This window comes from Sinohyriopsis cumingii, chromosome 12 (assembly GCF_028554795.1).
Source record: "Sinohyriopsis cumingii isolate HCF-2022 chromosome 12, ASM2855479v2, whole genome shotgun sequence".
NCBI classification, from domain to species: domain Eukaryota; kingdom Metazoa; phylum Mollusca; class Bivalvia; order Unionida; family Unionidae; genus Sinohyriopsis; species Sinohyriopsis cumingii.
In genome coordinates this window covers 26180260-26241317 of record NC_142972.1, presented here as the reverse complement: position 1 = coordinate 26241317, position 61058 = coordinate 26180260, and the positions used below count along the sequence as shown (strand labels likewise).

The window sequence follows — 61058 nt, the reverse complement described above, 5'->3', positions numbered from 1 at the left end:
TAAGCTCTTTTTTTTCTTCTGTTAACTTTACATTGGCAGAATTGTGCAGTATTTTTACATACTGCACTGCCTCGTACTGTAAGACACATGTCTAAAAATAGTATTGAGTGTTAGGCACTACTTTTGATTGTAATCAATGTAAGCTCATGTAGCTTATGATTTGTTAGATTTGCCTGTGGATGAACTAAATAAGCTGTTTGGTTCATTTGGAAATAGAAATAATAAACTTGACAATGTGGATGAGTTCACCAAGTCATAAAAGAAACCTTCAACCAAACAAACAAATGGATGTCATATCCACTATTTCCACGTGAGACACTACTGAAAATACCGTTCAGATCATTTAAACAGCTATATAGGAAACATGTTCATTTACAAACCGATTGGTTTGAAATATGACTCATACTCTCAAGGATGTATAAAAACGGCATATTAAGGGCTATCCCATCTCCCCAAAAAATGTACCATTTTACATGTTAGTCCAAACACTAAACTATAAAAAAAAGAGAATGCAACTGAGGAAAGCAGTTTTCTGGTAGAAAAGCAAGACTCAGAACCAATAAGCCAAGATGACGAAAAAGTCTTTATTTCCACTGGCTAAATAGGCTGTCACACACACCTGCCACATCAAAATCAGGATGCCAAGGAAGAAAAAAAAAGTATTTGGAGAAAAAAATCAGGATCAGTGCTACGACTGTTTATTTGCTAAAACTTTACGAAGGAACTGACATCTCCATTGTCTTATACAATTTACTTAACATGAAAAACTTATGCTACAGTCATACTGTGAAAATCATTTTTCCATTTTCATCTTTATGCTGATATTTAGCATTACATCAATTAACACAAAAGGTATCAGCATAAAAATGAAAATGGAAAAATGATAGATATTCACAGTATGACTGTGGTTTATTCAGTACAGATTTTATGCATCACTTTTGCTGTCTTTGATAGAGATGCAGCCATTGTGAATCAGACTTTTTTAAAGTAATTTTTAAGTCAGAAATTTGGGTTTAAAAAATTGAAAATCATAATTTTTCTGATTTTTAAACAAAAGTTTGGGATGATTTCAAAGTAAATCGGATAAGTGGCAGGTTTGCACACTGTAGCTGCTTTGCAATTTTCCTGTTTTACTTTACTTGTATGAGATAACGTTTTGATTTTAAGTAGCGACAAAAGTCATACAGGTCATGTAAATAGTTGGGAGTCCCTCCAACAAAGAGCATGCAAGAGACAGGACATAAACAATGCATCATTAGCTGGTAATAACAATGGCAATACAAATATTTATCGTTTTGCATCTTGAATTTCCTCAAAATGTACTTTCTTAGTTATTTCTGCTAATTCAGAATTACAATGGTTCGAAAAATTTACCCACACTACAAAATTGTACTGTAATTTCAACTACATTTCAACAGACATCATGTTCAACTTACTGCACTCAAAATGAAACGAATGTCACATTCTCTAGCAAACAATATTTAATCGTGCATGTTTTTACAAATTTCAATTACAAGAGTTGATATTTTTCCCCACATTGTGATTCCAAATAATCAATGACAGAACTGAAACACAAGTATGGAATTGACCCAGCTAATAAATCCAGCCCATCGCAACTAGAAAAGAAGAATTTAATCAGATTGACAAAAACAAAAGCTCTCCATTCCAGACAAAAGGGAAAAGTTATTTCAAGGCACATTCATTCACATTATGACTGTAAACTTCCATTTTAAGTAGATCAAAACAAGATTTAATTTTTAAACGAAAGACTAAGTGCACTACCAAGTTCAATGGTTGTTGAGAAGTACTATGTGCGCATTAATAATGTTACTGTTGAACCTTCAGTTGTGTATTTACTTTGGAATCCAGCATAAATTCAATTACTTTGTTCCCTGTAGTGTTCATTTTATTATTCAGCCTTAGGAACAAAATGATTATATAACAAAAACGTTACTACATTTGTATGGAAAAATATGAACTCTTGTTTTTTTCTGAGTAATACTGAACTCCAAACATCACGCATTATTGCTCAGAAAAATGTGTTCACATTTTCGCATAGAAATGCAGTAACCTATAATTATTATATCCTCATTTTTCCTCCATTAACTTTACATTGTCAGAATCATTCAGTATTTTACAATATTGCACTCATGCGCAGTTCATACTGCACCCACGTGTGTCCAATAGTGTATTAGGAACTACTTTGTAACAAATCATGTACACTCATGTAGTAGGCACTTTACGTTTTGGTTGATTAAATTTGTTTTTGGATGAACTAAAGCAGATGTTTCATGGACTGCCACATACCAGCTGCTTTGCCACATTCTGCATTAACTTTCTTGATACAATATTTTGGATTTAGGCTAGCAATAGATGCCAGATTTCATAAAATTTCTTGGTCCCTACGAATAACATGCAAGTGACAAGGCATAAACTGTCTTCTTTAGCTGGTAATAAGAATGGCAAAAAATATACTTAGTTTTACATCCTGAAATTCCTCAAAATGTACTTTCTTAGTTCTGCAAATCCAAATTACATGAGCCATGTTATGGGTTCTCAAGCTTGATTATACATTTCGAAACTGTACTGTAATTTCGACTATATTCTAAATGCAATTACATCCTCCTTACTGCACTCAAAATGAAATAAACATTATATTCCATAGCATCTTGTTGATAATTTGCAATTGAAAAACTTCATATTTTTCGCACATTATGATTTCAAACATTCAATGACAGAACAGAAACACACTTGCAGATGCCAACATGCTGCTGAAATCCGATGTACTTCATGTGGAATTAGCAGATAAATCCAGTACATAATGATGAAATTTCATAGAATCGACAAAAATACCAAAATCTATTAATTCCAGGTCAAATGGAAAAGTTGTTGCAATGCACATTCATTCACAATATGACTCCAAATTTCAATTTTAAGTAGAACAAAATGCCATTTTCTTTCAAAAGTTATGTGCACATTAATAACGCTGTTGTTTTGTATGATGAATCTGCATTTGTGAATATAGTTTGGAATATGGCATACATTCAGTTACTTTGTTTCTTGTAGTGTATTTTTGTTCATATAATTAAGCTTTAGGTAGAATAAGAAAATGAGCATATAATAAAAAGGTTACTGCATTTTTATGGGAAAATATCAGCTCGTTTTGTCGGATGGATATACTGCACTCCCAAAGTCGTGAAGTATTTCCATCCAAAAAACTTATTCATATTTTCCCATACAAATGCAGTAATCTATAAATATTCAGACATTTCGATATATCAGTGGAAAAAATGACATTGCCAGAGTGGCAATAATATTTTACTGCCAAAGTGACAAGATCACTTTTGGAACTATTTTCTTTTTCCATATCTGCCCATATGCACATTATTCAGACCTGTATTTCCAAATTTAGGCCTTTTTCATTTTTTCTCCTATTTCTTCTCTCCCTCCCTTCCTTTCTTTTTTCTTCCATCAGGATGAATAGCTCTTAAAACAGGTACAGACTGTTGACTCTATTAATCATTCATTTAATCAACTAGAATCCTTAAAAATAAACCCCAACAACAAAAAGTAGACTTCAATTATTAACATTTTTATAATTAGTTTTCCACATGAACCATGCAAATTGTTAGTGACTGAACTTCTATGACCTTTGGTATTCTGTCACCCATACAGTACTGTATACATGTTACACCCAATGACAAACAGTACACATTTTTAAGAAAAACTTGATTACATATAGTAATAAAATCATTTATGAAGCAATTTTAAGTGTCATCACAATCATAATCATGACTGAAAACAAAGGAAAAATCAGGCATCAATTAGTGACAATTGCAAACTGAAATTAAGTGAGAACTGAAATTTGGGTGCAAAGTCTGTTACCAAAATATACTGCAAGCTTGCCAACACAAAACTTTCAGATTTGAATACAACAAGAAAAAAAGAAAAGAAACCCAAATACTTACAATCATTAAAATATTTTCCTTACTGATGTTATGCTTTAAAGTTTGTTGGACAATTCTGTCATGTTTTTACCTTAGCAATGTTCACTGTATCAATTTGTGCATGAACTGTGTGAAAACAGTCATTTATTTGACAAAATACACCAATTGATGCATTGTATGTACAATCTAAATTTGTGGAAAGTCGCTGACCTAAAATTATTGTATAATCTTGGATCTTCTTTATACTGATGTAGTAATGCAATCAATCACTTAAACACAGTGGAGAAAGAAATCCGTACAGATGGTTTTTGCCTTAAAAATTGCATAATAAAAAGAAAATCAATGCTTTTTGAGTATACATCTGGAAATACTTCATGAGTGAAGTGGACACATTTTGTATTGTCATCTGACAATAACATGTTTCCATCTCACTTGTGAAAATTTCAATTCATCTATTAAAAAACCAGATACCCTGTACATCTTACTTGAGAAATGATGTGTCATCATCTGATACCTGATGGAAATAAAACAACAAATCTAATGGATGCATTACACCATGTGTCATCATTTGACACCTGATGGAAATAAAACAACAAATCTAATGGATGCATCACATCACTGGTTAACTGAGGAGGATTTTTGAAGAAAACCTTTTGATATGAATTAAATGGATTATAATTTATAAATATCAAAATTACATACCCTAGATTCTATCGAACTTTCCAAAGTGGCTTTACACCATTAAAAATGACTTAAAGGGTCTGTGAATGCAGAAATTTAGAATGGTATTTGACCATCTAAAAGTTCAAGAAATCCTAGACAATAGCATACAAATCCAAATAAATTTCAGGAATATCAAGATTTGCAAGCTTAAAGAAGCTTGATAATTTTAGGATGGTGCTATGCCACTTGAAAGACTAAAATTCCGTTTATTGCTCTGCATTTTTCATTTGTTTTCCCCATTCCATCATTCTACAGTCATTGTTTATATACATGTACACAATGTAATCTTTAATGTTTACAAAATGTTTTTCCCACATGAATAAAAAAAAATTCTCACCTCAAAGAAAATCTAATGATAATACTGCTGTTTATAAGACTTTATAAACTGTTCAATATAAAGTGTGAGGAATTAAATTAATATGATTGTATACATAACATTTTAGAGCAAAAGTAGACTGTTTGTAGATACACACTGAAGAATTTGATTTGATGCATGTGCAACGTGATGCTAATTAACTAGTTGGACTCCATCTACCTGAATATGATGTAAACATTTACACGTAATCCTCTCACAACATCTAGCAGTAAAATTACTCAATGTATCTGCATCTATTGGGTTATTGTAATTTAAGTTGTAATTTGTAAAAAATGATGCCCTTTATACTAAAAATATTACACCATGACCAAATAATCACATACAGTTGTTATAAATTTGTGCTTCTCAAAAGTGAAATTGGGGATAAACATTACATACACATGGTTGTAAGACTTCTTTTTACAATATGTAGACAAATAAAAGAGTACATACAGCATGTTGTATACACAAGAAAAAGAAAATACATATTTAGAAAATCCCCCAAAATGACACTGTATCATGTCAAATCTTCCCCAATAAATCATACCCACCAAAATTGTCCCCTTGTAACAACCATCTCCAATTCAGACTGACAAACTATGACATTAACTTTGTGTGCGTTACTTATTAAATATGATCTCAGCAAGCATGACTTTTCAAGTTTCGTTATAAAAGTAGGAAGGCAGGTGATGAAATTGATCAGTGCTGATGGGTAAATAAACACTAATAGTATTACAGGAATTTGCTTTTAAATTTCTCTGTTATGCAATAAATAATAATTAGTTTTGATGCTGCAGTCTGCAGATTACTTATCTTCAGACAACAGAAAAATAAGAACAATTTAATTTTTTTATAGAAGAAATTTGCTTTTCTTTTTATGGGTTTTAACTGCACTTGCAAAACATTACTGGCTCTATCATGCAGAGGAAATGGTAGGTATGTACCTTTTTCAAGGACACACACATGCCGCCAACCAGAGCTGACTTGGCTAAAGAGAACTGACTGCACAAAATGGATAAATAAAAGCTTTTGTTTATACAACTTATATACATCTATTTAATATTCATGATACCTGCACAAAAAGAGGTACTGTTACCCCTCACAACCACACACATTTTATTTTAAAAAGTGTCCAGAACCAATATTTCCATTCATATGGTAAGTGATCAAATTATTTTTGCCAATGTTTGGTTTCACCATGTTAAGTTTTCATTATTGTACTGAAAAAAGTGCTGACTAAAGTATATTATAACATGTACCACTAAAGGTTAATATCATTAAAAATGCTGACATTTACAGGAAATGGGCTCAAAAATGTGATAAGAGTTTTGGGCTTCACTGAACTGTTGAGTTCTTCTCTTTGATCTTATGACTGAATTGTCAACACCATACTAGGGTCATCATAGGCTACATATAAGTTTTGTTGATTCACTCACAATGAAAAATTAACCTTGAACAAAACAGGGGTCCAGATGAAGACCAACAAATCATGTGACAGTATACATATCACTTCCTTTAAAACAAAGCATTCTGGCTACTCTACAAAGGTTTCATCTACTTAATTATATTGCACTACTGTATAATTACAAAACTTTAACATGCTAAAATGTAAATTTTATTTTAGAAGAAAAAGTAAAAGTTATTTGAACGAAAATGGGGAGAGTTTAAGAGTGCTTGCCAAAAAATTGAATGTTTGAAAGACTCAAATAAACGTCGGAGCAGATGAAAATATTCTGCAGCAGTGAAAAAATAGAGTAAATTTAAAGAGAATGATCCTAAATAGCAAGTGATGTCTGTACAAAGATTTAAATGAAGCTTTTGAATGGTTTTGCAATGTACATGCCAACAATACACCACTCACATGTCACACTTAAGAATTATAAACTATTAATGTGTGTTCAATTGAAGTAAGTCTATTCTTAAGACAAGAAAACCTTAGACAGGGTTCCTGCCACAAAGTTAGAAAAAGATTTAAGACCTTTTCCAGACTTTCCAGACCAAAAAATAAAGATTTCCAGTTCTAACCATGTGTGTGTGTGTGATTTAGATTTTTAAAGTAGCTTTAACAATTTTCCAGTCATATCACTATGATGTCTGTAGTATGGCAGTTTAAAGTGATGTCTAGCACTGGGGCATCATGCCGCAGACATGTAGCATCATGTCCCACCCAGTCACATTATCCTGACACCAGGCTGACCAGTCCTAATACTAAGCTCTTAATGCTGGGCGCCTAGTGAGGCAGCTGTTAGTACCATTTTTAGAAGTCTTAAATCTAACCACGTGACAAGTTTATTAACCAAATCGGTAATGACAGCAATAGGTGATGAAATTTTCAGAAATTTTAATCAATAAAAATGGAAGGTTTCCTGCACAATTCGAGTGTGCTGAATCTGAAACTGAACTCATCTTAATATCTTTTATGATAAATTCTCATGAAGCATTGAAACACATATACTGTCCACCATTTTTAATATTTTTCTTGATCACTTGCAAAATCTTTACCTCATGCTATTTCAAGCTGACATTTGAATATTTCTTACTGATGGGTATATAGAAATGTTGGGTGAACATTCAGCTATAAGAATAAATAGACTTTTCCTGTGTACCAGGTACTTTGGAAGCCTTTCTGTGCATATTTATCAAGTGGCCCCCCACCATGTCTGTATGAAATAATATATTATTTAGTCATACACATGTTGAAATTATATGTTGCTCTTAAAATTTAATGTTTTATGCATAATTTGTGTGTAGAGAATTCAAAATTGAACTCATCTTTATGATATTGTTTCAAATAAATTCAAACCATGCATCCAAACATATGCACCACCCAACATTTTAATACTGGTCTTTGATCACTGTTTGCAAAATCTTTGCATATTTCTTACATATGGTAATATAGAAATATTTGTGAATATTCAGCTTTAATAATAATTTACTTTTTCATTGTTTCTGGTATTTCTTAACACCTTTCTGTGCCTTGTTTAAGTGACCTCTCTCTATCACATAAAATACCCTAATGATGAGTCATGCAAATGTTGAAATTATATCTTACTCTTAAAAGAGTGCATAATCATTACAACATTCTTGTACATGTATATGTTGATCTGAAATCACAATTTAGTAACCGAAATTGCAACTTCAGAATTAAATTATTATAAGATAGTTCTGGTAAACTTTTGTCTCTTTAAAAATAATGACAAAGAATAAATGACCTGAAAAATAACTTACACTGAAAACTTCCACAACTCTACAAAAAATGTCAGTCACATGGTCAAAATTCTTGAAAAATTTCTCGTTCACTCTTTCATATTGTACAGGTTTTCCACCACTTTATTATTACAGTAAATCTGAATTTCCATAGTGTAAAGTGTGCATGTTGCAACACTGAATTTTGGGTGTCAATTTTTTTTACTTTCTTAATAATTCTGATCAATTTTGAGCAATATCATCCAGTTCAATTTGTAGTATTAAATTGTGAAATCAGAGAGTGTGAGAGAAGGAACTGACAATGAGTTCTCATGATATATTTATGATTATTTCATTTTTTAAAAATAAAGTGATATGCACTGATCGACTGTTTGTTCTTTATAATGTCAATATTTAGAACATACTGATAATCATAATATATGCCATGAATTGGTTTTCTTTTCTTCAAAATAATTTAAATGTTACCTTTTTTTAGCTTATACTAAACAATCAAATTTTAAATTAAATAGGCCTACCAATTCCTCTAGATATCATGCGTCATTTGTAAATACAAAACCTCAAAAATACATTGCATGAAAAAATCCATACCCAACATTTTTAATACATTTAGTATAATAAATAAAAACGTGTGTATCATCTAATTCCTTGGAATAAATGTTCACTTTGTCATAAAACGTGTTTTTGAGTGTTTATCAACTCAGTTTATTTATTACTGCCATTATTTACATTTTTACGGACCCACATACTGGGAAGAGTTACTGTTCTTGCTAGCAAAAGATCAGTCCAAGAATGTCAAATCAAATAAAATCACCAAACGTTAAAATGAATAATCACTAGCACAACACAAAACTTAAATTACTGAAAAAATCCATTAAATGAAAAAGGTAGATTAATCCACAAGACAGTAAATACCAGTCAATATTGTGTGGCCTTCTCCCACCAATTTATCAGCTATACTCGCCTTACGATGTTGCATTCTACAGTAACACCCTAAGAGCTCTGACAAAAGCAGTCACGTTTTTGGAAAAATAAAATTTAAGACTTTTTCCAGACTTTTTGGTCATTTAAAATTTTTTCCAGATCTTTTCAAGGCCTGGAACAGCAATATTCAAATTTAAGACTTGTTCCAGAATTCTAGACCCGCGTGGGAACCCAGATTTTATTAATTAATATAATAAGGTAATAATTAATGATACTTTTAAATGAAGATATTAAATACTTTTAAGTTACATGTAGTTTCTTGCTATATACACATAAATATACATGTCACAAATATAGTCCCCCTCTGGAAAGGCCACTCGTCTGATATGGCCACTTTCCTATTGCAGAAGAGGTGGCTGTATGGATAATCAAAACTCAGATTTACAAATATCACAGACAATCATATCTAAAATAAAAACAAACAAAAAAATTAATAAAAATAACTTTCGAAAATATATTCCATAAAAATAAAAAAAAACATTGGCAAAGAATAGGCAAACAAATTGGTAGGAAACAAAATTAGGGCTATAATGTCCGATAAACTTAAAGATTTAGGTCTACTTTGAAAAAAGTTTTTGTGGAGTGGTCAACTTTGCATAACCTATGCATTCTTAATTTGTTAAACAAAGCTCCATATTGTTTAGATTTTACAGAATCTGGATATTCTGACTAAATCATCAAATATAATTTTACATTTATTATAAAGATAAAAAAAAATATGACTATGATGATACACAAATGAAACAAGGTGACTAAAGTAAAATTACTTTTTGTTATACCTCTAGAAAGCTCAGATAAATATATCTTTATGTTGACACTTTCTACAATGTGTCCATTCTTCCTTCTCCTGTTAACTTTAGTCATCATTCTTACTTTGTCAAATGCAGCTAACAATTGTACAGCTCTGCAATACACCAAGAAGCAGGCAAAATTATCCTCATTGTAGCCAATTTCATTGCTCTAAGGTACATCAAAAAAGCAGATTTCAATATAAGCTCTGGCATTCAAATATCAGACAAACGATCATCATAATATGCACTTCTCACACACATCAGGTTTTTCACCCTGACCCACTCTCTGCCAGTAAATAATGAATAGTAATAATAACAACTTTCTTTCGCAAGGGTTATAACTTGGCTGTTTACTACATTTATCATTCTGACCATGTCTGTGGCATTCAACATAATTAACCACATGTTACAACTACCATATTTGCCTGCCTGTAAGATGATACTTTTTGACCAGAAAATATTAGCTTCGTCTCATACTCCAAATCGACTTATATATGGATTATGTCATCTGAATTGCTTTATCATATTTCTTGCATCGAAAATAATTCTCCAAGACTACAAAAAATAATGTGCAAAAAATATTTCATTTTGGGGAAGAGATCGTGTATGAACAAACATAGGATCCCACATTGAGTATTCTGAACAATTACATGATCATCAGTATTAAAAATTAACAAAGATCAGATGTAATTGTGCTAAAGCAGCATGCACCAGTAATGTACGTTGTTTGTAATATACACTTTTTAAAATTTAATGACATATATGTGCATTAGACTTTACAAATTAGAAGATAAATAACCATGACAAAGACATATTCCATCACAATTTTCGTCTTGCACTTAATGATCAAATAATCCATATGCCCCATTGAGAGAGAGAGAGAAAGAGAGAGAGAGAGACAGTCAGAGATGTCTTCATGATTGTAAATCTGTATTGTTTACATACCTGATGACTGATTTTACTTGTGTACAAGTGCAGTACCATATTCCATTATCAATTAATACCACTAGTTAAGCGATTCCTTCTAATTTTTGTTTCCACTTCCATTATTACAAAAATCACATGGCTTTGTAGCAGTATTTACATGTTAATTAAATATGCTACGGCTGTATTCAGTCATTCCAAGCTAACACCTGTTTGAGGTCAAGATTCTGCAGACCAGATCAGATGAACGAAGCTACCAATAGGGAAATGAGGCTACCCATGGGTATTATGAATACCGTACCATATTTAAAGGAAATGCCAGGTGGTTACTGTTGTAAATTTCTCAGCCAGTGACAGTTTTGAACATGCCAATGGAATGGACAGCAATTTTAAGTATGTCTAGCATGAGCAAAGATCAAAAACAGTTGTCACCTAAGTACAGGAAGAGTACATGCACTTAAAACAAAATCTTAATTGTTGGGAATGGAGAGGCTGTTATACTTGCAATAAAAATTAGACAGCATGCAAAATGGTCATTCTTGGGATTTAACATAATGGAGATGACATGAATATAACTACTGTGAATATTTAAACCCTGAAAAAGTATGGTATGTATTTTCATAGTTTGGATTTACTGTTTCATTTATTAATGTTTTCTCTCTTTGACAAAAGCTTCAGCAACACGGTGGCAAAAAGTTAATAAAAAAGAACCAACAAAATACACAAAGAGCTGAACTCTCTCTCTCTCATATATTGGACCATATCTGATTTTGATCATGATGTACAAAAAGAAAAATGCGAAGGAATACATATGCATCCTTCTCTCTGTATCTCCCCCCAAATGCATTTTAGTATTAATGATGCAATTTCCCTACTGCTGGTAATCTGAAATAGCATATAGTGATACTTTTAAAATTTATGAAACCAGAAGTTATTATAATTTAATTCCACACAGCATCACAAGTTTTATTCTATCTGTAACTCAATAAATTTTTGGGACAGCATCATTATATGTAGCTAAAAGTACATAATATGTTTAAAATACTTCTTGTGAAACAAATTAGGTACTTATAGTTACATTTAATGATCCTAAATGGAAAGGTTACTTAGCTACAGGTAGGATGAAAATTGTGATGCTGTGTAGAACGAAGTGAAAAACACAATCCGAACTGTTGATCTGGCCTTGTCTTATACTCAGCATCGACTTAAAATAGGATGAGGGATGGAAAATTTGCCAAATTTGCAGATTCGACCTATACTCTGCATAGACTTATCGGCCAGCAAATATGGTATATGACGTAACTAGCTACATGTTAGAACTACATTACTGATTGTGCCTACATCATGGGAATAATTTCTTAAATTTTAGAGAGATACAAATCTGCACTAGATTTAAAAAAGACAGTGACCTATCAAAGCTTGCATCCAAAGAATAGCATCAGCAACTTAATGTTCCCAGGGAAAATAATGTCCATTCTGACCAATTCTCTCAAATATATTGCCACATTTTATATCACCTGATTTATCCAACCAAATCTCCCAGCACCAATCCTTCTACCAAGATAAGATCCCATGTCACTGTAAACTTATCTTATAGATCTAAGAAAACCGTTACCCATAAACTTCGGTTAGCTGCGGTGGCTCAAGAGTTTGCATGCCAGACATGTGATGAGAAGGATGTAGGCTGAAATTCTGCCCTGACAGGGCCATCTCAGCTGCCATGGTGTGTCTCTGGCCTTGGCACAATTTCCTCCTCTTAAATGCTAATATGTTAATAAAAACCAATCTTTTCTTAAGCTCCAACAGATGGAAATGTGGTCACACAGAGAAATCTAATTATGTGATAGGAGAGAAAAGCTGAGGCAGGAATTGGACTGGAACACGAGAGCTCAGAATCTCAATCAAATCCTTCAACATCCAGCCAAGGCATTAACCTATAACAATAAGCAAGAATTTAGTCACACACCACAATCAAGGCTACCTCTTCTGTGAGGTGTCAAAACACCCTCTCAGAAATGGTGGCTGATAAATATAGACTCAAGGACATCTTTAAATTGGTCTCAGTAAAATAAAAAATACATTTGTGTGAGCTAGGTTGATCAGATGAGGTGATTAATCACACTATAACCTAGATATCCCAAAACTCCACGTGTTGTAATATTTTAACTTTTTTACAGAAATATTATTTATCTGGAAAAATGCTACCAGCACTTCATGACCAGAAGGTCTTGATTGATTCCCGAATGGGCTTTCTACAGATGGGGCAGTCTCTCAATGGCACGGCACAAGCAACACAGCAGGCGAAATGGCCACAGGGCAAGAATGTAACACAAATTTCTTCATCTAAGCAGATTTTACACAGACGTTGATCCTTTAGGCTTTGGTTCTCTTGGAGGATTGTGTCAACATCTGTGTTGGAAAGAAAACCATTGAAAACAATTACTATAGGTTAAATTACACAGAATGGGTACTTGGGTTTAACCTTATCCTTTTTAAAATCTTGTAATTAAACAACAGACCTAACAATGTGTTTTAATGGAATTTAAAATCCTTCACTCTTTTTATAATATGACAACATAAAAAACATGAAATCATAATGAAAATTAAAACATAAGGAAATCATGTTATATTTGTTTTACAAAATGAAACTTTCATTTTCTTTTAATTTTTCTACCACTAAAGCCATATGTCAATAATTGAAGAGATTAAAAAAATAAGTACATAGTACATAAAGATAGATATGTTGATTTGAAGAAAAGGAACGGTCAGAATGTATGTATCATTAAAAAGCATAGACAGACAAGCATATATATATTGATAGGTAAACAAAGATAAGGGTTCTGAAAAAAAAGAACTGAAAAATTAAACTACTATATTTCTTTGAAACAGGTTCTTCAGAGTCTTCAACAAAATTTAATTTTCTTTGATTAGATATGCTACTGGACTTGTCTCTTCAACAACATCATAGCTCAATCTTTACACTCACAAATGAACGATTCATAAACATTTGTTTTATCCATTTGTTTAACAGTGATCACATAGTCAACCTGAAATTGCTGACATGTATAATAACAATCTCTGACAAGACAGGTTTTCTGAAAGACTTGAGAACACTTATTTTCATTCATTTAATTATTTGACAAACATATAAGTATTTACCACTCTCCTGTAGTTATCACATAAACAATCAGACAATAAATGATAGACACCACTTGGGAGTGTTAGATTGTTCCTAGATCAATCTCAAATGTAAAGAAATCCAAGTGGCTAATCAATGTCAACAGGTGCTTTATTTCCAAACATATGTCAAAGAAATCACACAAAAGTTATATTATTAACAATTATTACCTAAACACCCTGAACTTGGTGACATGCATCAAAACAATATTTGAGAAGCCAATTGTATAGAGTTGGGAAGCTTGGCACATATCAGAAAGTCATGAATTGCCCAGGGCTAGGTTTGGATTTGAAAGTTGGTGAATCCCATATATATACATGCATATATTTCAATTCAAACATAACTGACAAGTGAAAGATATAAATATTTGTCACAACTTGCTTCCAATAGTAAATATTTACATTATCAGGTCAGTGTGGAAAAAATGTGAAACTTATCACAACCGTGTCTACCATATGGAGATAACTGATTTTGATAGCATATCATTTTGAAATATGGGATCAATAGATGAAAAAGACTAGACAATTATGTAGAAGAAGAATGTGCTACATGTAAACCCTAAATAAAGTTGCAGATATATGTACTCTGTCAAGATCACAGAGAATAAAAGTTGCAGAATATAAAGCATTACAAATTTAGGAGCTGAACTTTTGCTCTCTCTAAATTTTTTGGTCCTGCCTGTGGTGAATACCTTGCAAACTGCATCTTGCTTAAGTCAATTTTGAGATTGTCCTGTGCATCAGACAAGTGGATTTTGTAAGCCTTGGCAAGGGTGTGGCACTATCAGAGATGCATACAATCAGTCACCAGTCAGTGAATAATGAAATGTGGGTTACAGTAACCATTTATTTGGTGATTATTTAGTATTCATCAAGATGCATTGCCTCACCACTTTTCATGATTCTAGATGTAGCAGTATGCAGACAGGGTTCAAGAAACCTATTTGGGCATGATCTAATTATAAAACTTCCCCACAGCCAGTAAAATGTGAAATGGAAGTCAGTCATTTTCTTTTGTTGTTTTAAGGGTGTGGTTCAAATAATGGAACAGATGCATGCAATGATTTAGTTTGATGATTGTAGCATGAATAGAGTGTGAGAAATACATTTAACACATAAAATGTAACCAGTGCCAGAAGGATCAAATATGGGTCACTATGACCTACTTTTATGATAAAGCTGTAGTAGCCTTCAAGATGCATTCTCTCACCAAGTTTCATGCTTCCATGTACAACATTATGCATATACAGGGTTCATACAGAATTCTGAATGATAAATTCAAAGACTTTTCCCAAACTTTCAAAGAGCACAAACAGATTTCCAAGACCTATTTTCTCTAGCATTTTCTATACAAGTTATGTTATATGAGAAAACAATGAATGCCAAATACTACAATATTGTTTAATGATGAAATTCAAACTATAATAAGTCAAAGAATGAAACCAGGAAAACTGCGCTACATCTGAATCTAACAAACTTGGACAATTTTATCTGTGATTATGGAAAGAAATTAAAATGTTTGGGTTTATTTCAATTTTCAAAGACTTTTAAAGACCTCAGGGTAATCTGCTCATTTCCCAAACTTTCAAGGCCTTGAAAATGCTACCTCATTTTTCCCAAACTGTCAAAGACTTTCAAAGACCTTAATAACCCTGATATATAATGCAAACAACCAAATTAAAAAATTTAACCAAGAATGTACAAATAATGTACATGTACTGATTTAGCCACCTTCTTCATGGATACTGGTGCAATAAATTACGTACCAAACTGTTGCCTATGACTGTACATGCTTTATTATTTGTGGACACCAACTTTGTAAAGATCAGTTATAAAATGATGTTTTATAAAATGTCTGTACAGAAGAAACACATTATTGCAAAAAGACATTATTTCTCTGTATTAAGGCAATGAAAAATTGTAACGTTTCCCTACTGAGAAACTGTAAGGAGTAACTACAAATCCCACACTCTATCTTGGAAAAAGCATATCTTCTCTATTACTGTCTTCAGTCTGTTATAGCTGCAATAATACATGTCAAAATCATCATGCAGGCAGAAGTACTCAAAATAAATTAAATATCACTTGTGTTCTAAAATTTAATTTCGACATAGTTTATGCAAGTTCTATTCAATCCTGATTGTTCAATGCTGTTCAGCTCTATTGTCATGAAAAAACATCCAGACAAAAATTTATCAACTGATATGGACCTTTACAATAGTGGCCGATAATAAACCAGGTAAACAAAAGAGGACATTGGTTCTATCAGACAAAAATGTATCAATCAATATGGACTTTTACCATGGTGGCCGATAATAAACCAGGTAAATAAAAGAGGACATTGGTTCTATCAGACAAAAATGTATCAATTGATATGGACCTTTACAATGGTGGCCGATAATAAATCAGGTAAATAAAAGAGGACACTGGTTCTATCAGACAAAAATTTATCAATTGATATGGACCTTTACAATGGTGGCCGATAATAAATCAGGTAAATAAAAGAGGACACCGGTTCTATCAGACAAAAATTTATCAATTGATATGGACCTTTACAATGGTGGCCGATAATAAACCAGGTAAAAAAAAGAGGACATTGGTTCTATCAGACAAAAATTTACCAATTGATATGGACCTTTACAATGGTGGTCGATAATAAACCAGGTAAACAAAAGAGGACACTGGTTCTATCAGACAAAAATGTATCAATCAATATGGACCTTTACAATGGTGGCCGATAATAAACCAGGTAAATAAAAGAGGGACATTGGTTCTATCAGACAAAAATTTATCAATTGATATGGACCTTTACAATGGTGGCTGATAATAAACCAGGTAAATAAAAGAGGACACTGGTTCTATCAGACAAAAACGTATCAATTGATATGGACCTTTACAATGGTGGACGATAATAAACCAGGTAAATAAAAGAGAACACTGGTTCTATCAGACAAAAATTTATCAATTGATATGGACCTTTACAATGGTGGCCGATAATAAACCAGGAAAATAAAAGAGGACATTGGTTCTATCATACAAAAATGGACCTTTACAATGGTGGCCGATAATAAACCAGGTAAAGAAAAGAGGACATTGGTTCTATCAGACAAAAATTTACCAACTGATATGGACCTTTACAATGGTGGCCAATAATAAACCAGGTAAACAAAAGAGGACACTGGTTCTATCAGAACAAATAACAAGGAGGTACACATTTTTTTTCAACATGTGGAGCTTTCACTGTGATATCACTGCATGCAACATTTAATCTGGTTTGTAATGGATTACACCTTTAGGTGGACCTTGTCCAAAAATGTGCACATATTTTGAAACAACTTTTTGCCATATTTCTGGGCGTGTAAATAATTACCCTACAAAGAAATGTGGATATATGAAGATCAAAAGGTGAATAATTGCCATTTTAAGGTGTATATAATTAAATTCTAGAAATTAACAATCATTACTGAAATAGTTGGTACTGAACACAATGTAATTCATGTTATTATTTGCAATTAAATAATATGAATGTAGTATATCTTTTTTTTTACCTCACCGAAGTTTGAGAAAAACTTTCATCTCAACAGTATATTTAGGATATGTCAAAACAATCCATTTTTATTTTTTATCATCAAAAAGAAAAAAAGTGATTGACAGGGAAGCTACACTTTTCCACTTTTTGTAAAATGATACAATCAAAATTGACAAAAAAGGATTTTGTTACTATGAATACTGCCTTGAAACAAATATTCAACAAACCTTTGTTGTTGTCTTTACTCTTTTGCTTTGTTTCCATATCAGAAGATTTGGTGTCATTGCCTGGTTTCCTTTTGTCCATATCCAGAGTACTCTGCCCTTGATAACTGCTAGCTCCTGACTTGTGATCATTGGATGATGTTGGTGGTTTAAAAAGTCCCGTCACATCATATCCACCATTTCTGTCTGCGGCTGCAGGGGAATAATTCTGAATTTGTTCTGACAAGGGAGTCTTTGGATCTGTCTCTTCAACCTCCATAGTGTTGTGGTCAGAGTTGCCCATCCTGCCAAACTCATGTTCCAAGGCCTTCATCAGGTTTGTTGCATTTAACAAGGCTGCCAAGCCTGTCAGATAGTCAATTTTACAACTAAATTAGTTCAGGAGATGACATTTCTGATGCTCAACTAAAAACCAAATGCTGGGCTAGTAAACTTTCACATAAGTTGAATTTATAATATATGCCCACCCCAAGAGTCCCAAGTGGCCCTAATGTTACTCATCTTGTATACATTGGTCTAATGGGTAAATGTAGTAGTAAAAAAAATGGGTTTAATGACAGCCATGTCAGGATAATATCCTGCTATTAGGTTGAAACTGGTGGTACTTGATATATTGTTTAACCATATTTCCACATTACATAACTTAATGAACTTTTTGTTGTTGTTGTGGGGTTTAACGCCATATTTCAGCACACGATAGGCTATGCATGGCGGCCAGTATTAATGGTGGAGGAAGAACCCGGGAAAACCCCGGGAAGAACCATCGACCCATGAGAAGCTACTGGCAAGCTTTCTCACATACCCACATTGGCCGAATCCTAGACTCGAACCCATGCAGACAGAGGTGAGATGGCAGTGATCCGTAATGGAGACTTAATGAGCTAGATATTGTATTAGCATCTTTCATCTGAATGTGAAAGGTGTTAATACAAGGATTCTACCTATCAAAATTTGGTCTGATATGGTCAGGCTGTTTTACAGAGAGTTATTCTATCAAGTTTTTACCAATCAGTTTCATCAACATCTGCTGAGTCATGCAGAAAAAGAAATCAAAAACAGGTTTTCAACCTGCTTATTGTAACTATTTGCTAGAGGTTCCAAAAATGTACAAATTCTGACAGAGTGTGTCCTAAAAATCATTCCAACCAACTATCAAAAACAGATATTTTTTTAATAACCCAGTTGTTATGAAAACTACCTTGTTGCTTGAGGAACCAATCTGAATGTAATTCTGGTAGAACAAGTCATGATAAAAATCATATCATGTGTTGGCATCCGCTAGTCTCGAGAGACGATGGAACTGCGCCCATGAGAGATGTCCTGGTTGGTGGTTGTGCAGCGTCTGCTGTGGCTAAGTAGTCCAATGTGGGAGTGGCAGTCCCTGCTGCACTTGCTGCACTTCCTCTGCGATCGTCTTTCATCAGCTAGCAAGCGTTGCTTGTCCTCTCCGGCTTTCAGACCAGTGATCTGAGCATGTCGCCAACCTGATCTGTCTAGAGCGAGCTCTTCCCAGGTGTTGACGTCAATATCAAGGGCTTTCATGTCATGCTTACAGACATCCTTGAAGCGGAGATGTGGCCGTCCGATTGACCTTTTGCCAGAGGCGAGTTCCGAATAAAGAATGTCGTTGGGGATCCGTCCGTCAATCATCCGATGTACATGGCCCAGCCATCTGATGCAGCGTTGGCGGAGGAGTGTGATCATGCTGGGAATCTTGGCACACTCGAGCACCTTGTTGTTTGTTACTCAATTGCTCCAGGTGATCCCGAGTATGCGTCGGAGGCATCACATGTGAAAGGCGCTCAGTCTTTTCTCTTGTGAGGCATACAGAGTCCAGGTTTCACTGGCATACATGAGAGTGCTTAGCACGCATGTACGGTACACGGTGATCTTAGTGTTCATGGTCAGCATGCTGTTGTTCCACACTCTCTGCGACAACCTGGAGAGTTGTTGATGCCTTTCCGATCCACTTGTTGAGCTCAGCATCGAGCGAGAGGTTGTTGGTGATGGTAGAGCCGAGATACATGAACTGACTCACCACCTCAAGTTCGTAGTTGTTGATGATGATGCTTGGGGGGTCCGTGTCCTGAACCATCACATTTGTTTTCTTTAGGCTTATGGTTAACCCAAACTCATCACATGCTTTAGCAAAGCGGGCCATCAGGCGCTGAAGCTTAGCTTCTGTGTGGGTGGCTAGAGCAGCATCGTCTGTGAAGAGCATGTCCTTGATGGTTACTTCACGCACTTTGCTCTTTGCCTTCAGTCATGCCAGGTTGAACAGTCTGCCGTCTGATCGTGTGTGCAGGTAAATCCTTCTGTGGATGTCCCAAAGGCGTGCTTGAGCAGGACTGCGAAGAATATGCCGAAGAGTGTGGGGGCAAGGACACAGCCCTTTTTAACTCCACTGCGGATGTCAAAGGGGTCAGATGTTGAGCCATCGTACTGCACTGTGCCTTTCATGTCATCGTGGAAGGACTGGATCATGCTTAGCAGCTTTGGAGGGCAACCAATTTTTTCCAGGATTGCTAAGAGTCCATCTCTGCTGACCAGATCGAATGCCTTGGTGAGGTCTATAAAGGCCAGGAAGAGGGGTCTGTGTTGTTCTCTGCATTTTTCCTGCAGTTGCCTGACAGAGAAGATCATGTCGATTGTGGACCTCTCTGTGCGGAACCCGCACTGCGACTCTGGGTAAACTCTGTCAGCAAGCGTCTGCAGTCTGTTCAGGATGACGTGTGTGAAAACTTTACCCACGATGCTGAGAAGTGATATGCCCCTGTAGCTGTTGCAGTCGCTTCTGTCGCTCTTGTTCTTGTACAGGGTTATGATGTTAGTATCTCTCATGTCCTGAGGCACTGCCCCCTCGTTCCAGCACTGGCAGAGGAGGTCGTACAGGTGTGTGAGAAGCATGCTACATCCACACTTGATGAGTTCTGCTGTGATGCCATCCTTCCCTGGGGCTTTACCTAGAGACAGTTTCTCCAAGGCCTTCTTTAGTTCGTCTACAGTAGGTTTCTCATCCAGTTCAGCCATGAGAGGGAGGTTTTCAATGGCGTTGAGGGCATCATTATTCACGTGGTTCTCTTTGGAGTACAGTTCGAAGTAGTATTCCACCCAACACTCCATCTGCTTGCCCTTGTTGTGGATGGTATCGCCTGTGGCAGACTTCAGTGGTGCTGTTAGTTTCTTCGTGGGACCCATTGCTTTCTTTATGCCATCGTACATGCTTCTGATGTTTCCAATATCTGCTGCTGACTGGATACTCTGACAGAGCTGAAGCCAGTATTCATTGGCACACTGCCGTGCTAATCTCTGCACTTTGCTTCTGGTAGACCTGTATGCCTGTAGTGTCTTCTGACAGGGGGATCGCTTGTATTGTAGGTGTGCACTGCGACACTCTCCTATGGCTTGCATGAGTGTGGCAGAGTTAGCCTCAAACCAGTCATTGTTCTTTGATTGCTTCTTACCAAAGATCCGTGTGGCTGTGCTGTATACAGTCTCTCTGATGTAATCCCATCTTTCTTTGGCACTGCCTTTGGTGGGTTCTGAGTCAAACATCTTGGAAAGAGCATATGTGAATTCCTCAGCCTTGTCTGGATATGATGTCTTGCTCACATCAATGCGTGGTTGACCCTCTTGCCTAGAGTGGTGGATCTTCTTTGGCTGAAGCTTCATTTTGCAGCACACCAGCGAGCGGTCGGTGTCGCAGTCAGCATTGTGGAAGGTACGTGTAAGAAGCACACCCTTCATGGCTGACCGTCTTGTAATGATCAAGTCCAGCTGGTGCCAGTGTTTAGACCGGGGATGCCTCCAAGACACTTTGTCCTGTGGCTTTGTTTGAAAGAATGAATTGGTGATGCTGAGTTCGTGGTACGATCACATCTCTAGAAGGCGCTGCCCATTCTCATTCATCTTCCCAACGCCAAACTTGCCAAGACAGGAGGGCCAACAGTCATGATCGGCACTCACCCGAACACTGAAGTCACCCAGCATCATCATCATATCAAGTTTGATAAAAATGGGGTCAGTTCTGAAGAAGCTGAAAATAGTGTTAAGTTACACTTGTTACAAGGAAGTCACTCTGGAAACAAATCTGGTAGGACATGTCATATGAATGGTCCCAACCAAGTCTAATCAAAATTAGCTCAATCACTGAAGAGAAAAACTTGAAAATAGGTTTTCTACTGGGTTTTTCTACTGTGAAACCCAAAGTGCTGCAAGGAGACATACTTTTTTGCTGTAGTGCTTATCAATATACATCCACAAACCAAGTTTCATTATTCTAGGTATAGCAACTCCTACCAAGTTTTCTAAAAAATTTCCTCAGCTGTACCAGAGAAGCTAAAAATAGGTTTTTCTTATGTTTATAGAAGCTACACTGTTACCAGGGAAGCCCCCATCCCAAAGTCAATTTGAATGCCACCCATGCACAATTTTAACAGACTATATCCTTAAAAAAATTCCTACTAAGTGTTATCAGAAGTGCCCCAGCAGTTCTGAAGAAGCTTAAAATACATTGTTTGTATGATTGTTATGAAAGCCACACCACTGCTAAGGAAGTCACCCTGAACACAGTTGTGATAAGGCATGTTCTAAGAACAATACATGTAGTAACAACTTTGATAAAAATTAGGTCAGCCACTCTAAAGTAGAAGTTGAAAATGTTTTCCACCTGGTTGCTTAGGAAACCACACCAGTGGTAGGGGAGTCAACCTGGGTAAAATTTTAACAGCACTTATCCCAAAAAACACTCCTATCAAGCTTGATACAAACTGGTTCAGCCATTCTGGACAAGGTGAAAACCAATTTTCCACATGGCTGCTATGGAAACCACCACTGATAAGAGATTTATCCCAAATAAACAATTGATAAAGCATGTCCTACAAACATTCATACTACCTTTTACCAAAATTGGCCAAGCCAGTGAAGAGTAGTAATTAGGTTTTCCATATGGCTTCTACGGATGCCACAACAATGCAGAGATACTACCATGACCAAAAGGTGGCTGGGGGGGGGGGGACACCCCCTTGTCAACAAAATAAGGGGGAATAGAAAATAACCATAGTTCTAATCTCACTATCCTACTGTTCCTTATCTGTATATGAACTGTTGTGTGCTGATAACCTTCTTGTACTGTCTGCTATACAAAGGGGCATATGCATAGTTAGCTTAGCCAGTTTCAGCAAGTTGGGGAACAGTTCTTTATGCTTGTTATGTACAATTTTCCACAGTACACAGGTATTGTCTCTTGGACATCTCTGCTCCAAAGTATTATTTTTTAATAATATGAGCTCTGCCAAAGTTCCACTTCCTGAATCAGTGCTATGCTAACTACATAGACAGATTTTTTTAATGCTGTGCTAGTGTGTTAAGTTCATTGATACTATGGTCTACTAGTTATGACCGAGGTATTTTAATAAAATAACTTTCCTAGCTCTAATAATCTGATATACTTTCCAAATCATTGGAATAACTGCTAACATAAGCTTGGGTATGCCAAATGAAATTGTTATCTGAAGATAAACTATGTTGGGAGTCAGCCCTTCTGTGTAGACCATATTTAAAACAAGCACTTGTAATACTCTTGATGAATGCAAGGTTAAAACTAGGACAATGTTTGTTACAGTACCTAATGTACCAATAAAATTTATTTTAACAATTATTGACATCAAACGGAAGTATCCAGATGTGCAAAAAGTTGCCTACCTGAAAACTGACAAATGCTGCTACAAGAATTCTACTGGCGGCATAACTTATCTTCAACATGCACTTTTAGGGTAAAGAGTTTTAAAAAAATGTATACTTGCAGAGTGCATTTTTATATGTGTGACTTTGACTTAATTTGTGGGAATTCTCACACATAACTGATTTTCCAAGTGCATGAATTCATACAAACATTTATGCCATTTGTGCATGGCAGCATCTCCGCAGTTGCTAGGCAGGCCATCACACAGAATGTCCGATCAATATTGGCTTAGCTGTTCTAGGAAGAAAGTTTAATATAGGTTTTCAATGTGGTTGCTGCAGAAGCAACGTCACTGTTTGGGGAGTCATCCTGGTCAAAATTTTGATGTGGCATGTTGTTGTTGTTGTTGGGTTTAACGCCATTTTTTCAGCACACGATAGGCTATGTATGGCGGCCAGTATTAATGGTGGAGGAAGAACCCGGGAAAACCCCGGAAAGAACCATCAACCCACGAGAAGCTACTGGCAAGCTTTCTCACATATCCACATTGGCTGAATCTTAGACTCGAACCGCCGCAGACAGAGGTGAGATGGCAGTGATCCATAACGAAGAGTGCTTTAGACCACTCGGCCACTCGGGGCCCCGATATGGCATGTACTAACAAACATTTGATATTGTGATGTATCTGAAAATAAGTTTTCCATATGACTTTTATAGAAGCCACGCAACTGGCAGAGGAGCCTGATCAAAATAGGTCGAGCCTCTTTTTTTAGAATAAGGTAAAACTAGTAAATGTGGATAGATGGATGGACAAATGCATAGTCCAGTCATAAGCTCACTTTGTTTCCATCTATTCAAGGTTATCTATAGTGCTGAGAAACCTACATATGAATGAAGATGAACAGTGAAATTGTTTGATAACAAATGCAAATTTTCATAAACATGAAAGTTATGTATGTGTGTGTGTGTGATTTGGATTTTTAACGTAGCTTTAAAAAAAAACAACAGTGACATTTCTATGATATATGTAGCGTGACAGCTTATAGTAATGTCTAGCACTGGGGCATCATGCTGCAGACAATTAGCATCATGTCCCACCCAGTTACATTATCCTGACACAAGGCTGACCAGTCCTAATACTAACCTCTTAATGCTGAGTGCCTAGCGAGGCAGCTGCTAGTACCATTTTTATAAGTCTTTGGTATGACATGGCCAGGGTTCGAACCCATAACCTCCTGCATCCAAGGTGGATTATCTAACCACTTAGGACACCAGTATGGAGGAAAATTATGTCTGATTGTTATGCAAATTTAATCATGGTCATTGTTCTTTATTTCCCAACAGCACATGTAAACATTCATAATAAAGAACATGCACTGAAACTTTATGCAACTGAAGAAATTCAAAATCTCAAAGCGCTATTGTTCAAGAAAATAAAATGCAAAGCAGTTTACACTTTTTTATGGGAACACTTATCCATTAGTCAATTCAAGAATAAAAAAAATATTCTTTCACTGTAGTTTTGTTTCTGTTGACCACATTTATTCACCATTACAATGAGTAAGTAGAACACAGTGTTCACTACTGCTGATCACATGTATTCACTTTCCACAGAGTAAGTAGAACACAATGTTTTTTATTGTTGATCACATGCATTTACTATTCCACCGGGTCTGTTGAAGTCAATAATCTGACATATGTGCCACTTTGCACGAAATGGCTTAAGGTTATATACTTTCAGGATGACCTATTTGAAAATACATCTCCACAGTCCAACCATTCATTTAATAAAGCAACCTTCTGTTCAATGTCCAAAATTACTTGTCGAATACCTTAATGAAACTGATTCAAGTTGGATGAAAAAGTCAAGGCTGCCGAGCAACAAGGGTTCTCATGGGTGATTTGAGCAGGCTTTTCATGTCTCCTGTACCAGCTTATCTTACTTGCTTCCAGAATTCAGCTCTGAACATAGCTGCTGCTTTTAACTCATTTTTGAAAAAAACATTTCAAATTTTAGCTCCAATTTGTTTGTCATCTGACCTGTCTTCACCTCATTCTCACTTATGCGGTTTCACAGAAAAAGCTTCTATTTTATAACAGGAATTCCTAGTATCAGTAATGGTGGATTTAACATGCTCAGGAACAATTGTGACAGCAATATTATGATACTAGTTAACCATGTGAAACTCGATTTTGACATAACTAGTTTTATACAGCCAAGGCTGTTGTGAGAAAAGAAGTTTACTGTCATTGGCTCTGTTTTAGCACCTTCTCTATAAAATATAGACATAAAAGACCAACTTATGTCTTTGGGAGGGAGGGATTTGGGAGACAGTAGGGCTTATATTCCTAACGTTAATATGATTGGGATATGTATTCGAACAAGAAAGGTGCTCCTCTTTAATAGGCCACTTTACTGTCCAGAAGCATGAACTCAAAGAGGACCAATGCAGTTCCTGTGCATTACATGAACAACCTACATTATGCGATAAGTATACATTTGATTGTATCATAAACTCTACTATTGGAAGGATAATTCCTATCTATATAATGCAGACAGTAGCTCACCATATTTCTCTCTGACTTTTTGTATTTGATCTTTACTGTAATTAGTGTCCTTCAGCACTGCTAGAACATGGGGCGAGGCAAAGGGGTCAGGAATGATTCCATTCTGTCAGAAAAAATTATTAAATCATCTTTATATACTAATTAATAAAATGTACAATACATGTATCTTAAACACTTAAATTTATTAAAAACACAAAAAACTACCAGTAATACATTGTTTGCTATTAATGGCAATTTTAACATATTTATTTGCTGTTCCCAGGAGATTTTTTTTTTTTCCTCCTTAAATGGGGATAGGTGACATTTTCTTGTATCTTTCAATTAAATCCAGCTTTCAGGTTGCTATATGCTTACATGTATAATATTAGCTATTTCACATGCACATGAACAGATGGGTGAAAGTTTTTTTGTTCTTGCTTAATTGAACTATTTTCCCCTGTAAATCCCCAACTAATTTTACTTTTTTGAAAAGGTTCATATGTATGTGTAAAGTGTGCTTAATGACCTAACAACAGGAAATCTAAAACCTGGACACAACCTCAAGTGTTGGACCTTTTATTTTTTTCCTATAGTATAATGGATCTCAAAAAGTACATTTTTTCTGATTATATTGAGGATAAAAGTCTACCTTACATGTTATCACTGTAAACTACATTCTTCCTTTTTAATCTAATACTAGCAATTTGGTCTATCATGAATTGTGATACCTTAGGGTTAAGTTTTTGCTACATCATTTCAAGTATATGGGAGCTGACCCTGGATGGTGTCAAAATTGGCCAAAGTACATTTTTGATTTGTAATATTTTACCACCACAAATTCTGATGTTTCACCAAACTGAAAGGATGTTACAGTGACTGGTGTTAGAACTGAAGTTAACTGCTTAGTGCAACAGAAAAAATATACAAAAGAATAATGCACATTTAGTACAAGAACTGAATTAAAACATAATAAACCCCACTGAAGATAATTTGCATCCTGATAACTTTCAATGTGTGGATTGTAATTTTTTTTCTATGAAAATACTGAATGGATTGGTCCTTATCTGTTGAAAGTTGAGAAAACTAGTAAATGAAACCTTCATATACAGCTCATTTTATCATTAAAAATGGCAGTTAGTGACCAAACATTTAGAATCAACACAGATCTGCCAACTCTAAGGAGACATTCTCAGTAAGGCAGTTTTCATTAAGTTGGACACATTTTCAATAAGGTGTAAAAAAATATCAAGGACTGGCAACAAGTTCTAAGAACCTTCACAATTCAGTTTTTGCTTTTACTTCACTGTATAGCTACAGCTGTGACTGGTACATAGTACTTTTGCACTTTCTGAAAAACTCAAACTCCATTTGGAAGCATTCTCTTCCCTTCATCACTAGAATTGCTTCTAAAGTATCAACTGATACAGATGATCTGGATTTGTAGTGTTTTTTGGCAACAAATGAGAACACTCTCTTACAACTCCAATGGCATGAACAATCCACTAAGTATACCTTGGAATTTTCAAGCCTAAATGTATCAAATGGCACAAACATCCACTAAAGTATAATGAGGGATTTCCAAGTCTAAATGTATCAAATGGCACAAACATCCACTTAAGTACACAGAGGCCTGTAAACATTGTGAAAATCAAAAGTTTTAATAAGAAATCATATTAGATTTTCTTGCAGAAAGTATTTTACACTGAAAATAACAATATATGATAAAACTATTTATCAATCAAAGTAACAATGTCTACTGGAGGAAATATTTTAAGAAATAAATACCGCATATACTCGCGTACAAGCCCATTCATATATAAGCCAACTCCCTCCCCCAAACTGAACAGGTATAAACACATAAACACTAAAAAGTGCATGACCCGCAGGTAAGCCGACCCACAACTCCGAGACATCACAAGATGCAAGCGGTAAATTCTAAACACATTTATTTAGGCAAACTTATATTAACAAAAAGTACACATATACTTATCTCGGGCATGGCATGTATGATTATGAAAAAGAAATGGTATAAACTTGTTTGAAAAGTAATTTATTTAATTTTCTGTTTCTTATTGGTTCTGCCTAATTTTAGATTTGTGTATAATTTGATCGAACGATGACAAGAATTGAGCAATCATGAGTTGCTGTAACACTGCCTCTCCCTTCTGACTCAATTATTGTATGTTGTTATTGTTGTTGTTGTTGTAGGGTGTAATGCCATTTTTTCAGCACACGATAGGCTATACATGATGGCCAGTATTAATGGTGGAGGAAGAACCCAGGAAAACCCCGGAAAGAACCACCGACCCACATGAAGCTACTGGCAAGCTTTCTCACATACCCACATTATCCAAATCTGAGACTCGGACCCATGCAGAGGTGAGATGGCAGTGATCCATAACAGAGAGCGCTTTAGACCACTCGGCCACTCGGGGCCCCAATTATTGTTTGTTTATGCATCATTGCATTGGACATTTTATATCAGTACACCAGTAATTACGTTTTTATTTTGCCTTGAAATTATAAATACCTAACTCATTAAAATTTGACCCCAGTATGACAACACAGCAAGTAACAAAACGGTTTGATTCAACGCTCGCAATTTGGCTACTGAACGTATTTACATAATGTCGCCACCGCATGTACATCATAGGTTTGAACACATGCTGAATGAAGTACAGTTCACTGAATGAAGTACATCCCTTAGAGTTATTTCATGGGCACCATTGCACTAAATTTTAATGATATCTCCAAAATACAAGAATGAAGTTTCAGAAATAATCCTTCGAAAATTATCCTAATACCGTTAAAGCTGAGTTGTAGTTTGCTTTGATGTAAACAACCTTACACCATACCTGTCAACTCTCACGGTGGGAGAGAAAAAAAAACTCCTGAACTTTGGGGTCACTCCACCCCTACCTCTCAATTTCATAATATCTCCCGATTTTTGCAGAGAACTCCTGATTATTACATTATGTCTTCCATTTTAATTTCTCCTAAAAGAGAAAAGTCCTTCAAAAATAGATATATCGTATGCAATCCATGGAAGGCATGTTCTGTTGTATCACCTGTGAATTAGTCCTACATGTAAGACGTATCTCACGTTATTTATGTTTTAGTGCTACAACCCTGACGCCCAAAACATAAATATCAGCGTCAAGGTCTTACATGCATAACTACTGTGAATATTTTCGTGATCAAAATAATTACTTTACCAGAAAAAATTCGCTTCTTCACTAAAAAGGATGTTAAGTTTAAACATTATTCACATAAGTTTGTGATTTGTTTTCTCAATCTACAACAATACAAAAGTCAGAAAATAAACCACAACAATAAAACCGTCGGCAATTAATTTCAATCCAAAGAATAATCACCAGTCACCATGAATGATGTAGCGCCATTCCCACCAAAGAAACTTACACGATTGAGCACCTGGCATTTTTATACCGTATATGTGAACGTTAATTACCATCATTAAATTAAAAAATGGAATGAAAATACACACCGCACAGTACGTATCCTCAAAAAATTAATTCAAAATATGTATGTTTTATAACAGACAATACTAAATGCCTTACGAGTTGACAATAAAGGAATAAGGTCGGATATACAACAAGGGGAAAATAGTTACCACATGTACAGTACCGTATTTAGGTACCTTTAGTTCAACAAAATTATTAATCCTTTATTTCTCAATCAATTGTTGGTGCTTGTGTAACACATGGTAGTGTAGAACATGGTTTCTTTGAATCATGACGGAGGACCAGTCGTTTTCACAAAATAGTTGCATCGATAAGGATTAACTTTTAATTAGTGGCGCTGTCTTTCTTGCTTGTTTATTTCAGACTAACCTTTAGCTATTGTGCAGTATGACCACAGTTGACCAGGATATGAAAATAGGGCATGTCCTGGGGGAAAATAAGGCTCGTCACAGGGAGAAACTGCATGTCCTTTGTGAATTTCGCCCATATTAGATTCAGAAGATGGATCATATATTAAGTGAAAACATGGCTTTAAAAATGCCACTAAAAACCTCCTGATTTTAGGCAATTACACATCAATGTACTGGTATAGTTGCTGGTCCAAATTCCATCTTAGCACAAGCAAATTTGGGGGTTTTAATGATTAACTGGCCTGTACTGCTGTCGGAAAAAGAAAGACAAATCCACCATCTGTCAACATAGGAGACGCCGAAACATTAAGCTTTAAAACGTGTGGAAAGTTTGACGTTATTCAGCCAAAACACAAAACTAACATAGACTGATGATGATCTTTGATGATCTATAATGAGAATTTTAGCCTTTATTATTACCACTCTTCGTGAACATGTAAGTTATGCTGGTCATGTGCCTTGTACAATTAAATGTGCGTACCTTTTCATAAATATTAGCTCAGTTTGTAGGATCGCATATATCATTGAAAATGAGTAACTCATGAGCGCATGATTCAACTTAAATGAAACAGATATTAAGGACTCACTGAAATGTTACCTGGAAGAATGCAATTTGGTCGAAACAATGATTAAAACAAAACCTGCATCTAATATGTTTGGGATGGATTTAAGTGAAGCTATGTATGCTTTGCATTGTGTAAGTACTGTACATTAGAATTCAGCCTGGTCTCCCAGGTAAACTCAACCAGCCTGCGAATTCTGAAGTCTTTATTTACCTTTATTTAATTTCGTGCTGGAGAAATCAGAAAATATGCACATGCAAAATAATAACAAAATCAATCATAGTACTTGATAACAGTTCAATAAGTGTCGGGTCACTGAAAATGTTTTATTTTACATGCATATGTCTTAGGACACAGCAAAAAATTTTTCGTGTCCCAAGATTTACAGCCTTTACAGTAGGCAACAAAAAGACTTAAAAACTGTCAAGTTTAGACATTGGCCAACTGATAAGCCGACCACCCCCATCTTCCAGGCCTTTAATTTTTCCTAAATTATTCAGCTTATATGCGAGTATATACGGTACCAATTTAATATGTCTTGTCAAGTGACATCTGTTTCAGTTTTTTCTTTTAATTTGGTTTCAGTGCAATGATAAATGCAATATACTCTACTTTATTCCAGTATGAAAAGTGCCAATTGACCGTCATTGCAATATCCGTGTGTGCTTCCATCATAACCTAATCAAGTACCAACTGTGTTTCGATCTCTGACTTGTAAAAATGTTGGTTTAATTGTTACAATCAGTTAATAGTTGACCTGTAATGTATTATCATGTTAATTATTTTTTGTGTCATATCAACAAATGGGGTAGTTAAAAGGCATGCAAATCTTACCTGCATCAGAGTTAGAGTTCATTCCGCACATCATCATGAATGATACCAATGTCTGTAACTCATCATTTAAATGAATTTAAAAGTGACTAATTCATTTCATGCAGGAAGTAATTCAATGAGGTTCAAATTGACAGTGTAATACATCTCATTAAATATATGCTAAAACAGGGTGGTCTGTTTACATCAAAGTTTTTGATGCCACCATGAAAGGAGCGAGCAGCTTTCCTATTCAGCCATGATGTGTAGTTGCCTCCCTTTGATTTCTGTGCAGTATCAGGTATTCCAGCACTCTGGACAAACATCGCCGATCACATGTACACAGACCAGTCTTTTCAGCACATATCAAATAAATGGTGTTGCGATGTCAATATGAATTTTATTTCAATAATTCATGCATGAAATGAATGAGGCTAATTTAGTAACATTTTGAGACACTGATGTGAAATTTCAAAGAGAAACAGACTCCGATATAATTCCTGATGCTCTGCGAAGCAAACCATTGTGGTCATGGTCATGTGTTAGGTAAATTCATTTCAAATGACTATCTGAACACCCTATGTATATGTAATCTAATTAGTAACATTAATCAGTGGTTTATCATGCTCACTTTCAAATGACAAAAGAAACCAAGCAAAAGGCATACTAGGTGCATGTGAAGCTTAGATTCACAGATAAGGTTCAAATTCCCAAATTGGCACTCAGGTTTGCTCAAGGTTGAGCAGACATTTTGGAATAACCTGTAATGAAATCACTGCATGGGTATTTTACAAATATAACAAATATTTTGTTTCTCTATATAAATGTATTTTCTTAGACTGAATACTGTAAATTAATTTACTGATAATCTGAGAGCTGCATAAACATCAATATACCAGAACATCCTGGATGTACTTGACATAGTTCTCTCCCATCATCCAGATGACATAGCCACATTCAGGGAACCATTTGGCATGCTCCTCCCAGGGGTCATCCTGTGGATCCCAGTCATACAACTCTCCTCCACACCAGAAACATTTCACTCTATCTCCCTGACCTTAAGTAAAACCAAGGAAATACACTAATTACCACACATTAAATTATTTTATCAAGGTAAACAGTACTTATTATTTGAATTACAAGTTGGCCATAGCCTGCATGTTGACCCGAGCCCCCAAACTAGTTGTAAATCAGACCTGCCAACCCTAGCAAGACCTTCTTAGCAAGGAAGTCAATGACCTGCACTTCAATCCAGCCCCTAACTAGTGATAAAACAGATCTTCCAACCCAAGCAAGATCTTCTTAGTAAGGCAGTCCATGGCCTGCACTTCAATCCAGCCACCCACCCCCAGCCTGTGGTTAAACAGACCTGCCAACCCTAGCAAGACCTAAGTAATGCCATCAATAGGCTGCATTTTAATCCAGCCCCTAACTAGTGGTAAATCAGACCTGCCAACCCTAGCAAGACTTAAGTAAGGCAGTCAACAGTCTGCATTTCAATTCAGCCCTTAACTAGTGGTAAAACAGATTTGCCAACCCTAGCAAGATTTTCTTAGTAAGGCAGTCAATGGCCTGCACTGAAATCCAGCCCCTAACTAGTGGTAAATCAGACCTGCCAACCCTAGAAAGACCTAAGTAAGGCCATCAAGAGCATGCATTTAAATCCAGCCCCTAACTAGTGGTAAATCAGACTTGCCAACCCTAGCAAAACATAAGAATGGCAGTCAATAGCCTGCATTTCAACCCCCTAACTAGTGGTAAATCAGACCTGCCAAACCTAGCAAAACCTAAGAAAGGCAGTCAATAGCCTGCATTTCAATCCAGCCCCTAACTAGTGGTAAATCAGACTTGCCAACCCTAGCAAGACCTTCTCTGTGAGGCAACATATATTTTTCCAAATGTTAGACCAAATTTTAGGAAAGTGTAATGAAATAGTATGTACTTCTTTGTTGACTTAGAAAACATGCATTTGAAAAGTTCAGAAGTGTGCTCAGATGCAGTGAAGGCAAACATGATTTAAAACTAAAAGGTTTGTAAAATACACTTAGACAGTAATTATGTCCAGCACAGTTTCAGAAGCTGCAGTTTCAAACCCCAAGGAGATCAACAGATTCCTGCTTATCTCTCAACCTGACAAAATATTTTTTTAAAAATTTCACACAGTGATGGCATTCATCTCCCGCCACACAACATACTCATATTAGCATGACATGATGTCCAATAAATACAACTATTGCCTCTTTTGCTTTTTTCCCCAAGAATCTAAATATTCATCATTATACTTCTGTGCTGGTTTGAACTTTTTAAGAAGTAATCCCTTTTGCCTTCAACATGTCTGTTGGACAGCATTTTGAGTAAATGCAATAAACAACAGTTTGATCATTCCAGTAATCTGCAGATTAAAGAGTGTGAGATACAGAACTCCCATAAAGTTTCTCTGGTTCCTTAACCAAATCCATAAAAGCTATTATGAAATATGGATTAAACCCAGAGAAGCCAAGATCCAAATTTGACTGCAACAATCAAATTTTCATATCTTTAGCTATTATTTCATAAATACTTCATTTAAAGGCCATTTTAGTGAGACTTGCAGTCAAACTGTAAGTGGAAGTGCGGCAAGTCTGGTATCAGTAAATTTACAAATCAAGATGTAAACACATACTAGGTAACATGATTGTGTCCAACTGTAATTAAGAAACTGACTCAACAAGGGCCTTGAATGGGCCTGAACTTGCTCCCCTGACAAATGCTTATACTCAACTGTTAGAGCACATTACTTGGCCAAACAGTCTGTATCAACAGGATGCTTTCTTCCAGTGCTGTTGACTGATAATATTATGAAAACAGCTTTTTCAAGATTTCTATTTTTGGGTTCTTTTATCCATATTTAGTAGCACATTTATCAAATACTGAATCACCTCTAGACTAGAATGTATTCTGCCAGAGTTGTTTTTTTGTGTGATAAAGTTAGATAAATGTTTTTCTTCTTTAACAATTATCACCATATTTAATGGTAGATTGGGATCACTTTTATAAATGTAAAAGCCATCAAGAAATTATGCTTTCTGACAAATTCAGTCAAATAATGTTCAGGAGTTCAATGAAGTTCTTTAAAAAAAAATATTTTTAGTAGCAGTCATATTTGCAAAATTGCCATTTTTGTACAAACATAAAAGCCCTTCATGCAAATATGCTTTCTGTCAAATTTAGCCAGATACTGTTTAGTGGATTCTGAAAAGTCATTAAAAGAATTGTCCAAGTTTTGTGTGTGTGTGTGATTTAGATTTTTAATGTAGCTTTAACAATTTTTCAGTCATATCGCTACGATGTCTACAGTGTGACAGTTTACAGTGATGTCTAGCACTTGGGGCATCATGCTGCAGACATGTATCATAATGTCCCACCCAGTCACATTATCCTGACACCAGTCCGACATGTCCTAACACTAACCTCTTAATGCTGAATGCCAAGCAAGGCAGCTGTTAGTACCATTTTTGTAAGTCTTTGGTATGACTCGACCGGGGATCGAACCCACGACCTCTCGCATCCAAGGCGGACGCTCTAACCACTAGGCCACTGGAGCGGTCTCCAAGTTTTGTAATGGTGGTCATATTTAATGAAACTCTGCATATATATGTGTAAATCTGAAAGCCTTTCATACCAAAATGTTTTTGTTTGTTAAATATAGTCCACCTTTGATATGCAGTTTACGGGTGTGTACTTGTGTATAGACATACACACTGATGCTAAAATAATTCTTATGTGAAGCTTCTGGCATAGTGGGCTGTACAAAAATCAGCACCACTAAACAACTATTAATGTGCAGATGAAGACAAAGTTTTCAAATAAAATAATTTCATCAGTCATGGATTATAATTATTTTTGTTACACTGCAATGGATTAATAGAACTTCACATTGAGGTTGTGAATAACAAACTGTCAGAGTCAAGGTTGTCAAATGAAATCTCAGTATTTAGAATATTAATGGATAGGTCAGTTAAGGTACATGAAAAAGAATCATTGAGATAAACAAACCCAGTGAGATACTGATCTGCATTTTATAATCAAAAGGCTGTATCAATATAATTCTAAATGCATACAATCTGAATTAGGTTTGAGGAAAATGATTTAAACATTTTATAAGCATTCCCACACAGAATAAATATGAGGCTTTAGTGCCACATTATGATGCCAAAGGGAAGATTTTGCTATACCTGTGCAAATACTTTTCACATGCTAAAATGCTGCCAACTTTCATCTGAAACAAACTAAGCATCTGAGCAAATTCCCATCAATTATTACACAATGGACGATGTTGTACTCTATTTGTAAAGCAGATAGTGATGATAACAGCTGACTAGTTGAAATTAAATTTGGTAATTACCCAGAAATGTTCCAATCCTTTGTTTATTCAGCAATCTTCTTTTATATGGTGCCCATTTGAAGCTCTCTAGAGCTTAGGTTTGACCAAAATGAATCATTTAGTATCCAAAGTGATAGAAACTGAGATCATTAGAATTCTTTTGAATGCAAGTCACTGACATTTTTGTGTGTGAAACGTAATTACATAGTTTTATAAATATCTGCTGTCATGATTACTTTGGCGTGACATTGAAAATATTGGTGATCTAGGGGCAGGCATAACAATGTCTGACAAGATGAAAATGATAAAATTCTAACATTTTATCTTAATTTCTCATGTACCAAACTTGTAAAGATGTGTTATAACTCACTGAAAAGGTAAATTATAACAACCAGTTCACTAAAATGTTTCACAGTAAATGCGAGTATCACTAACAATGGCTTTTATTTACAGCTGCAATTTTACAGTTACGGGCATTGTTTTTTTTTTAATGTTTGGATTAGAACATGGTATTTTCATGGCTTTTACCCAAGTTAGCATCTATTTTGCATTAAGTAGGTATGCATGGTTCTTTAGTAAAAGGAATAAGCAATGAAAGTGAAGTGCACTGTGCACAGTACAATGAGAACAGGTACGAGTGACTGTTGCAACTCACTTGTCCCAGGGATGAGAATCTGAGAAATTTTGTCCCAATCTCTGTGCCATTTAAAAAGTAAAAGGGCATTTTGTATTAGTAACACTATGACAACCCTATTAATCCTTGAATACTATAAATATGTCTGTCTCACCTGTTTTACATTTAAACACATACCCATATAGAAAAGTCCAGCTTTAGCCAGCACCTGTGGTTTCTGGTTAAGTTGGGAAGGCCAGGAACTGTATGTAGCAAGTCGAGTTGATTCCAGGTTCCAGTCCTGATACTTAGCTTGCCTTTGCTGGAGAGCATTGGAACTTGCAAGAGCGATTTGTCCACGAGCATCTGGTGGGTTCAGATGAGCCGCTTGGGCAACATTACCAGAAAAATTACCATAACTGACACTTTGTGTTCTTTGTGCACTCTGAATCTGCTGTTTAAAATGCTCACCAGTTACTTGATATTGAGTTAAGCTGACTGGCCTAGATGGCTCTTCAATTGGAATATTCCCCATGTTATGTACACCAAGTGCAAAAGCACAATCTGGACTAAGCTTTTTATGTTCAGTTGCAACATTATCATGAGGAGTCCAACCACTGATTACATTATGACAGAAAGCACACTGAGCTCTATCTCCAATACCAGTATACAAAAAACCATTCTTTGCCAAATCTCGGGCACTTACAGCTGCATTTGCTGGCCAATTATGGAACGTTTCCAGACGCCTCCTTTCAGACCGAAACTCAAGATATGGATTGTGCACTGGACCAATATCATATCCATTACTGGTGGCATGTACTTCCTCAGGAGTTGGACTTTGTAACAAGGATTGGGACAAGGTTTCTGAACCTGTATAGTTCTCCTGGTGTGAATAACCATGACCTTCAAATACGGACCCATGGGACGATTCATGTGAGTTACTTTCACCTTCAGATACTGACTCGTAAGATGACAACCTTGTCCTCAGATATGGAGGCAATTCACTGTCATCTGTTGGGTTAGTCACAGGTTGGTTCCGATCTGACAAGCTGTGAGGACGGAAATCCGCTGATCCAATTGGCTGCACATGCTGAGCCTCTGATGAACTGAAACGATTACGTCCACTTGGGTTTGTATAGCTAAAGTTTCCACAGTTATTCCCCCCTGTGGGTCCTGGGGCATCTACTGCCAACAGAGGAGTATCAGTAACAACATCAGATGGCAGGTCCGACATGACTTTAAAATCAGTTAATTCTTTATACTTCTTATACCTGATTAAAGAGAACTATAAAAGAAGAAAAAAAATTAAATTTAATACTTCTGCAGTGATGTATGATATAATGCAAACTAAAATGTTTCATTGAGCAGGGTTCATTTCTAGGCTGCACCCTTGTGGCAATGACCCTTTTATCTTTCTTTCACAAATGCCCACTCAACAGCACCATGAGTGCATAAAAGAGACCAAAGTAAAATATAGAAAATGTAATGAATAGAAGATGAAATCTTCAGTGAAAACAGGTCTATATTTATTTCCAGACTAGTGTACTGGGAGCATTAAAAAAATGAAGACTCAGAAGTCCAAACTAAATCCTAGAGGGGAAATAGTTACTCAGGCTTCAAGTCCCAGCATGGTAGGCTGAGAACGTGGCAGTGATCACAAGTACTCAAGTCACTGATTCATAGCATTATATACTCTGATTCAGCTGCTGCTTAGTCAGACCAAAACAGTTTCAGTGTATTCCCTAGGGGTAAAAGACTGAGAGTCTAAAATCCCCTTGGTGTCAGAACTGGTGGTCAGACTGGGTAAAAAACAAACTTTGGTATCAAAACTGGGGGGGGGGGGGTAGAATTAAAATTGTGGTGGTCATTGAAACCTAGATGAGAATAAAGGGAAACAATGAGTTTGCTACATTTTCTTTATCAAATAAAATAACTGTGTCCTGGTTGTTTCAGCAGACATGTAAACCTTATTGCAGCAGTATTCTCAACTGATTTCAAAATTTATGAGTCACCCGACCCTTGATCCCAAAATCTTGAGAGTCAAAATGAAAATCTCAAAAGTCAAGACTGAAATATCAAAGTTATCTGTTTTTGACAGTCATAAGCTTGTAGTGAGGACTGTTCATTATTCATCAAGCTAACTGATATTTAAGATTTCTTGCTTACTGTGGAATAAAGTGGAACACTTGCACTGTAACAGTATTTTGTAAGAAATGTACGGATAAACAGTGAGACAGGCATGGCCATTACTGAGTTTTGTACAAGTATTTCTTTGTGCAATTTGCTAAGTCAACCATACTGTTGCAAGGGAGGCTACCCAATACAAAATGTCAAGGATAATTCCTGACAAACATTCCTACCAAAGCTTGATCAAAACTTGATTAGCTGTTCAAGAGAAGTTGAAAAAGAGTTTTATGTCTGGTTCCTATGGAAGCTGCAAAATTAATAGAGGAGCAATCCCTCAGATAATTCCAATAAAGGATTTCCTGTCAAACCTTTGGTTACTAAATCTAAAATGAAATCCAGATACAAATCAAACATGGACAAGCCAATTATCCAGATTTTGCCTCAACAATCATATTTCTGTAGTTTTTGCTTTAATTCTGAAAGTCCTTATTTTAAGGGTCATTTTCGTAAGACTTGTGTAAAAATCATAAGGGTTCGCAGGTCTGTGAGATATGTTAGAGTGGAAATGAACTTCTAGAACAAAAAATCATTTGGTGAAGGGCCTTTACACATATCAGCAAGCTCTACTATCATCAGAATACTTCACTGCCAACATCTGCATCACTGCAAATGGTATGGGCATTCAAACTTTTGTAATATTTGATAAATTATCCCCCTCCATATGAAGATGGTGTTCTAGGTTACTGGCTATTTTGAACATAAGAGTCTGAAAACATTGACAGTGACCTTTTTCTGACATGGTTAAAAGATCTGCTTGTTCCTAATTGTAGGAAAAGATTGCCTGGTGTTACTGGTGACCACAACATTCATATCATCCTGGAAGTCGTTAAGCTGAACAACCCTGTCAGTAGTTCTCAAAAATAGGTAGGGAAGCCTGTACTGGCCCTAAAAAATATTTTATGATGAAGACAATGACACAGTTCTCAATGTATTTTAATAATAATATTAATTAAACATTTTTAAGCCCAAACATTATGATGATCACCAAAATAAATAGTCTAGAATATTTTCATATTCTTTGCTCATGTCTCTTTGTACATCTTTTTATGATCTATCTATTCTACCACAATTGACAATACCATTTTATATACTTTATCAAATAATTAATCTTTAGTTTAAATCTCAAAACACTTGCTTGGTCTCCTCATAATGGGTTCATGGCAAATGTACAGAATGGAAGATATGAGTGAAATGTGACTGTCAGTCACAGGACCAGGTTGATTGGAAGAATACTAATATGGCTTGCCCCATTACATGGAATCATGATGTTTGCCATGTGCATTATTGTTGTTGTTCTAGGGTTTAACACCATTTTTCAGCACAGGATAGGCTATACATGGCGGCCAGTATAATTGGTGGAGGAAGAACCCTGGAAAACCCAGGGAAGAACCACCGACCCATAAGAAGCTATTGGCAGGCTTTCCCATGTACCCATGCTAGCCGAGCCTTGGACTTGAACCCATGCAGACAGAGGTGAGATGGCAGCGATCTGGAATGGTGAGTGCTTTAAACCACTCGGGGCCCTGCCATGTCCATTGTAACACAAGGTATAATGTAAATGAACAGGGTTCTCAACATATTTCCAAACTGAAGAGTCAGTTGACCCTTGACCCCAAAATCTCGAGTCAAAACTGAAATCTCTCTACTCAATTCTTTAGGACAGTCATGAGTCCATAAATGTGATTCTTTGTTCTTGGTGGAAACAAACGATGTTTAAGATTTCTTATCTTGTGCTGAATAATGAGAAATATTTTACAGTATTTTGTAAGAAACATACAATCTCTTTCTAACTATGTGTCACTGTGTGCATATTTTGTATATGAATCAGAGAGAGGATTGTATTATACTTTATCATATTTTCAGCTTCTCAACATGTTCTATTATTAACTGCTAAATCATTTTATATGCAAATATATACCCATACAATTATAACGGTTATATATTATTCAAATATCAAGGATGAACATCACAGAATTGTCAGTTCACTTTCCCACTCATTCTTAAATTTTCTAACAAATTTTGGAGATTGAGTCTTCTCCTCAGTGCTGATACTATCTTTCAGTTTCTTTGGAATCTGAGGGTCAGAAAATTCTTTACCGGTAGGTTGTTTCTAAGACTGAGACAGAGAAGAAAATATACTTCTTTATGCCATTGTGATTTTAAAGTTCATGTGTATGCACTGAGCGTTATGTCCGTTAATTTTATCTGGATGATCCATTAATTAAAACACTTGAGGTTTTAAACATTTAGCTGATTGAAGCAAATTAATTGCTAATAAAACACAATCCCTTGCTGAAAATATGCATCGCGAAAAGCCATATATTCGCATTTTGTCTAAATGATTATGTCTAACTGATTATAATTTAAAGCTCAATCAAAGAAATGCTGATATTTAGTTAGAAATAAATCCTGTGAAGTCATAAATGATTCCGAATTTTTAAACATCCTGCCAAATGAAGCAAATTGCCAATAAAACAACTGAAGTTGTCAAGTTGGTCCATTACTTTGACAACTGGCTTCACAAGCTGCCATAATGATATGCTCCAGTTCTGACCAGATGATAATTATTTATGTCCAAACAAACAGATGATAATATTTGATCAAAAGGCAGTCCATTCATGTCATAATTGTTTCTTCTTCCAGTATCATAAACTTCAAACGTAATCTCAAAACCATCCAACCTAATTCAGTTGCACCTAAGCCTGACCTGACATCAGTGAACAGTCAACTCATATTTATCTTCCATTGGTGCGATATTATTGGCTGCCAAGGTGTAAAATGTTGAGCTGATGTCAATCAGTACCTCCTACAGTAAATTTTTTACAGACAGCGCTTAGTAAGAAACTAAGCTGGAGGCGATTCAAGGATAATTAAGACTGATGCTCCAGCCCAAATCTACGTGCGTGAAAAAGATGCACAAGTTGAAATTTCCACGCATCAAAAAGGGTCATGCAAAAAAACCCGAGGGTATGCATCTATTGAAAACCCTGATGAAACATGTAATGCTCACTGTATCTTGCTTACTCTTCATGTAACAAGACAACACCTCTATTGTGCATTAAATACAATATCAAAATGAGTCTTTACAGTCAAAAACTATTCACCTATTACAGACTATACATGACATCTGGCTATATCAGACCCACCAAACCTGTTATGCCTATTCTCATTACCAATAGGCTTAAACTGTTTCTGCAAGGTATGACCGAGTGTTTCATTAATGTTCAGTTTGATGTAGTTGTACATCAGTAGTGATAACCAGTAGGGGGAACCATATTTCAGGGCATGATTTATATGTAAACACTCCACAATTCTTTCTCTTGTATCAAACTGGTAATTGGACAGCAAAAATAACTACCAACAGTGAGACCAGAGACATGGCTTTAAATATACCTTTGATCGATTTTATATTTTGAGGCTCAGGCATTAGTTCATCACATCAGTCAAATATTCTGAAAATGATAAAATCAATACAGTGCTGGATATAAATGTTATTTTAATAAGTGCAGTATACAAAGATCGTTTAATGAATACTTAATTGATTTTTGAGAGAAAAAAGCAATAATTAGTAGAATCTTGCATGTGGGGTGATGCAGCAATGTAATAGGAAGTGCATATTTCAACACTGCTGCACTCAAGAAAGTGATTGGAGTCATGTTTTTCTCTGGTCTCTTCTACTGCAATTTAGTTGTCTCCTTATTTTGCAGATAAATGAATTTTTACATAACTTGAATGACTAATATATGTCAACTTTTACATAACTAGACAAGATATTAGGGAAGAATACATGTGATAGTAGAAAACCCATTTCATTGAAGATGAAACACAAAAAAGGTAATAATAATAATAATTTATCTAAAGAAGGTAGCATAGCTTGAGATACAAACACTGATTTCACAGTGTAGCCCATAAAAAAATACAAGTTTTTCTTAAGCACATTTCACAATTTCATCACTTAATTTTTCTCTCACACTGACCCTTTCTGTTTCTATCTTGCACACACATGCAGATGAAACATATCTACATCAAAGAACTTTAAATATTTTCCTACTTTTTGCAACCATTCTTAACCCCTTCAATATTTAAATTCATTTTGAAAATATATGCTGGACCTATAGAAATCCATTCTTCCTGTGTGTGTTGATTGCTAACTGATGATGGCACTTTTCTCAAACAGCAAGCTGCCTAGGAGCTGTTTGTCTCAGAGAATTGTATCAGTTATTTGATAATATCAAATAAACTATCTGTACGAGTTGCAAGGAAATATAATTGTAATTCAATATCATCAGAATACAAATGTAATACAGTCTAAAGTCTACACCATGAGCATCTAAGTGCTGTCTTTAAACAGAATTAATAAATATTAGTATGGTGAGTGTAAAGTGCAAAAAGGACTGGTCCTTTTCATGAAAAGGGCATATCTTCTGTGAAAAGACCCAGTATATTTTTACTAACACTAACAGTATCTATTATCATTTATATTCAACAAATGAAATTATTCTGTACGTCATTTTGCATAGCATTTTTGATATATCTTTTTTAATATAAAGTGTTTAAAATGGGTCTGCTAAAAGGACGTTACGTTTATACCAATATTTTTAATATAAATTTCTATTTCATGAATGAAATTTGTGTTTTTAAAACTCATTTTCCACAGCATTTAATATATCTTTTTTTATAAAGTGTTTAAAAAGGATTCTTTTCACTAAATGGACCATCTTTGCGAAAAGGATTTAGCTTCTGCGAAGAAAAAAAGTTTTTATTAACAGTATCAATCAATATTTCTAGTCCACAAATGAAATCATTTTGTGTAATAACTCATCTAATATATCTTTTTTTAATATAAAGTGTTAAAAATGGCCCTTTTTGTGAAACAAGTCCTGTTTCATGAAATGGACTAATATTTTCAATCTATATTTCAATTTCAGGAATGAAATTAACTTGTGCAGCGACTCATGTCACATAGCATTAAATATTTCTTTTTTAATATAAAGTGGAAAGGTAATAACATCTCGAGGAAGAAGACAAGGAAGTATACATTTCACTGATAATAAAAGAAGGGTAAGAAAGTTTTGAGTATGCACCTGATAGCAGGGACAATAAAATACAAAAAAATCATTTTAAATTCATATTTAATTTATGGACTTGCCTATCAACCACCCACCTCAGGTGATGAAGATTTTTGTTTATCATAGACTTAGCAACAATATTATACAGGATGTATTGAAAACAAAACCAAAGAAGTCTTAATGGCTTACTATTGAGGGTTCAGTTATAATTAGATTTACAATTACCTGCTTTTTAAACATCAAAGTGCAGTGAGTGACTACTGACACACCTGAAATTACATCACTGGGTCTTTTTCCTTGAAGGTAACTCCTTTTTGTGAAAAGAACCCATTTTGCTAAAAGAATACATTTTTAAAACTTCATATTAAAAAGGATATATTAAATGCGATGTCAAATGAGTTACAACAGAAAACAATTTCATTTATCAAAAAGAAATACTGACTGAAACCGTTAGTCAAAGTGTACTAAGTCCTTTGCACAGGAGGTATGGAGTCCTTTTCGCACGTCATACCCACCCATATTTATATTAACTTATTTTAATCCAGAACTAGAAGAACATTTTAAAACTTCATTGTCGTGAACAACGAAACACATTTCATCAATGTTTCTTTATATCACTATCTTCAATTGAAAGATTAAAGTGTTTTATCTGTTTTGTTTATATTATGGGTATTCTTTTTTTCATCATTTATATTTTACCTGGAAAATCAGTGCAAGGAATTTACCATGAAATAAATAAATGTGCTTTCTATTCATAAGATTGCTGGATAATATTGAAATTAAACTCTTTATGAAAGAAAAGAGTTAGCACTTACTGTTTGCCATGCAAGTAATAATGCCCAAAACGTGTTGTTTTGTAGCACCAACACAAATTACGTGATACGCCTTACACTGTAGGACTAGATTTGTTTTAAAAATGTCAACAATTAAAACATTTGAAATTTGCTAAAATCAAACAATATAAATTAGTCGTACTACCCAAAATAATTCGCATTCTATCAAGAAAGTTTGCAAGGTGCAAATTCTTTTTCGTTAGTTACAATTAAAAAGTCACTGGTTATCCCTGGTTCTACAATATAAGGCATAGCACACGTTGGTTTTGTTTTAGTGCTATGTCTTACTATCCAAATAGCGGCCTTGTATAGTGTGTTCCAATGTTGTTGACATCAGAATGAGTAGTCAAAGTTTCAGGAATATCTCACACATTTGGCATTATATATCGACACTCTTCCACTAATTTATGCATAATTAATATACTTACTAAGCCACCTTTATCCTGGCGGAATGAAAATATGACACTAGAAAATGGACGCATTTTCATGTTCCTCTGACATACATTTGAATTTGCTGCAATGCGATGGTAGTTGAGGTATGCCGAAGTTATATTTAAGTAGGTTCATGTGGCGGATATGTTTCCTGAACGAAACAAAACCCTGCTTTAAAGTTCCAATAGGCATAATATATCTGTAATGGTTTCGTTAAAGAATAATATTTCAACTGAACCCAATTTTGGCATTCCCGGCTTTCATCGCTTTCCAATCAACTCAAATGCAGGCTAACAAAACTTGAAAACAGGTCCATTTGTTTTGTGAGAATTTGATTTTATTAGAGAAAAGACATCAGATTAAGTCTGACTAAAACATCATGACTTTACTTTGTAGAAAAAAATTGCTGTTATTTTAGTTGATGGTTGTGTGAGATAGTCCTGAATATCGACTCTTATTACGATGTTAGTCGACATCAAAACACACTACACACCACTGTTAGTTAGGCAGCAAGACCCTGATGCCCAAAACATAAATATCAGCATCACGGTCTTACATGTAGGACTAGACTAGAGAGACATCTTTCATCAGATTCCTTAAATTAGGTTGAGATTCCTAAGCTATGCAGATCGTTACAAACGCGTTAGCAAAAACCATCAAAAGATGATGTTCACTGGTTCCTTGGAACTAGACATGTTATAAAATCTAGCAATAACAACATAACTAGAGTGCGCTTCAATCGAGCTGAGTGCCACCATCTTTCTATTTTTGTACAGAGAAGGTACCCCTCTTTATGGGGTTACCATTCTTTTAAGATTGACCGGATAATTTCATGAATAGCAGGAACATTTTACGTGATAAACTGCTCAAATGTTATTGGTAAGAATTTGATACAACTCAGAGATTATTTTCATGAAAAGTCCACAAAACATGTGGATCATGGATGGTTTCACGCGGGAGAGGTTTTATGTATCTAAATAGAGAAATGTGCCAAGAATATTGTGGTAATTATCTTCGTTTCATGGGAATTGGGTTGTATTATAACATACCCTCCGTCTCATCTTTAACTGGAAATGTATGTCAGTTCTCTCTTTTGAGCACCTAGTAGAGGTAACAAAATTTCTACTGCTACCTGTAACTAGCAGTTTGTTTTATTATTACTGGTACAAGATATTATAAAACCTGCTTGATACCTTTGGATATAAAATTAATGTAGTAATAAAAAAAGATTAATACAAACTTATACTTGTATCTTTACAGACGAGATGTGATTATTTTCTGTTTGAAGAATAAGCCCCCCCCCCCCCCGTAATAATTCAAAACAAACTTTTGAAGTTTTAAAGGTTACTCACAGATCAGGCTGTTGTAGCATCCATATACCCTGCAAATACATCTTCATTTGTCTGTGATTTTATTGTTATTTTACACTGTTTAAAAAATAAGTTAATAGTGTTATGACAAAAAATGCCAGCACAATCAAACTATGCAATAAAGCAAATGGAAAATAAAATAAATAAAAATAAAAAGTATATACAGTACTGTATTGAACTTTTTACAGGAAATATTAAAGAAAAATAAATATTTTATGTACACTTTCAGTCATAAAAACAATATTTTTTAGATGAATTTGTCTAAACAAATTCTAATACATGTAGACATTTAAAAGGAATAAATACCTGTATTGTCTTGTTACACTCCTTACTGACTTCTTTTGAAAAGGAGGCAGATGTTACCAATCTCTTTTGGATTTCACTTTTACATGAATAAAAACAAGCTTTACACATAATATGGCTTTTGGATTGGACATACACTCATATTGTAAATTTTGAGTAATTAAAGCTGCAAATTCTGGATTGGCCGAGGCACATTTCCCCAAAATTTCCACATACATTTGTAAATTACGACTCAAGAACAGTCTGGTTATATTCTCTAGTAACTGCTGCATTAATTAACCCCAAAAACCTTTTAATTACTGGATTTGTTTTCAATATATACTGTACAAAAAATGGTCAGTTACGGATCACTACCATCTTACCTCTGTCTGCATGGGTTCCAGTCTCGGATTCAGCCAACGTGGGTATGTGAGAAAGCTTGCCAGTAGGTCGGTGGTTATTTCTGGGGTGTTCCCGGGTTCTTCCCCCACCATTAATACTGGCTGCCATGTATAGCCTATCGGCTATTGGACCGAAAATAAGACAATTCGGCCCAACTTAAAAGACAATTCGGCCCAACTCGAAAGACAATTCAGCCCAATTTTATAATACAACTGACAATAGTTTTAACAAGCATTTATTTTTAACATATATTTTGACAATTCTTATATAATATGTTTTACCGTATAGTTCAAAATCCTTGCATTAGGTAACTTAATTATTCATTCTCATTTTAATTAGTTTGTTGTTGTTGTTGTTGTTCTAGGGTTTAACACCATTTTTCAGCACAAGATAGGCCATATATGGTGGTCAGTATAACTGGTGGAGGAAGAACCCTGGAAAACCCAGGAAAGAACCACCGACCCACGAGAAGCTACTGGCAGGCTTTCCCATAATTAGTTTGTAAAGTAGAATAGGTTGAGAATAAAATTTGAAACATTTGGTGAACTAGATAAATGTTTTCTGAAGTTATAATGGTTAGGAGCTTTCTGATATCTTTAAGGAAAACTGTCCCAAAGACAAATATTACTGTGAAGAAAGGACGTCTGATAAAAAGAAGTATAGTAGAGATGGACGTGATGCTTTGGGAGCTACGTAGACAATAATGAGATGTATCATATCTCCTGTGGAAGAAGGTCGATTTTGTTGGCACTTGCCCACTTGGTCTCAAAACCTTAATTCTCAAGCAAAATACATACGTTACAAGAGATCTTCTCGTATTTGAACGTATTTGTTATGATTTACAAATAAAATGATATCGGGAAAATGGTTGAAAATTGCATAATTAGGTATTTTGCGATAATTTCACATAAATTTAATTCAGAACATTATTCCGTTTTGCTATTATGAGTTACGAAAAAGACATATAAATGTGCACAACGTAAGATGCATCTTTACCAAGATTTCTCGTATTTTAAATTTCATTTAAATTGATAATAATGAATATTCAAAACACCAAAAACATTTTAAGTTGTCAAATTAATACCATTCTAATCATAACAGTTTCCGATTCAAAACATAAGCACGAAAGTTTACAATGTGTATGCCTTTTTAGTCACTCCAAAAATATAACGTATATGAAGCAGTGTTACAATCTGAAGCCTAAAATCAAATATATTAGTATAATATCTCATGTACGGTATCGCTACTCTTAGAAAAATGTAAGCGTATTCTGTAGAATATTAGCTGTTAAGTATTATTTGATAAATCAATATAGATAATTTGACCAAACGACTTAAATTGAGAATGTCGTGCAGATGCATATATTTTTTAGCATACAAAAATAAATGTATTTAAGTATTTTAATTAGAAAGCGCAATATATGTTAGTTTGTGTTCTCTCTCTCTCTCTCTCACACAGACACACACACACATATACATATATATATATATATATATCTTGCATAGTATCTACTTGTTCTTTGAAGAAAAATATCTTTATACAACTATCGCAAAGTTGGGCCGATTTGTCTTTCGATTTGGGCCGAATTGTCTTTTAAGTTGGGCCGAATTGTCTTATTTTCGGTCCAAGTTGGGCCGAATTGTCTTTGGGCCGATCTATAAGTCAGCCTATCGTGTGCTGAAAAATGGCGTTAAACCCTACAACAACAAAAAAAAGCTCACTTTTTGGTTGTTTGCACTTGCTATGAGAAAAAACTATGAAAATGAGTATACTTTATTGCTAATTTTTTATTTCTGATGCATTGACCTTCTCAAAAATACCATATTTATTAACCTGATGAAATTTTAAATCTGGCCTGTTATCCCTACAAATCGAAAGTGGGCTGGGTGGAGTGGATAACTGGATATAACTGGCCAAGACCGGACTTCATGAACAATAAAATAACTCGTTTACCAAGCCGTTGTCGTTATAATTCCGTACTGATTTCAAGAGAAAGCCCTCTTTCCACACATAGGAAATTCCTAGTACGATTTTATTCCCAAGAAAAGTATTGTTTCCTTCCTCGTCAAAAGGATACTTCTGTTTGTAGGTAACGAAATATTTACGCCTAACATCAGTGTCTAGTGACGCACTTCCGTTACAAGCACCGGAAGTCGACAGCCAGAACCATGCCAAAGGTATAGGACTCTCGGTACTAATTCCACTCCAATGGTAAACATATGGAAACACTATCATATTCAAAATTCAATAACTTAAAATTTATGGGTGCTGATAATGACACCTATAATTTTTCGTGCACATCTAACCTTGGTGCAAGCTTATGTGTGGAGAACACCATATGACCCGCGGCAATTTGTTTACATACATGTGCATGAAACGCGTGTTATTGATTCTGCACCAAATGAATCAGGTGCTACTTTCAGAATTGAGTACTCCTGAGTCAAGCCTGTAAAAATGCTAAAATTGCATCAGTAGAAATTTGTCAATATTTTTTTTTACATTACATATAGGATAAGCTCTCAAAAGATATTTTTCCTAAAATTTTAATTTTCATTATTAACGAATTATGGACCACCAAACCTGTAAATACTCTATTATTTCTTACCCATTTCTAGACTGGTTCGCAGTTCTTCCGTATAATTAATACCGTGTGTCCTATAACGGTACCAATTGCGCAAGTCCAGGTGGGCGGAGCTTAATGTGTAGGAACATTGTATTCAGAATTAAAGAACAACACTAGCTGTGATTGGTGCATTATGTAAGAGTTGTACTTTCTGTTTGGCTTTAAAAAAAGTTGAGCCTCTTGGCAATATGTGAGTTTGTGTTAATTTCTATCTAGATTATATTTTGTATTTTTTATGATTTTTTTAAAATATGGTACACATGGCTGAAAATGTGCTTGTTGTGACTAGGTAACTCTTACCCCTGTCTAGTTCCAGTAGAGTTATCTCTCTTAAATGCAATGGAGTACCTGGTTATGTCATTGTCAAATTGACAATCTAGCATTATTCTATATGACAGTGTGTGACATGCATGCCCAAGTAGGACAGAAAGTATATTTATTTCACAAAACATTAGCATTGAGGTATATGGAAAAACAATTGGTACCGTGATACCCAAACGTCCACACTGGGAACCAATTCAAGAGTAATTTCCCTTTATTTACAATTGTATAAAGAAGAAAAACAACAACAAAAGAGCTAATAAATCTATTACCCATGTGTCTTCAAGTAAAGTGAAATGACAATATTTCATTGTGCACGGAGTACTGCAATGTTAGCTGATTTTCTTTTTTTTCTCACGGCTAAAGCGAAGGCATGTGAAAATCTCTCTCTCTCTCTCTCTCTCTCTCTCTCTCTCTCTCTCTCTCATATATTTGATATTTCAGTGCAACATGACAAAATCATCACATAACGGTTCCTACGTTTACAGACAAAATTTGTTTGCAAAACATTAAACCTCAATTTGGAGCTATCATTGTTCATGTTAAATTTTCCAATAGTAAGTAAAAACTGATTTTTTTATTAATAAATATGACATCAACAGTGACTCATTCACACACATACACACACACACGCACGCACACGCCACGCACACACACACACAGAACAACAGTGAATCTCTCTCTCTCTCTCTCTCGTTTAGGTACATTCTCGATAGGAATTCAATAATCGCAAGAGTTACCGCACCTTACAGAGCGTATTGTGCCTGCACAAAATTCAGGTGACATTAAGCGTCATTTTGGAATGCTCGATTAATAATGGTAAACTCTGACGTCGAACAAACAACTCTTAGTACAATGGACGTAATTATATTTCATATTGCAGGCTTCCTTACATCATACTCACATCGAACTAACTCCACTGGTTTCAGAATGTTTAATTTTTTTTTTTTATAAGTCTCGCATTCAGATCTCAGAAGAAATGTCATAGTGTAGGATCCCTATAGCCCTATACAAATTCAAGACTGTTATTTATTTATTTATTTAAATCCTGTACCCAAAATATGTGGCATAAGAGCATAGTAGTGAAAGGGGTCACCCTACGGACAATGGGAATTAGCATTACAGGGACCCCTGGGTCACTCTACGGACAAGGGAAATTTAACATGGAGAAAAATCGTGGGTCACTCTACGGACAAGGGGAATTAACATGGAGAAAATCGTGGGTCACTCTACGGACAAGGGGAATTTAACATGGCAATAAATCGTGGGTCACTCTACGGACAAGGGGAATTTAACATGGGATTTTTTTTTTAAAAATTTTTTTAAAAAAAGGGGTAGGCAATTCAAAGACTATCTCTTTTCGAGAAATATGGCTGGCCCTGAAAAGGGCCTTTGGGTTTTCTTCTTCTTCTTCTTCTTCTAATTTCTCCTTTTCCTCCACCAACTTCTTATTTTATCTCCAACACTCTTTCTCTTCTTTTTTTTCTCCTTCTCTTCTTTCTTCTCTTCCTCCTCTTCTTTCTTCCTCTTCTCATTTTCCTCTTCTTTTTCAATTTTTTCATTCCATTCTCTCATCCTTATCCTTTCCTCTTCATCCTCCTTTTCCTCCTTTATTTCTTTCAACAGATCACTAATGATTACCTTCATTTTTCGTAAATTGTTTATCTCCATCTTCACTCTATGGGGACTATATGAGTAGTGATCCTCGTTTAGGTTAACCAACATTTGCTCAAACATTCCTAAATTGTCCATCACGTTTTGCAATTTTTCCATTTTGTTAAGGTGGTTTGATGCCATCTTCTTTTTATTCTTTGCAGAATGGTTTGAACAACTAATACTGTGGGTTCTTATACGAAAAGCGCGAACGTGAAGGAAAACATCCCCTAAAAACATAAAATGGATCTTACCTAGATCATGACCCAACAACGCGCGGACGTGAAGGAAAACATCCCCCTACTTTCTCATTTCATATAATATAACCCTAACTATACTCTCCACATTTGCTAAGAAACCCATAATCTACTATTCACACAAACTTACCTGAGCTCTTACTAACACACAAACACATACACTTCTACTATTAATAAAGAGTTAGTGTTTATTTTCACACTACTCTACCTACACACATTGGCAAATTAATAGTTATTTCTTTTCTAGAGTATTGGGTAGCCCTGAAAAGGGCTGTTTTTTTTTTTTTTAAACTCCAGATGCACCTATCTAATGGTTGCACCTTCCTGGCCTTGCGCCGCACACGCATCTTCTTCCCCAGTCTTCTTTCACCTTTCTTCTGGGGAGCGCAGAGGGAGGATGGTTCGCTTCAGCACCCCAATCCTCTGTTTCAGGAATATTAAATGACATCCTCTCTTCTCTTTTCTTTTCCTCTTCTTCCCTCTGTCTTCTCTCCTCTTCTTCCTTCTTTATTCTTGCTTCTTCTACTATAGCCTCCGCTGATAGTTCGTTTACTATCCGCCTGGCATATTCCAGGTGCATCTGGAGTTCTAACAGTTTCACTATTCTGCTAGTCATTCTTCTGGCTGTGTTGATCAATCAACAAGGGTAGCTGGACTGCCCAACGAGTTTCAATTTATACTGAAAGCGCGGACGTGAAGGAAAACATCCCCCTAAAAACATAAAATTTATCTTACCTAGATCATGACCTAAAAAACAACAACAACGCGCGGACCTAAAAGAAACACTCGCTCACTTTTTTATGCTACCCATCACTATTATAAATTTTTTTATAAATCACTTCAATAGACTATCCACATACACAAAACAATCCAATCTAACCCCTAATATACACCTCAAACAGCCCAAAAAACAAACATCATTTTAATCTACTATCCACACCAACCTACTTTATCACTTATAAACACAATCTCACTAACACATACCCTCAAAATGTTTATAAAGAGTTAGTGTTTATTTTCACACTACTCTACCTTTACTCATTGGCAAATCGATCGTTATTTCTTTTCTAGAGTATTGGGTAGCCCTGAAAAGGGCTGTTTTTTGTTTTGTTATGGCATTCTTTTTAGTTTCTAAGAATGCGATGTCCTCTGAGGATAGACTTTCTGGCGATAGGTCTGCTTCTTCGGAAAGAGAAGAAGAATTCTTTGGTGTCGATACGACAATCGACAAAGCCTCTGTCAGCTTCAGGTTGCTGCTGTTGCTGTTGTTGTTGCTGCTGTTTTTGAAGTCTGTACTTCTCTGTCCATTCTTCTTTCTCCCTGTTCATTTCTTCTCTGAAGAGCTCTTCTATCAGGTCTTCAGTGATTTTTAACATTCTCACATTCTCTATTTCTTCTGGCTTCGGTATCAGACTGTGTCTGACCCTATGCAAATTCACGTAGGCTTCGTTGAGCTTAGCTAGTTTGGAGCACATCTTCTTAGGAGGATGAGTCGACAATGGATGGCTAGACTGGGAACAACCCGGTTCTTAAAGTGAAAGCGCGGACGTGAAGGAAAACATCCCCCACACGGTTTTCGAGCCGCAACGTTCATGAGAGGGATAGTAAGAAATGAAAGAGCATCAATCCAACATTCTTATAGCTAAACAAACCACAAAGGCATTTTTTTCAAAACACAACATTTTTTATTCAAAAAATCACTTAACACTAAACAACAACATTTTTAACAATAATCCAACACTATAACATCAAACAATTTTTTTCAAATCACAAACATTTTTTTCTTCAATTACAATCTACTTTAAACAAGGCTGACAACGTTGTGAATGAAATTGTGATTTCCACTGTTGGAAATCATTAGGCCATTGATGGACACTACGTTTCCTAGCTTGAGACAAAAGATAAGCATAATGGTCACAAAACCATCGATCTACTTTCACATCGTTTCTAGCAGAAGAACGAGGATCGAAATGAGTCACTAAATGTTCTAAGGAATAGCCCAGGCTGCGATGATGCAGAAAATACACACAATATTGTCCACACACCAAGGAATCTGTGCCTTGTAATTTCACGTTATTGAATCGGGTGGTTTGAGCATTTCTTCTCATAAAGTCGATGATATCGTCTTCCAAAGGCGGCAATCCGTACGAATCGAAATATTCCACACATCCTTCTTGAGGAAAGTAAACGGCTACCCAGTGGGTTCCTGGGAGATGACTATCGTCCGTGTTGATCACGTAAGCTTGATGGTCTTTAGGTTTGCGATGAGGGAGTTCATCTTTAGCACAGACGACGGGATTCCAAGAAGACGTATACGAACTGTGGTTCAAAAGGTAATAAAGTTCCCAGGTATCCATTGTTTTGTGTTTGTTTTCTTCTTCACAGGTAATAATAAGTCGTCAATTCGATCCTGACTTTTTGCTTGAAAATGTCTGACGAATAAACGGTTATTCGTTCTGTTTCCTCACTCTGATTCAGGAGAGCTTCGATACGATGGATCTCTTGAGTGGTTAATGGTGGACAAGAATGTTCACGCAAGTCTTTATACCACTGGTGCAACACGTCTTTGTTCGAGATGAGACTCCAAGCTTCGTCCAGATACTCGTCCAATTTTTCTTCTTGACTCAACATCAGGCATTTATCGTGTTGAATTTGACTGGGATGATCGTTTTGACATCCATAACAATTTTTCTTGATCAATTCCGTCATTTTGTCGACCAAGTGTTTGGCAAAACAGCAGACTAAATGGGCTTCTTGTTCTGGCCATCTCGACTTCATCAGAACTTCTTCGTCTTTGTCTTGAGATTCTTCTCCTTCCACGGTCTCCTTACATTCCATCTCCAAAGTTTCTCCACTAGGTAAAGAGGGATAACAGTCTTCCATGGCTTTCTAATAATCTAGAATGACTTCTCTCAAACTGTTGATTTCTATGGTATTATCGAATTCTGCATACAGGATGACGTTCACCGTTACATCAGGGGCTGGGTCTGCAAACTGAAGTTCCACACGAATCTGGCCTGATTTTATAGGGTGGAAATGTCCCTCGTCGCTGCCTTGGTCTGGAGTGAAATCTAAAGCCCACAAAGCGTAGCCTCCTGCATAATCTTCGTACGTAATACCGTGACTGGTGTTGGTTCCTAACTGGCCAGTGGCTTCGTACAGGGACAAGTACGATCTCAAGTAATTGTTCTGGGTAAACTTAGGCTCAAAGGGCCGGGTACACAAGGTCTTGCCATCGCGACTGACTTCGATTTTCTTCACGTTGAAGTGTTGAAAGTTGAAAGGATTTTGATCGAAGTCTCCATTGAAGGCTGAATTCAGGACCATACCAAGGATTAAACGCTTGGGTAACTGTCCTTGGAACAGATGATCTTCGATTATGGATTGATGGTTACGGGGAATGGTGAACGTTTTCACTTCCACACGTCGTATGGGATACTTGGCAGTCGTTCTGCTCAACGTTTGACTGATGTCATTTCCCACTTTAGGTAACACTTCCACGCGTCGTACGTAGAGTTTGGCCTCCTCGATTTGGCTTTTAGGATTGCCACCAGTAGTAGCATCACCATCAGCCAACAAATGGAAAGCGGCACTGCTCCGATTCAGTCTCAGGCGAACATTGACACCGTTCAGCAAATATTTCTCTTGCAACCACATGTCCAAATGCAAACGATCCATCAGTTCTAAACTCTTTTTGCCTGTGATTCTGTTTCGTCTTTCCTCAAAGCCGTCATTGTCTTTTTCTATTATGTCAAACTTGGTCGCTTCGTCAGGTTCCCATACCACACAAGCATTGAGATGAGTATTCTTGGCATCTATTCCGTACGTCAAGAGATTTTCCAGGTAGGCACGGTAAGGGTAAGTATCCATGCTGCTGCTGACCAGTTTGTTGTTCAAGTACAAGTCCACTGAGCTGAACAAGGAATGCATGAAATTGTTGACGGGAGCTATATTCTCAGTGTTTTCAACTCCATCACCATTCTTATCTAGAACTTTGACTTTCAGGTACAAGTAACTGCTATTCAGATCGATGTAATCTTCGGGCTGTCCTTTGATTTCAAACTCGATGGGAGCGGAATCGGTCAATGAGGAGACGGGATGAAATTCCACCCACTGGGATTCTTGCATCGTCATCATGGTGGGGGGCATGGCAAACAGATCCAGTTCCGTCTTGGAACAGGCGCAAGACTCTCGGTGCATCATTTTTTTGTTGTTGCTGTGTCTCAATAATCGAAAACGTCTAAGTCTCGAACGGTTCTTCTTTTCTTGGCCTTTCTCGCTTGAAGTCTGGTGAAAGGGTGTTTTCTTTGTCGTCGTCTCTTTCTGCCTTGTCCTTGCTGAATGCCTGATTCGGTAGCCTGCAGGGCATTTATAGGTGTGTCTCGTCGGCCTAAAATGTCTTTGCCTGTTTGCAGCAAGACATTTTTGCCTGCCCTCATGAAGGCTTCTTTAGGGTTTTGTTTGTCGATGATGACATTTTGGAGAAATTCTTTGCCTTGTGTCAGTGCCGCATCTTTCAAGGCGTGCAATCCTCGTGTCACCATCGGTTTCAACACCGGGGCCACCGAACGAAAGGCCGATTTTAACATGTCTCCTAAACCGTGTCCTCGCTGTCGAGCCACCCCTCGGTACACTGGATACATGACTTACTTACGAGTCGTGAGAGAACCGTTTTCGAAAATGGAGTTTCACCGTGACTTTTCCTTTGGTGAATGGAATATCTTGTCCCAAATCTCCTTTTATAGTAATGTTGACCGTGTCCAAATACGACTTGCTGACCGGCAAATAGTGAGGATGGACAAATTCGCGGTGGACGTGGTAAGTGTTTCCACCTTCCTCGTCAGCGTTCGTGGCAGAATCCACTTTGAAAGGAATGACACGCAGTAACGGCACGGAGGTGTGTCCCACCACGTTGTATTCCACCACATCGGAATACACGAACATCAAATTCTGTCCTTGGTTCAGTTCTACCGGGGTACGAAAATACTGGCCAAAAGTCTCGTTGTCGTAAATGATGGATAATTCGGGGGGTTTTTTTTGTTGTTCTACTCTCTTCCTCATCTCCATGTCACCACCCAACATGTCGAACAATTCATCACAAAAATAGAAACCCATGATTTTATCCTCAGGAAATTTTATCAGGAAGCGACGAGCTGTTTTGTGGTATTCCAGGGTGACAGTTTTGTTCTTGACATTCTTAAAAGCTTCCCCAAACACGCCATTAAACCTGGTGGTTATGGTGTTGACCAAATGTTGACCACTAAAATAATAACCTGGGGGAACGAACAAGTGATAGATGGTGTAATGTTGTTTTTTTGTGCTAAGGGTTCTATGCTTATATTTGATATTGTCATCCATCCACTTTTGCAGTTGTTCGTCATAAACTTCCACATCAAATTTATTTTGATTGGCAACGACATTGAGGACTTGGGTCGGGTGAATCATTTCTACTAAAGCCACTTCCCAATGGGCTTCGTGATCTAAGGGGATGGCTTGAGGTAATTTGGCCGTGTAACAGCACAACTTGTTGTTGGGAAACACCTCCATGGAACTGTCACTGGGTAAGGTTAAGTAAAATTGGTTTTCGTGACTCATAATTCCAGAGTTCTGTGGCTGTCCGAGGGGTTAGTGGATGTCAGAGGCGTGTCTCCGCCCAAAATGGGGTTCTGGTTGTGGTTGTTGGAGTGGTGACTGGCACTGGCACTGGACACAACGTTCCCGTTCGAGGAGAATTTCAGGGAGGGATTGGGAAGCAGGTAACCGATGCAACTGCTCAATAAAATGGTCCACAATTGTTTGTCTCCTTGTTGCAAACTCAAATTGGCGATGGCTGCCCCGATGACACAATACACCACGAAGATTTGGCAGAAAAAGACGATTTGCGTTTTAGGCACACGTTCTCCACACCACACCCACAAGGGTTGTTTTTGTAAATCTTGCACAGAAGAACTAGGGGAAGAAGGACTGGTCGACGTAGCTGCGTCTGTTGCTGTGTGAAAGGGCATGATGGTCACTTCTTCTTTTTATAGTCGATGACTTGCGAAGCGTCGATCCAAGAATCGAAACTGGGTGGATATCCTTTCCAACGTACTTTGACTTCTTTGACACGTCGTTTGCCCACTTTACGGGTTCTGCGTTCGAGAATGCTTTCGATGTCGTACACGTCGTCTTCTTTTTTGGTGACACGTTGTAACTCGGGCAAATAAAACGTTCCTTTGAGTACTTCTCCGTTCATGTCTTCCAATTTATAGACGGCAGGATGACGGCCATGCACTCGTCCAGTGACGCGAAACAATTCGGTCGTCCAGTTAGGTAAGTAACCTTTGTCGAAAGTGCGTTTGGTTTTGCCAATGCGCACCCAATCTCCTACGGTCAACTCTCCACTTTTCTTGGGGACAGCCCTCGTCGGGGACGTACCGAACAGGCGCTCGAACACCAGCACTTCGTTGTCGGGAGTCACGTCTTGCGGGGCACGTCCGATGCTTCGATGGTAAGATTGGTTGTACGCTTGTACCAGGTGCGGTAAGATGTCGATGTACTTCAGAGTGTGGTAATGCGTAAAATATTTCCACATGCGTTCTTTCAAAGTGCGTTGAAAACGTTCCACGATGCTGGCTTTGGTTTCGGGATTCTCGGTGGTAAAAAAATGAATGTCACGTTTCTTTAATTCTTTTTGGAAAGCTTGGTTCAGAAATTCGGTGCCTTTGTCCGTTTGCCATCGAAGAGGGCGACGACCGCTTTGTTTCAACACCCGTTGCAGGGCTCGCACTAACTCGCTGCTGGATTTGGAAGTCAAGGGCACGACCCAGGCAAATTTGGAAAAGACGTCGATGACACAAAACAAATATTTGTAACCACGATTGTAGCTGGCCAAATGAGAGACATCGGCTAAATCGGCTTGCCATTGATGATCGATGCCTTCCACTCGGGTGCGACTTCTGGCAAACTTGCGTCGAATGGGTTTGTGTAAAGTGTAGGTAGCTTGTTCTTGTAACCATCGTTGCACTTGAGGTAAACGGAGACTTTTCAGTCGCGTTTTGGCAGCACGATACAATTTTTGAACTCCTGCGTAACCTGCAGGATGCGAGGGATCGTAGTAAATGCTGGCTAAGACTTTTTCCATTTTTGTGTTAATAAGTCACCCACTCTTCGGTGATGCTACTTTGGGTGGGTCGAAAGGGTGGTTTGGAAACGGATTTACGTGTCCGATGGGCTACGGGAGTAGAAGTCGAAGGTAGTGGTGGAGGTGGCAATGGAATGGCTTTGGTTTTCTTTTCTTTTTTCACTTCTGGTTTCCCTTCTTTCTTTTTCACTTCTGTCGAAGAAGGCGTGGACATCATCTTTTTAACCCAAGCTTTCATTTCTTCTCGTTGGGGTGTGGGGGACGGGGTCAACAAGGATCCTGCAATCTTACTCGAAATGGGAGCTGCTGACGGTGTTTGAAACACTTCGCGCGTCTCTTCTTCCTCAGGTCTTTGTGGGGTAGCATCTCTGGTGACGGTTGGGGATGACAGTAGTGGTGGTGGTGGTGGTAATGATGGTGCTGGACTTTTCATCAAGGTCTTAAAATCTTTTAGAGTGGGTAGAGCTGTTTCGTCTAAAGCTTTCTGGTGAAAGAGTTGCAGTCTTTGCAAGAGTTGACCATACTTTTGCGATTTTTCTGTTTCGGACAAATCTTGACGATCCATCAAGGACTGCAATTCGTGTTGTAACTGGGACATTTCGCTCAAATTGGGATTGGGAGGTAAATGCGGGGTGCGTTGTTCTTGCCACCGATGGTATTCCATCCATCGTTTGTAAGGCACTAAAGCTAGTTTTCGTCCTTCCATGGGGTTGTCAGGGGTGAATTCTGAGATCTTGGGACTTCCGAAGGCCTTTTTATCTTGCTCCCATCAGTCCTCCCAACATGGTTCCCAAGACTCCTTTTAGTATGGGGCCTAACAAGAGAGGTAAAATGCCTCCACGTTGGACCAACATCTTTTTTTGACGAATGGGAATTTTCTTTTGAACCATTTTCCGAAGAACGTGACGATGTTTGCCTAAGCATTGTTTCTGGTGTTTGGACAAAGGGATCGTGCCTTTCAAAACGTTCAAACAACATTCGCACACGGTATCGATGACCTCTTTGGAGGCTGTTTGAATGAGTTTTTTTCGTAGGGGTGGAGAAGCTTTGGACAGGACAGATAACATGTCCCCATGTTTGGCTAAACGTGGTGGCAGTCCTTTCCTTTTTTTTCCTTGGGGTTTTCTGGAGGGTGACATTTTTTTGCTTGTGGGTTCCGGGACATTCACCGAACAGACACTAACGTCGATGACTTAACGCACACCCTTTTATCTTTTTTTGGGACTATCGCTTTGTCATAAAGGTAACAATGTTTTTCCGAAAATCGCCAAGGAATCCTCCCCTTTGTTGGCGCCTCTTTTTCTTGGAACGACTGTGTCTTTTTTTAGGGTAACGTCGATGCTTGGCTAAGCGCTTTGTCGGATGACGCGTCTGCCTTTGTCTCTTTCTTTTGTGGCTTTTTGGAGGTGACATCTTTTACAAGTTCACTGATACCCCGACTTGGTCACAGGTCTTTTTATACTGGAACGCGTCGCCACTGATTGTCTTTACGTTTTATCAGTTTGAGGACAGGCATGACACGTCGTGCAGGGGTACGTAACGGACTAAATCGAGCCAGTTCTTGTTTGGACAAATCCAGTAAACTTTGTAACATGCCCGATCTTTCTTGGACTTTGATTTTGGGAGAAGGTACTTTGTGAGCAGCAGCCACTGCCGCTAAATTGGAAGGTCCTGCCACTGGGGAAGTTCTTTTGGGGGTCATCAACGGAGAAGTTCTTGGTGTAATCAACGTCTCCAAGTACTCTTCAGTTCCTGGTGACATCAACGGAGAAGTGGACAAACGTGAGGCTGCCGGAGACGCTGTGGCAGGTCGTGGCTTGCGAGTGTAAGGTTGCGTCCTGGCCGAAGTGCCTCTCTTGCGACTAGTTTTCTTCTTCTTCTGTGGACTTTTCTTTTTCTGGGGACTTTTTCTCTGTTTCTTTTTCTGGGGGCTTCTTTTCTTTTTCCGGGGTGATGGTGGTGGTGTCTGGTAAGAGGAGGGTCCTGCCACTGGAGAAGTTCTTCTTGGGGACTTGGTCTTTTTCTTTTTCTTCTTGGGGCTTCGTTGAACTTTTGTCTTAGGGATAACTTTGGGGGCATTAGGATCCCATCTTAAGAGTGAGCGAATGATGACCCCTCCTAGAGTACCGCTCCCTCCAGGTTTCAAAATGATTTGTTTTTTGGTTTGAGTGTCGATG

At 36.5% G+C, this 61058-nt stretch overlaps 1 protein-coding gene across 1 annotated transcript; it reads right to left on the bottom strand.

Moving 5' to 3' along the window:
- Positions 1–563: 563 nt before the first annotated feature.
- LOC149786128 (putative inhibitor of apoptosis) lies at positions 564–49023 on the bottom strand. Its single transcript, XM_089976463.1, has 6 exons — positions 48858–49023; positions 36528–37614; positions 32250–32410; positions 26110–26212; positions 17862–18203; positions 564–13337 (listed from the first exon to the last, which is right to left on the bottom strand). The coding sequence occupies exons 2-6, from the start codon at positions 37561–37563 to the stop codon at positions 13141–13143; spliced, it is 1839 nt and encodes a 612-aa protein (XP_089832589.1). The 5' UTR covers positions 37564–37614; positions 48858–49023; the 3' UTR covers positions 564–13140.
- Positions 49024–61058: the final 12035 nt, after the last annotated feature.

Excerpts from the sequence above, each read along its gene's own strand:
- LOC149786128 (XM_089976463.1), bottom strand. The coding sequence starts at position 37,563 with ATGTCGGACCTGCCATCTGATGTTGTTACTGATACTCCTCTGTTGGCA. Across the intron at positions 32,411-36,527 it reads AGCTGGACTTTTCTATATGG|GTCAGGGAGATAGAGTGAAA; the intron begins GTATGTGTTTAA and ends GTTTTACTTAAG. Across the intron at positions 13,338-17,861 it reads GAGTAAAGACAACAACAAAG|ATGTTGACACAATCCTCCAA; the intron begins GTTTGTTGAATA and ends TTTCCAACACAG.